The following is a 69091-nucleotide window of genomic DNA, read 5'->3' on the forward strand; positions in this document are numbered from 1 at the left end:
ACTTAGTTTTAGTGCCTGTCCTCATCCATCAGCAAAAGGCAAGGCATCCACAGCTCAAAACATACCTGAGCATACAGTGGCTCACTGAGTGGAAGCCCAGTGGCAGACAGGCTGTCCTCTCCTGGCCTCCAGCCATGCTTGCAGGTCATTGGGACAGCATGAAACAATCATTGGGACAGCATGAAATCACCATTGGGGCAGCATGAAACCACCTCCCCTCTGCTCCAGGGGAGCCCAGCTCCTGCTCAGCAGTGCAAGCTCACCCTTGGTCACCAGCTCACCAGGAAGGGCTGGAAGGATTTGAGTCCAGGACAGACATAAATACACCTGTGTGCTCTCTGCATGCTACAAAAGCCAGTGGAGAGCACCCAGCAGACCTGAAGATGGGGCCAGAAAAAGTCTTGCCAGCCTTAAATGTAAATGGCTCCAACTATAGCATGTTCCAGCCACCAGCTGTCCCCTTGTCAGCTCTGTAGGTGCAGCTGAGCCCCCCAAAAGTGGCTCAGGCCATAGCAGCACTCATCTCTGTGAGCAGCTCTGAGAGAAAGGCACAGTGCCCACTCCTCAGCCAGCAGAGCAGTGTGATAAAGAAGCACACACTGATATGTATTTCTGATATGTATTTGCACAGATACTTCCACCAAGCCATCAACAATGCCAGTCAATTGTCATGATAATGCTTCCACGTGTGATTTGCTACCTTTGGAGCAGCCTTGGATTGTGTGTGTAGCTCCCTGAAGCACTGCTGGGCAAGGGGCACAGCTGGGCTTGCCAATGGCCACATGATTCAAGTCAGCAACACCTTATAAAATTATTTTAGAAGCCAAGGAAAGCAAAGCCCACAGAAAAATCAGACCCAACTTATGTGTAAGAATGCAAAGAAAAATGAAACACCTAAAATTCATTTAAAAAGTTGTTTAAGGCAAATACAGATGGGTAGTGGCTGTGACTTCTAAACCCTCAGAGCATACAAGTCTAAACACAGGACTGCTAAGTATGGGCATGGGTGCAGCTCCAGAGCCCAATGGACTTTGATGCACTTTGGATTCTTTCTCCCTAACCACAAACAAAAGGAAGGAAACAAAAACAGATACTGAATCAAGCCCGTGCTGGTGTGCTGCAGCAATTTCAGATCCTTGACTGTTTGTATGAGAAGCAGATTAATATCTTGGTATGTGAGAGAACTCAGGAATGAGTAAGTGTTGCCTAAGATGAACAGGGTAAATGTTGAGTAAGAGCAGAGTATGGCATAATAATTGCCAGATGCAGGAAAATTTATCACTGGTTTTACAATGTGGATGAATATTCTCTAGGAAATCTCTGCAAACTTCTCCTCTTGGATTTATGCAGTTTTCATAACACATGCAGGTCATGTGTGCAATTTGTTCTATTAGTTTCCCTTGGCTGGGATAATTAGACTGTTTGGGTTTAGTTTTTTTGAGGTTTTTAGTAAATCAGAAAGATAAATGAGTTCTGCTGATTATTCCTAACTCACTACAGGTCAGCTCTAGGTGACACATGGAGGGTGTCATAACATATCATCTAAAAGCAAAGGCTGTAGCAGTATCACATGCATTTTTGGTAAGTGCAGGGAGAAAAAAGAGGGAAGAATATAACCATGAATTTTCTTGTTAGTTGCAAAGTCATGGAAAACAACACACAGGGCTTTCACCAGTGGGTCTGGTGAGTTATTTCTGTTTGAATACCAAGTTTGTGGAGAATGATGAGTCAGTTGGAAAGAAAGAATGAACTATCAGGTCGCTCCAAAGCAATAACTTTGTGTAAGTACTGTTATCCCAGGAGTTTGCAACATCATATCCAAGCAATGTATCAGAGGAGCCCAGGCGGCTGCTTCAGCAGCTGTGACCTGCCAGCAATACAAGCTGACAACCAGGCCATATTTCTGCCCTGTCCATGGAAAAATCCCAAGTGGAGCAGCAATCCACAGGAAAGCTTCAAGAATATTCCATCTTACCAGGATAAATCCTCTTGCTGGTCTTCAGCCTGAAACATCCAGTGAGTGCTGGAATTCGTGTCACATCTGCTGGAGAGGACCATCTGCTCCAGCCTGTGCTGAACTGGTGCTCTGTGCTGGGAGTCTCTGCATTTATGACAAATGATAAACAAACACAGCCAGCTCTAGAGGCTGTATATAAACACATGTATCTGTCATCTTCCTCTGCAAGGCTTGGCTCCCTGAGAAGGCAGAGCTGATGCTCATGCATTATCCCTCCAAGCATATGCCCCGTGTCTTACAAGATTCTCACATTTTGTGTAAACAATAGCACTTGTGTCACTTAAAATTGAGACATAATTATTTCTCATTAGCAAATACTGCTGAGATATTTGGGTGGGAGGAATTGAAAAGTGGATAGTTATTAATTTTTTAAAAAATCACATTTCAACCATGTCTAAAGTCTTCTTTCAACCACCTTCAAAGTATTCAAGTAAACAGCATTTTTCCTGCCAAAGTCAGAACAAAGAGAACTGACGAGATGAGATATGGAAGACAGCTCCTCATCTGTCACTAGCAGTTACCTTTCCAGGTCAGGGCTGGAATCAAGCCATTAAGCTTCACTTGCAGAATAATCTCACCAGTGATTTCAAATCCTGCTGCCGCTCTTTTGCTGGATAAAACCCAACTTAGAAGAAGCAAGGTCAGCACATCTTCACATACCAGGAATGCTGTAGGGTTAGGACAATAATACAGCCACAAGGGAGATTTAGCTCCTCTCAAACCGTATTTCCAGTGTATTTCTGCCACAAGCCTGGTAGGAGCAGGGCTGTGCCCCACAGGAGGGGGAAACAATTTATCATCAGCAAGATGAGACACAGCTCTAAATTAGACATAAGCAACTACTTAAAAAGGAAGCTCACTTTAATGCATAGATAGCAACAAAGATCAACAGGACTGAGTCATCTGCCTTGACACTGCACGTCTGTCTGCACCTATAAGCAAAGGCTTTTCACTCCACTAAACATTTTATCCATTTACATACAGTTAGCAGCCTCTGACTATACAGGTGCCCTCAAGCCACATGCTTGGGAAAGTTCTTGACAGCTTGCTAAAACACTGCTGGCAGAGCTTGTCTTCAAAATGAACTGCAAGAAAATTCAAATCCCCCTCACCCACTGCTGCCTCTGTTCTTACCTAGACAGCCCAGACTGGGCCAGTAGCCACAGAGAAAACTGAAAAGCACTTTTTGTGCCAGAAATTATCTTTTTATTACAGTCCAGAAAAGGTATTTTAAATATGAAAACCACCTACTGCATGTATGACTTAATACATTAATATCTTGGACTACACACGTCCACCTGTACCATAAAATCAATAAATCCATCTGTTACTTGTCCTAGGCACAAGGACAAGTGAAAAACAAAGCACTGACATTCAAACAGTTGGGGGGAAAATACCTTCAAGGAAAGAAGACATATGAAGCCTGAAGTCTTAAGCAGACAATGAGACTGTCAGGGTGGTCACCAGATCCATCTCTTCTTTTCCTCTGTGCCAGTTCAGGAGCCAGGCATTGAAAGGACAGCCAATCTGAATTATCTACTAATTGCCTAAAACTACCCAAAGCGTATTTATCAAGACAGTGGGAACAAACTCTTCTCCATGATGCTACATGACATAACAAGCAGCAGCAGTGACAGTCTTGGAAGATTCAGGAGAGATATCAGAAAAAAGAGTGCCACTGGTAGGGTAATACAGGACCAGACCAGGCTGCCCACAGAGGCTGTGAAATTTCTGTCCTTGGAGGTTTTCATCACCTGTCTGGAAAAAAATCACAGCTGACCTGCTTTAGTGCTGGCCACAGTCCTGGGTCCAGCAGGAGGCTGGACAAGATGACCTCCAGAGCTCCTTTCCAAGTATCACTCACTGCAGGACTCCTGGGCTTCCATCAGATCATTTATTTCCAGCTAAGAACAAGCACAAGTAAAGGTAGTGCCATGGCCACAGTTAGTGAGACAAAGACCTTCAGAACCAAAAAAATCCCCACTTTTAAAAGTATCAGCATAGGTGTAATAATCTGCATGCTAACACAAGGAAACACTGCTGCTGCCATTTCTGGACACAGAGGTACCAACCCCTGCTCTGCAAAACTGTAGCATAAGATGGAACTTCTCAAAAACACTTGAAGTGAGCAGGAGGCTGCATTTATTGAAAGCACCTATCAACAACAAAACTGGAATTTTCATTCTAACACAGTCAAGCTTTTAGAAATACATTACCCACAGAAACTGAACTGTTAATTGATTTACTCAACATTAGATCAGCCCAATAATTCTAAAAATGAAAATCAGCAAGAGTTCTCCAACACAAGCTAAGCTCTGCCACTCTGGAAGTAAAACTACAAAGCTGCTGTCATTCTCCTAAATCCATTCAGATATTTTATGTCAGACACAATGAAAACTGAAGTAACAAACAGAAAAATGGTAATGCCTTTAAACAATCTCCTCTCTTATAACACACATTCCTCCTTTAAATTGGCCAATATTTTTGCCTCAGCCCTTTAAGCCTCCCAAGCTAAAATATATGTGCAGAATTCAATGCAAGTGACATACCACAACTCAAAGCTAGTGACAAAAAATGACTGCCATTTGAAATTGTGTCTTCCCTAAAGTCAAGTTACAAGGCAGATGCATATAGATAGAATAACTCCTGTAACACTAAGAACAAATAGAGATGTACAAACCATGTCGCCCCCAGCAGAGGGACTGTGTGGCACATCCTCAGCTGATCACAAGCTCTGTTTGCTCAAGTAAGCCACACAGATTTACTCCAGACAGAAATGAAGCCCAACCCTGACAATGATTTAGCTGTCGGCCAAACAATCCTATCAGTCTCATTTTACATAATTGGCATCATAAATCACAGTCATAGAGTGGGTTGGGCTGGGACCTTAGCTCACCTCTGCCATGGGAAGGGACACCTTCCACTAGCCCCATCCAACCTGGCCTTGGACACACCCAGGGATGGGGCAGCCACAGCTTCTCTGGAAACCTGTGCCAGGCCCTTACCACCCTTACAGAGAATAATTTCTTACTCTATCTAATCTAAACCTGCCCTCTATCACCATAAAGCCATAAACCCTTGTCCTATCACTACATGCCCTTGACAAAAGTCTGCTCTGCTTGTGTCAGCAGCACCTCGTTAATCCCAGCCACGGGGATTTGGGTTCTGCCTGGCTGCTGCTGGAACGTGTCCTGGCACAGCCAGAGCTGCGTGGTGAGGTCTCACATGTGCCTTCTGCAGTGCCCACAGCCAGGGCAGAGATCCTGCTCCAGGAACAGCCCAGAGCTCAGCACAGGCACTGCACTATCTGTCACTGCCCTCCCAACATCAGAGGTTGCTTTGATCTCTGACTCAGGGCAGCTTTGGAGAACAGGGGCAGCTCGTCCCCAGCACTGCCTGCAGCAGGAAGCAGCAGGAGGTGAGCTGCTGTTCACAGGGCAGGGAACAGCCCTGGAGCCTGCACACACGGATGGCTACCTGTGCTCCTCCTCGCTGAGAGACACAGCTGCTCTGCAGGAGAAAATTGGGATCGAGCCCTGGCTCATCACAACACCTCACTACTATGAGGGGAAGGATTTCATCCCACTGTATATTACAAAACCCAAATTATGGGTGTATTTTATCATTTTCAAGGAAGCCACAGAGCTCAAAGGCACAGTGAAGATCCAGTCATCTTCTCTACTCCCTGCTCTGAAAATGCAGCATTTCAGAGCCTTTCTCTGATCCAAGCTCCCCTTCCTCTGTCAACATGACCAGAGTTCATGGAGGATTGCTATGATAACACTTGTACAAGCTATATACTTTGGCCTCTGCCTGCCATTAACCCCTGCTGGGATGGCTGGTATTACTCAGTTCTGCCTCAACATAAAAAAGTAACTACAGCCTTGCAGCAGCTGTACAATAGAATTGTACAGCACTAAGCACCTCTTGTTCTTTTGTAACCTTTTACCACTTTTTTTAGTCTTTCAGAATCTGAAACTGGTTTTTTTAACAAAAGAAAAAGCCCCTTTTCCATGAGAAAAATGAAAAGCAACTCCATTTTCTATGTAAAAGAACAACAAAAAAAGAGTAAACTGCCAGTGAGCAGGAAAATGCACAATCTTTGGAAGTGCCAGAACAGCCCACCCACACTTTAATGGATGGGTAGAAATCTGCTGCTCCATTAAAGAACAAACCCTGCTCAGGAGCATAAAGCAGATTTGATCTCTCAGTTCACATTTCATGCTTGCAGCTGGAGACAGCGTTACTGTCTGACACCCTTCTCAAATGTGCAGGATGTGTTCAGCTGCTGAGGACAAAGAACTCTCTGTGAGCACTTTCAATTACAGCAGATATGACCAAACACAGACCTCACATGGCAATTTCGCGGTATTTGATGTTCCCAGCCCTCAGCCAAATGAAATACATTTAACATGAGATTTGTCTCTTAAAATCTGTTGCCCCAAGTATGCAGTGTGTCATGGTCTTGGGGGCCACCCAAATCTTGGACAATCACATGAGCATGTCTCTGTCACTGTCAAAAGCCAATCCCACCACTGCTGAACACCACAGATCTCCTCAGAGAGTCTCTGCAACCACAGCCATGGAGAACACAAGGCTTCAGCTGAGTACCAGCTTTCTTGGAAACCCCCACAGATGCCTTGTTCAGCTTTCAACCCTGATGTAATGGCTAGGAAACCAGGAACTGTCTGGCTCAGTTTCCAGTTTATGTCACAAGACCTCTGTATGGATGGGTGTGCAGTTTTGAGTGAAAATACACCATGCCCTGCCCTCCCTTCCCTGCAAAAATGGACTCACAAAAGATGCCATCCCATGCTGCCCCTGGTATGAAAGACTTTTCAATGGACTATTCATCAAGCAATCATTTTCTTCTTCTACTCGATTATTAAAGCCTGTGACTTACACAACTGCACAAGCTCCCAGCACCACTTGTTACCCCTTTAACCACTTCAGCTAATCATTCTTTTATGCTGATTCCTTTCTCCTACAAATTGCCTGGGAGTTGTTCACAGGCATATTGAATACTTTAGAGAAATTAAGGCAAGAAATCTGCTGGATGTAAGTTTTGTTTATAGAAATGGTCAAATTAGAGAAGATATTGCATTAGTGTAATAGGATGGACCTTTAGTAAACCTGAGTTTTCACACACACTGCTCACAACTGTCTGGGGCTGAGGCAGTAAAATGAGACTCCTTTAGAGTTATCTTCTGATTCTGCAGTCCCTGAGAATCTGGGATGTAGCTTTGAGTTCCTCAAGTCACATTACTCCAAACCAGTCACAGACAGAGAACCAAATGCTACTTTGATTGAGCAAAGTAAATAGCATCAGTAGCATCAGTTTAATAGCATCAGTGAGTCTAACAAGGTGACACTTGCAACAGTTTGAGAGATTTAAATTTTAAAGAACATGCAAATTGACAATCATAACAAAATCAAACAGAATAGGAGTTTCTCTATATTAAGATTTAACCTTCTGCCTAAGCTCCTTCACCAAAAAAAGGGTAAATAATCCTCTTTAAAAAGCCTTTAATGTCAAATTACTCATCAATCAGTACCTACAAACACTAACAGAGCTACTAAAAAAGGCAAGCCCAGATGTACCTGGATTAAATGTTGTCTGAACAAAGTAAGATAAGATTGAAAGCTCTAATAGAATATTGAATGCAATTTCACAGTGCTCCAAGTTGCCTTCTCCACCTGCTTTATGACAGGGATCAATTCCTTACATGCTCAGGTAAGAAAAACCTGCAAACCAAACAAACCCAAGAAAATACCAAAAAAAACCCAACAAAAAATCCTCACAACAAAAAAATATAATAAGTAAAATTCTACTTAATAATTTGGAAGTGTGTCTGAAAAAAGGCCCACTCCAAAACACACAGAAGTCTTTAAGTAAAACTGGTCTTATAATACCAATTTTTATTCAAGATGGACTGAAAATAAATACTTACTATTACTGCACTCACCCTGGAAACAGGAAAAATATTCTTCTTGGTCTGTATTAAATATTTTAAAATGAGCTGCTCCAGCTTATTTCAAGTACACATAAATTTGAAGGCAACAGAGAATGTATTTGTCATTTTTATGTCTGTGCATCCATACACAAATATTGTATCCATAAACCATGTATAAACATATTGTGCTGCCACCTTGTGAACAGTCTCTGAATAGGGAGGTTTACTTCACACAGACTCAACTCTACCACCTTTATTCACATTTAGCTCAACTGACTTTAATATAGATACTTTTTAAATGGGGATTCAATGTGACAAAGGAAGGCTGAATCAAGTGCTCAGTGCAGAAAAATTTAAAAGGCTGAACAAAATAGCTGAGTCTTCCACAATTTCCATATTCTTTTGTGTCACAGTTTATTGCCACAGCTATTATGAAAAATATAACTAAATTCTTTCTGATAAAAATATTGCAGCTTTGCATCCAAGTTGTATGGCTGTCTTCAAAACAGAATAAGCCGGTGTCTGTAAAAAGAATAAAGGATTAAATACATATACTGAAAGGGCTTTGCTTGAACCAGATTGTGATAATGAACAGTAAGCAATATTAAAAAAAATCAAAGTAAAAACATATGCATGCCAAGAAAACCCCACCTGTATTTGCAGTCTAATCAATCCTAAAGAAAACGAAATTAAAATTTATCAACTTTTCAGAATATTCCCTCAACTATTTATATTTATAACTATCTTTATCAAGTATTCAGAACATTCCACAAATGTAAGTCAAGAGAAAAAATAGGAGGGAAGTTACATATTCCCTATACAGTATTTAAAGGAGCACAGAATTCAGTTCAGTATTCCACACTTTCTAATAAGATGATGCCTCCAGTTCCCAGCACTGTATGGATAGCACTTATTAGCCTTATATCCAAAAATATTTAATTTAAACTGAAATTAAAAGAAAATCTAAAAATTTGCAGAGGACACCTCTTAGGAAAAAAACCAAAACACTTAAACACTCAACATTTATTCCAACAGATTTAGTTCTGTTCTAGAAAAATTAAAGTTATACCAAGCAGGACATTCTTATATGGATTTTTGGGAAAGAGTATCAAGAGCCTTACTTTCTGCTTCTCAAAGAGCCACATCCCTGTCTCTAAGTAAGGAAGGAAAGAGCAGCACATGCACATCCTCACAGACAATTAGTCACCATTCTACTCACAGCTTCTGCATCATGCTCCAGCCCGATGTCGTGGTGCTCCTGTTCCTCATCCCTGAACTGCTTTATGACCTGCAACAGCAGCACCTCCTGAGCCTGCTTTGCACAGAAACCAAGGCAGCAGCACACAAAACTACATCCTGCTGTGCACCATGGCAAGCCAGGGGCTCTCAAACACTTCTCAAAGAGCTGAACCTCCAATTCAGCAAGAAAGGAATTATTTACGGCATTCCCCTAACCTGAAGCTCTTCTGGTAGTCTCCAAAGAAGTCTTTAAGTTCAAGCTGTTATTTAATTAATATATTGTGGTATTTGCTGGGTCTCCAGGACAAAGGAAGAATTGATGAAATCTGACTATGTTTTTAGAAGGCTATTATATTGTACTATATTATACTGTATTATAGTATATATTGTATTATAGTATATAGGGTATCATAATATAGTATATATTATATTATGATACCATATATATTATAATACAATATATACTATAATATATTGTATATTATATCTATTATATATATATATATATTATATATACTAAAATTATATTGTACTAATGCTATACTAAACTATACTAAAGAATAGAGAAAGGATACATCAGAAGGTTTAATGAGACACTAATGAAAACCTCGGGACTGACTCCTCAGAGTCCAGCACAGCTGATGGTGATTGGTCATGAAGTAAAAACAATTCACATGAAACCAATCAAACATGCACCTGTTGGTAAACAATCTCCAGACCACATTCTAAAGCCGCAAAACACAGGACAAGCAATAATAAGATAATTAGATAATCAGATAATTATTGTTTTCATTCTTCTCTGAGACTTCTTAACTTCCCAAGAGAAGAAATCCTGGCGAAAGGATGTTTCAGAAAATATGACAGTGACAACATATCACTATTTTTTCACTGTTTAAAAAAAAAACTAAAGCCATAGTAACTTTTGGACTGACTAGTTTTACATTCCCACATTATTCTGACAATTTGAATAAAGGAATTAAGGTCCCTGCTTGCCAATCAGTATGGGTGCTCCTCTGTAAGCTGACTTACAGACACCTGGGCACTGTCCCTGCCCAAGAGATTTGCATTGCTTTTGGTGTCCCCCCTACTTCTCCTCATACTGGCACTGTGAGTAAACTCACTGCCTGGATTTTTCCCTTTATTTTGTGCCATCTCTATATCTATTTCATTATATCATTATCTTCAGGGGTGGTATTTCCCTGGTGCACCTCAGCACAACCCTGATTACTTCAGAGACAGTTTCTGCAACAATGGGATACATTGGAATAATCAGATTTTGCTACATGTTACACTATGCACACTGAACACACTGGTAGCCAGCAAGGCTGGAAATGAACCAGTTCCACCTGCTGCCTGTGGGAACAGCTCAACCTGCCACAACCACTCACAGAAATGTGTCCAGTTTGATACCTAAAATGCTTGTAAAGTTATTTTCTCACAGAGCTGACAAACATCAGCTCCTTACACACACTGAGAGCATCCAGGACTAGAACATGAACAGGGGGCTGGCTGACAGCAGTGCCAGGAGGGCAAACCCCACCCTGGGTGTATCAAACATGGGCAGAGGGGCTGGAGGGGTCACCCTGAGCTCCCCCTGAGCACTGTGTGTGGCTCTGGGCCCTACAGGTTAAGGAGCACGTGACGGTAATTGAAATGCCTCCAGAGGAGGGCAACACAGCTACTGTACAATCAGTATTTCCTCCTTTTGTTTCCCCTCTAGACACTTCCTTTCAATTAAAATTAATCAAACTTAAAGCATAATTCTCCCACTTGAAAAGGAATGAGCATGCTGAAGATAATCCAACATATGTTTTAATTTTGGTGCTTGATCAATTTAGTGCTGCTGAAAGAAAAAGCATCCTTTTATTTTAACAGTTTCTGTTGACTTCAGCATTCTAAGTGACAGAATAAAAAGATCCACTGCAAATTCTAAAAGCATATTTTTAAAAGTCTAAATCACATCAGATAATTCAATTTGTTAAACAACTTGTAAGTCATGGTTAAATACCTGCAATAGTTCTTTGTACTTTTCTGGATCCTCCTCTATCAGAGTTCTGATCTGGTTGTTGTAGTGCTCTGATATACTCTCTTCCACAGCCACTGTGCAAGCCATTGCACCCTTCTTCCCAAGCAAAGCACTTCCAGCCCCTGGGATTGGGGTACCAGACACATGAATACAATGAAATCTGAAGCAAAACAAATAATATAACACAATTGAAGACTTCACAAAACAACAATAACAGTAATTATCCACACTCACCTAAAACAAAACCTGCTACATTCCAGAAAGGCAATAGAACAGTAGGTCGAACTCTGTATGCAACCATGAGCTCATTGAACTTTTTCAGGTGGTTTTTTTCTTGATTCCACATTTGCTGCAAAAGAGCCAGATCACAGAGAAGCATAAAACCACAAGAGGTAAATATTTTCAATAAAACTAATAAAAACCAAAACAGCTCAGGCACATATGCTGTGATAGCTGAGGCAACACTGCAATGATGTTATATCAGAGAGGAGAAATGGAGGAGAAGGGCAGGTACAGATCGTATAAAAAGGACAGAGAGGAGAGTTATAAGAATGTAACATAAAAACATTTGCAAAATAGGACAACACTACAGCAACTCCGGCATCAGTAACTCCCTTACCAAGTACTCCCACCGCTCTTTATAAACCCGCACGTTTGGAAGCGTTCAGAAAAAACCGGACAATAATCCTGCCATGAAGGCTGCGATGTTTCAGCATCCCCGGGCGCTGTTACCCACACGCAAAGGGAGCAGAGCCGCGGCCATGGCTGACCTGGATGACGGGCCCCACGCTGGACCTGCCCAGCACGGCCATCTGCCCCGCATAGATGCGGTTCGCCCCGTACTCCCCGGCGTGGTCCACGCGGATGATGCGGTCTATGACGGGCTGGTTGATGCCGTCCTGCGCCACCCGCGAGCTGCACGGCCTGAGGGCGGCCCCGGCGCCGGGCACAGCCCGCACACCTGCCGGAGAGACAAAGGTGACGCCGGCCGGTCCCGGTCCCCGTCCGGGACGGGCGGGTAGACGCTCCCGCCCGCGGAGCCGAACGCCCTAAGGCAGCCCCGGGCGGCGGCGCGGAGACCGGAGGGGCGGGCGGGGAGCGGAGCCGAGCCCGTACCCGGCCCGCAGCGGAGGGGCCGGCGCTGCAGCAGCGAGTACCGCAGAGCCGGGGCCACGGCCGCCGCCATCGCGGTGAGCGTCCCGTCATCACCGCGCGCCGCCCTGGCACGGTTCCGATTGGCACCGCATTGGACAGCGCAGCTGTCAATCAAAGCCGGCGGCGTTGTTGCCATAGGAACGAGGGGCGCCCCTAGCGGGCGAGGCGGGAACTGCGGCGGGAGCGGCGCTGAGGGCGCTGAGGGAGCGGCGCTGAGGGAGCGGCGCTGAGGGCGGCCCCCACAGGCACAGCAAGGGAACGGCGCCAGGCGCTATGATAAAATAAATAGCGTTTATTGAACAGTCATTCCTTTAAAATGAGAACAGAAAACATTCCAAAATATTATATTAAAAAGATAGTGTTTCACATTAACTAAGAGCGGACTAACGCAGATTTCAAACAATAAAAGTTTTGTACAAGAAATCCTTAATCACAGTCTTTAAATAAAGGACTGGGTTAGTGGCCTACAGGGACACATGGCTGTCTCATACACACGGTCCCAGCAGTTCAGGTAAGACAGAGAAAATGAGAAATTAAGGGGTACTGGCACACTATTGCCAAGCAATAATTTAACTCTGAAATATTCACATTTTAAAACACATAGACCAGTAGTCAAGATGTTCATACAAGAACAAAAAACAAATAATAATGACTTAAAACGTTAAAAAAAAAAGAGAGGCCCCTCCACAGCAGCAAGGCTGGTGACCCAGTAGTGCTGTGCCTGCTGACTTTTTCCTACCCCAAGTGTTTATTCAGAGCTCTTTTATCAGTTTGTTATCTCTGAACCATTTTATGATCAGTTATCCAGTGTTCAACTGCTCTTTTTACTTCAGACCAGCATAAATGGCAAACCCTCACCTCTAAAAATATCGATTTCAAACCCATGCCATACTTTCTTTTCCTATGCACTATTTCAACATACTTCCATACGTACTTGTTTTTAAAACCAAAGCAAATGAAAGGCATTGAAAACATATAAAACCATACCTTTTCCCTCTCTTGTGATTCTTATAGCATAATGTTTAAAAACAGTACAAAAGGGTTTCAGTTCTGATCACATTTTATGCAAACTCCCTGAAAAATAGGGATCAAATCCCAACAACCCTGAAGCTGTATGAGTGTTAAAGTATCCTTTTTTGAACAGCTCTAACACAGTATAAATCAGCTGAATTTCCAAGTTTTGGAAACGTTAAGCCTCAGACCATAAAGCACAAGCACCCATTACACAGACCACAGTCCCAGGGTGCCAGTCAGCTGCTCAGGTTTTAGAAGCTGCAAATACTTCTGCTGTTATCTTCTTGTTCTGGGAGTTTCAGGAAGTCAAGTTCTTCGGGCTTGCGTGGTTTTCAAGGTTACTTCTGAGCTTCTGTTATTTTTCTGATTAGGAACATCTTGTCACGACTCTCCTGGAAAGACAGAAGAACAAGAATGCTCCACATGAACAGTGTTAATACAAGTCATCTACAACAGCTCATTTCTTCATTAGAAACAGATGCACTCACCAATTGTACTCCCCCAGCACACTCTCAACTGCCTGAACAATTTCAAGCTCACAACAGCCTTGACTTCCTTTATCTCACCTCAGGTTACACACTAACAGTTCTGCATTGAGCCTAGTAAAAACATCTCACACACCTCACAATTTAAAACCATGCTTCCAGGAAGCTGAACAAGAGCAAGAAAACGAAAATAAAAATCACAGAATTTTTAGAATTCCCATCTGATTTGTGAGCACTTCAAAAAGCAGGAAGGCTTTTGTTCCTAAATTCCTCACTCCTGAAAAAGCTCCCCCCAGTAAGTGTTTTTCTGCACACAGGTTGTTAAATGCCATATCTGAAAGAAGCACATATCCAGAAATGGGCTATTTAATAAGTAAGTGAGAAGTCTCACTGCTGAGTTCTAACTCCAGCAGTTTGTCAGATCACAGCACACGAATGCTGCCAAACCTGGCAGTGGCTTGGGATGGCCACAAAGCAGCATTTCTGCACTGGTACCTTCTCCAAAGGGCTCTCAGTGCTGACTTGTTCCACTTTCAGTACCTGCTCAAGCTCTTCTGGGCCTACACTCAAGAGCAAGACCAAAAAGATGCAGCAGAAATACAGACCTGGAGGGCAGGGTAAGGAGTTGGGTGCCTGTTTGTGAGGGCACAGAAGGAAACAGAATTGGAGGTTGTGCAAGATGGTGGAGAGGACAGGAAACACAGGATTCAGGTTCTTTGGCAGAAAAAAAATCATGCAGATAATTGGATTTAAATAAGGCAACAGATGACAAACAGGGACACAGCTTCTCAGGGGCACATCTCTTGCATGTGTGTTGCCTGATATAACCAGATCTTGTTGCAGTTGCAGCTGGTACCCAAGAAAATCAACTCCACTGAGAAATACCACAATGCTTTGGTTATTTTTTCTGGGTAATTTGTAAAACATTCTTTACTGCCTGTTGCAAACACCAAATATCCAGGAGACTATGAAAACCAATATTGTCATTTCTGTACCCCTGAAGTTCTCTTTGTTGTGTGAGTAAAGTGTTGGGTCAGATCTTACCAAAACCAGTTGTTCTCTCAGCTGTTCAACCACTCGTTTGTGCGCTCGAGCCAAGGCAATAACATAGAACATAATAATGCTGTAAACAACAAACAAAAACTGAGAACATAATGATGCTGTAAACAACAAACAAAAACAGAGAACATAATGATGCTGTAAACAACAAACAAAAACAGAGAACATAATGATGCTGTAAACAACAAACAAAAAGGGAGGACTTGAAATTTCCTATGTATGTAATAAGAAGCTCAGTTCAGGAGAACACAGAAATGTGTGCTACAAAAAGGAAGGGCTGGGTGGAGTCCTAAATAAGCCACGTGGTTTTTCAAGCATAGAAGTTTGAGAAAGCATCAGGTAATAAGGCTCCAAAATTTGCAAACAGTTTAACTAAACTGAAATGCAAAAAACTCCATTTAAACTTAAGAAAAACACCTCTTTTTATTGGAACACTGACCAGACCCTGGAACAGTGTTGTGGAGTCTCTTTCAGTTTGGAGATACTGAAAGTCTAACTGGGTACAGTCCCTGCTCTACTTGAGCCTGTTTTGAACAGGAGAATTGGGTTAGACTCTCTCTACAGGTGACATCCAACCTTAAAAACTCCATGATTCTACACTGAGTTTTATCTTACAGAATGACTGCTTTGGGAGTTTTGTTTTTTCAGACTGGGGTTTGTGGATAGGAGTAGTGATCACAGGGCTTACAGTACTAATTTGCAGAGGATTCACAGTTAACATTTTTGAGAAGGACATGGTTGAATATGGGATGTGCAAGAGGAAATGGAACAAAGCTGATGAGTGTGAACACATGGGCAAAGACAAAAGGGCTGAGGATTCCTATGGGTTTTGATGCTTTTGACTGCAAATGGAAAATCTGGCCTAACAGATGCTTGATATAAGTTCAGTAAGGAAGGAAATGAAGTTGAATAAGGGAATCAAATCTCCACAGTACTCACCAAAGGATCACAAAAAAAGGCACTACAAAGGCTTCTGATGAAATGCCAAAAAGGAACTGCTGCAGGCCTGTTGGAAACTGAAGTATTGTATCTGGAATAACTTCCCATGAAGTGTTGAAATTCCTGAATGGCCCACAAGCCTTGGAAGAGGGGATACTGTCAAAGAAGCAGAACAAAAAGATGTTACACCAAAATGTAAAGATAAAATAATCCAGTACAAACCCAGCACCAGTTTGGTGATGCAGTAGAAGTGTCCTATGTCTATAAAACTGTAATTTTTGTTTTCCTGAACTAAGCTATAAGTTTATGTGTTACACCCTATACATTAATCATTCTAAAGTTGTGTGTCTGCTTTTACAGAACTGACAAGCTTGGAACAAGTTTCAACTTCACAGAACTTAAAATTGTCACTTACCGTGCTATGCTGAATCCCACAGGGACAAAAGCCAAGAGGAGCCCAATCAGCAGCACCACCAGGAAGAAAAAGTTGGAACTTGATGCCCTTACAGGCCTTGCTGCAGGTTTACGTGTGTGTATCAAAACAATCTGAAGAGGGAAAGTGAGTGAAACTGTTACCAGTACATCTATCCAGAGATACACCCAAATATACTTCCCCCCGCAGCTGAATTTTCCATTCTCTAACATGCCACCACCTCCTTTGATATGTATGGGCTGGGAAGGGCTAAGACAAGATTGCCTCACATTTTGGTGTAAGTCAGTGTCTCCTAATTTGTGTAAGAATTTGATCGAGAGGACCTCACACACGTGCACAGAGTCAACAGCACCAACCTTTTGGTGTATGACCCATGGCACTGCTGTTGGCTTTGTTCAGCCACAGCTTCTCTGGATACATCCCCTCTTGCAAGACTTGAAGTATCAGCAAGAATTGGAGGCACAGAAGGAGCTGTGTGGTCACTGAGAAAAACTTCTGATAGTCAGAAATCACATAAACATCCAACCCAGCTTGGATTTTCCATTTTGCTCCCAAATTTTTAGCAGTTTTGCAAAATTTTGTCCAAGTTTTAAGCTGTGTTGCTAGTAAATAGATTACTGCACAAAAGTCTTATAAACTAGCTTTGTTACATAAAAAGCTGTGCTTTTAAATAAAGGCAAATAATTTGAGAAGTAGTGATTGAAATGTGGCTTTGCTTGATTTCAAAGCAAAATTCTACTGTCTGTTAAAAGCACAAAACCTTACTGAAAATGGAATATCATTGGCTCAATCCATCCACTACAAACCATCTACAAGTGGTTTTAGGGTTTTTTGTTGGTTTTAAATCCCTGCATATCTATATGCCTGCATTACAAAAACCACAGAGATGTACTCAATTCTTTATCAGGCACATGCCCTCATTACCTTTTTAACATAAAAGATGATGAAGTATTTTATAGTTGCTATTGCAGGGAGAAGTGGTGAAAAGAAGGTTCCAATGAAGCAAATAGTCTGCCCATAAATGATTTCCAGGACACTGTCAGAAATTGCAAATTCCTTATCTCCAAACCACTGAACAAGCTTCCAAGAGCAATGAGTAACTAACAACCTGAAACCAACGAATATTTTTAGTCCTAAACTGAAGTTGTAGAATTGAGATGCATTCTAACACATTTGAAACACGCACAACTTAGCATTGAAGCATTAGACAACATAACAGAAAAGGTCTGAAGCAAAAAGCTCTCAAATATCAAAACCTATACAGCCACGTGAATAGCAAACAGGTGCTCAAATCACCAGAAATATGTTTATGCTTTATTTTTAAATTAGTAATTTGGTTAGCAGTATGGGGAATTTAAAGCAGAAAAAAGAAAATGTGTTTCATATATCTTTTGTAAAAAAAAGCTCAAAAAGCAGAGATACATACTTTCTGGGGAAGTCTACAAACAGGGCCACAGCAAGAATTACAATGAAATCAAATATCATCAGTTTGTACATTTCTTGCCCAACATCAGATTCCCAGCACTGTAAAAACAAGTTAGGAAAAACAAGATTAGAAGTCTAAATAAACAAGTGAACAATCTGTCTACTACTAAAGCAATAATCATCTCAGTTAACACCATGAAGGTTCAAATGCTATTAACTCCAATTTCTAAAATACCCAAGTGTTTCAAAGTTCCCATGCTAAGCTTTTCACTTTTTTTTTTTTGGTTTGGTTTTGGGGTTTTTCTGTGAGGTGGGGCAGGGGGGTGTGGCTGGGCTTGGTTTGGTTTTGGTGGCTGGAGAGTTTTTTTGGGGTGTTTTTTTTTTCTTTTGAGGAAAACCCATTTGCCTTAATGCCACAAAAGGCAGTAGCACAAAACACAGCTACCTCAGACAATCCTCATGGTGGACAGAAAGTCTGTGCTAAGGAATCATCTGCCACTGGACCAACTCTAATCAGAGTTTTAGACAAGCAAAGGACAGATGTGTAACCACTGCACTGGTTTGCACTGAGCAGTGGGAATCAACACCAGGTGTAGCATGAATAGCAACTCCAGGGCTCCTACTGAACACCTCTAGACAAGCAACTCTCATGGAAAACAAATCTCCCTTCACAAGCTCAGATGATTAAACACCAAGATAAATCTGCTTACAGGATAGAGTTTGTAATTGTATCCACAGGGCTTACACTTGTCACTGCCACAGTCGGAGATCTGACTCCACAGTGAGAACAAGAGAACGCCAATATTGGCCAACCGCACGAAGACACACCTGCAAGAGAGGCAAAACCTAACTCCAAATGTGCCAAAAACCAGCCATTTAACACTTGGCTCACCTTGTACAGGAGTCCAAGGGAGCCTTAAAACACAGAAGGGTCATGCAGACCTTTAACAGGGCAGCCAGCCAGATAACAAACACATTTCTTTCCTTAGCAGTAAGTTAAAATTGCTTTTGACCTTCCCAGCTTTAGGCTACAGTCCCTTGTTTCTTTTCTCAAGTGTTCCTAGATCAGTCATTTCAGCTGCAGATCTTGATGCTGCAATGGGTTGCAATTCCCTCAGGTACTGTTCTGTGTGCAGCATTTCCATTTCATGTAGCTTCAGGCCTTCTGAAGCACTTGGCCAAATCACAAATACAAAGCATGGACTTGCAGAGTTCAGGTGCTTCAACCCAGATCTTACTGCCTTAAGCTGCAAAATACCCGCTCTTACACTGACACATCTTTTACCCCAAAACTTTTAACATCTGCCTTGAGCAAAGCTGTGCTTCAGTCACTGCTGTACACTCACTTTTGCTCATTCAGGGAACTGCTGCACACAAAGCAGTGAATCCACAGCTCTGCAGCCACAAGTTCTCTACTGACTATTTATTCAGGTTGAAGATGTCCAGACCACACAGCTAAATGGGACCAAGAAAAAAACTTGGACACTGAGATGACTGCAGTGTACTGTCATCAAAACACATTGTTCCCAGATTTAAAGTTTCCATCTAAACATTGGCCAAACAATGCCTCCTTGGTTTCCAGTGCCAGCTTCTCTGCTTCTTGACATTTCAATGTTACAATATATATAGCCTACCAAGAAGAAGTGGTTGAAACATCCAAAGCCACAATAAAAAGATCTTTACCTCAAGAGTGTCAGCTTGATTTCAAAGGCTGGTGTATACTCTTCAAATTTGATCAGAAATGCAAAGATCAGAGGAGCGATGAAGTTGGCCAGTGTGATCACCATGGAAGGCAAATACTGCACTAAGAGATTAACCTGGGAGTTTGCATTGCCAATGTCCTGCAGGAGAAGAGATGAGACAAACACAATGCTTAGGGAAACACACCTTCCTGAGCGTGCTGTCCCCAGCTACACACCAGCCTGCCTTGCCCAGGATCCAGGCAGCATCTTTTACTCTCTTCATCCTCCACTGACATTTGCATTGGCAACAAGAATCAACACCAGGTGTAACATGAATGGCAAACCCAGGGCTGATTCTGAACACCTCCAGACAAGCAAATTTCATGGAGAACAAATCTCTATCCTTTACAGGAGCTTGATCCCTGCTATCTGTGCAGTTTGCTGCTACACACCCTTGCTTTCTCCTGCTCCTTTCATCAGGAACTCCCTCCCCCTCCAGGTAAGAGTGTTTCTGTACTTCCTTAAAGCTTCTGTTTAAAGAGGTTCAACTCACCAAGTTCTGTGTCTGACTGTTGCTAACCAGCACCAAGGCTACCAGGTTTTACAGCTATTCCAAGTGCAGACACTTTTTAGTTTGTTCTTACAGGTGCCAAGCAGCTCCCCTAACTTTCCTACCATCCTGACAAGCTCCTCTAACTGCTCATTAAGACAAGGTCAAGATATCAGCCCTACTTAAAGCCCACAGTAAGTGAAGTTGTTCTTGAAGTTGTTCAGTGTTGTGCAGTTCTCTTCTCTGCCCTCAAACAGTATCTGTGACACATAAACTCATTTAGCCCCCATTTCCTCCTTCTGTCCCTGCAATCCTGGCAGTTTACAAAAGTTCAGAGTTAGGTCCACAAGCATGACTTTCCTTGTGAACAGCTAAATCCATGACACCAGGAACTTACACAGAGGGGAAAAAAAATTGTGGTCTCCATTTCTACCAGACTAATCAAACCCTGGGGTCCTAGAGAGAAGTCAATTACTTTTGTGAAGCTGTCACAACCAGAAGTTTGTCTGCTTTGTTCTGCTTCTGAACCACTCTTTCCATCTGCTTGTCCTGCCAGAGGTGAAACCAACTCAACCTGATTCTTTCTGCTAGTGATGCAAGAACATTTGCTTCTAAAAACTGCTGTGTGATCAAAGCCTTCCTGTTTCCCCACACAGGGTAATCAAGCCACAGGACAGATCACAATCTTCACTGTGCCTTCCCCTGAAGTGCATTTTTGCAGCTGACAGTGAACCAGATGACGTGAAACTGATCATGATGAAGTTTGATTTAACCAGGTCAGTTCTCCCAGCCAGTTCACTGTCCAGATCCAGCAGGTCAGTGAGGTGAGCACAGTTACAAGGGAAAGGCAGTGAGGGCTGCTCTTCTTGTCAGCTCCAAGGCACTCAACACTGAAGCTTCTGCAGCAATGGGAGACATCACTGGGGAGGCTTTTTTGGCACATGGTTCTTGATCTTTCCTGCTCTCATCTACTAAAAAAAAATCTTTGTCTGTAGAAAGCATTTTCAGATCCCTGCATGAAAGGTGCTATATTAAGATACTCGACTCTTTCACAATAGTTCCTCTTGCTGTAATCACCAGCCTTCACCAAATCTGTCCTAGTCTCATTTCTTATACTCACATTGGAGTTTTCTTGAGAGAAGACAGTTACTCTATAAATTGAGTAAAAACATCCTGATAAAATGGCAATGACAATTATATTTATAAATATTCTCAGAGAGTAGATGCGAAGCTTTTCTCCCGTTCTCCTCTCAGCTATTTTTTGCTTCAGTTTTTCTTCCTGCAAGTCCATCTACAAAATAAAAAGAGATGCAGTTTTTTGATGCAGCATACAACACTTAAGACCATATCTTCTACCCCTAAGAAGTGCAAATCTGTAGCCTGTTCTAGGAGAGTCAGTCCAGTGCCTGCCCAAGCACACAGAACAGAATGTCTTTTCTTTGACAAAACAGGTCCATGTAGGAATGTAAGCACCTGTGTGCTCAGCCTCCTCGAGCTGAGGGCTCTGTAGCCAAAGACAAGAGTCCTGCAATCCTCTTCTCTCTACTGTATCAGTAACACATTTCCTTAAGGACAGACAGTTTGCCTGTTTGTTGAGAGAGACTGATCTCAGCTTGAAACTAAACTCTGAAATGGGTAAACCAGTCACTAATCTCGTTACTTCTGCAGGTAAGTAACTATGGCTCAAAATCCCTTCTATTCTTTATGAAGGAAAACTGGGGGATGGCACTGAAAGAAGGAAGTACAGTCTTGAGCAGCTTGTCATGTAAACTTGGAGTATTTCACCTTAAATGCTATGAAAATACAGTATCTCCTGTGAGGGCAATTTAACCTGGGCAAACCTACATAACACCTATACGAGAGTATTTTCTGAGGATTTATGTCCATCAAACAGTAATATTAAGAGGCTAGTTCTTCTAAGATGTGTGTTCTGGAGGCAAAAGTGTAGCAAGTGAAGGAAGTTCTGATTCTATGATGAAAATAGATGACTGTGAACTTCATTAGAGCAGAAAGCAACTCACTGTAATTTATGAAGTCTGTAATTACTGCTTTGTGGTTTGGAGTGGAAGCATCTTCTCAAAGGTAATTTTTTCACTACACAAATCTCTGCTTCCAGTGTACAGAGAGCAAAAAGAAGGTCCTTATTTTACCAAAAGAACCTTTCAGACTTTTTTCAGAGCTTTATGATTTGAGAAATCTATAGCTCCATCAGCATTTTGTATGTGCATATGTGCCAAAGGCACCTAGAGAATTTTTCAGTATCTTCTTACTGCAACAATACTCCCAAGCAGTACAAAGAGCACCATCTGAATTTTATTTCTCCCCAAACTACTCCTGACTGCACTGCATGCTTAAACCCCAGAACACTCCAACTCATCCCTGCAGGGTATTGCCTGCAGCTGGGACAGCTTTTCCTGTTGGACTATGCAGAAAATAACACAGGAAGCAGGACTGGAGCGTGAGGAAGAGGCAGATAAGAAAAGCAGCTACAGGCTGGCGTGGGTCCCCAGTGCAAGGGGAAGGGCCACCAACATCCGTGCCAATCCTTCTCACGCTGCACCAGCTACCTAGAAAGCATGCAAGAGGATGTGGGCTGCACCCCCAAAACAAGCAACTTCAATCCTTCTCAACTTTATTCCCTCACCTGCAAAACTGCACACATCTCTGTTTTAGCCATCAAAGCTGTATGAAACCAGAATCACAAAAAGCAGAAGTTACTCACCTGGAGCTCATATTGCAAGCTGCGATGTTTCAGCCGGGCTGCATTGGGGTCTGTAATGCAGAAGTCCCAGCCTGCAAAGACTTTGTTACAGTAACTCTGAAATGGATCTGCATCGTGCACTAAGTTGTGCTTAAAGCCTTCCACAGACCTAGAGAAAAATTTGTGAGATGATGTATTTTATGCACAGGAAAAACACACACAAGGAACCTGGCTGATCAAAGACCCTCACAGTGAGCAAAGTGTCACCTTTGCTTAGTACCAGCCAGTGTCTGGGACTCTTTCAGTGTGAGATTCTGCAGCAGCTGACCCTGACTGATACAGGTTATTCCCACCTGCACTTCAGCACAGTCACACCTTCTCACCTCATCCAGACCCAGCAAAGGAAACTGAGATGGCACAAATAAAACTCAATCAAAAACCCCTAAAAAAGTCCTCCAACAAATTCAGTATAGTTGAGGGGCTTTTACTTATAGGTATGCATACATATGAAAAACTGATACTTCAAATTGTTTTCTTGTTCCCAAGCATTCCAAAGGCTACTGAGGCACTGCACCCTCAGGCAAAAGACTCCCCATTCCACACAAACAGCTCAAGAAAACAGTATGTTCCCTTCAAGAAGGAACTAAACTGTACAACAAGTAACAGTAAATAACACCAACATCTTTACCTCTTTATTATCCAGAGGAAACTTAAGGCAAGGTAGGCAAATGTAGCCAGCAGGTATGCGAGTGGCAAATTGTACCTCATGATACTGATCCATACAGCATCTATTGAGTAGTAGCCATAAAACAAACTTGTCACTTCAAGGAATCCCTGTGAAAATGAAGTTGGAATAGAATTTGTAACAGCAGCAACTGCCCCAAAAAATGCAACATGGCACTAAGTAAATTTTGTAAATTTAAAATTAGGGCCCCAGCAAGCTACAAGTCTGTAGCTTCCAAATACTGCCATTGCCTTAGCAAACGGTAGTGCAGGCACTGTGTGCTTAAAAACCCTCCCCTCTCCAATCAAAGAGCTGCAGCACACAGACACTGGGACCCTACACAGAGAGCACAATAGGCAGTGTGCTCCAGCATAATGAGGGGCAGCAGCTGGGGAGGAGAGGCACAGGCTGCAGCACGTGGCCAGCCAGGCCTTGTGCTCACTCAGTAAAAGTCAGTTTGAAAACTGCCCTTCTCAGAAATAACATACCCCAGTGATGCATATCCCTTACAATTTTTCAAAATTATCAAAGCTTCATTCCACAAGTCATTTTTTTAAATTTTAAATGCAACACGAGACACAATTTAAAAAACCCAACTAATTACTTACAGTGCCACTGAGCAAATCTTTGAGGTAAGTATAGAAGTACACAAGTCCTTTATTACCACTAGGTTTATAAATTGTGCAGATAACATCTGTCAAAAGAAAGGTATGAAAAGTCACTCAAATGGTAATGCCCACTGAACTGCAAGATCACGTTAATTCAAACATGCCACACTCTTATAAAAAGGCTTTCCTTTTTTACGGGGAGGTAGAGAAGAAGCTGATGGAAAGGGGGAATCTTACAACAGATGTACATAGAGAAGATGTTTACCTATGTTCTTTGGAGAAATGTAAGCAATGGTACTGTTGAATAATCCAAATGTAGAAATTATGGTGGGAAGAACAACAAAACTGAACATCAGGATAAAAATTATGAAGTTCAGCAGGACCAGAAAGCGCAGGAAGGAGAAGTAGGACTGGATACCAGTACCAAATTTCCCTGGGAATAAAAGAAACATGTGCCAATAATTAAAGTGATAAAACCATTGAAAATACAGAGAGAGCAGATTATAAAATCAGTTTCACTGAACCAAAGAAACATTGTTAAAGCTAGTTTTAAGTACTACAGACTTTTAGCAATATAACTGAAATGCAGGTTGGACATATTAATAATTTTTTCCAATATATTTCCTTCTATCATATAATGGATTTTACATTCAGCAATAATAAGGAAAGAAAGTAACTTCTTAAGCACATGTAGTTATATCTGAAACTATGCTCACACAGGTAAAACTGCCAATAACAGAAGCAACTTTCCAGAGGAGAAATGGACATCAGACAAGAAATACCTTCTATGCTGCGAATGTCACGTCGCCAAAGCACCAGGTAAGATGACAAGCCCTTGACTTCACTGAGTGCTTTTTTCAATGATTTGCTGCTAGTTCTTTTCCACTTCTCCCATCTGGATAAACGTTCTGTTTCAGCCTGCTGAGAGTCCCTAGGAATCCAGGAATACAGTTACTGAGCACAAGAAATAATTTTTCACTCCATGTAACAGGGCTTAGCAGGATGGAGCCTGCCCACAGCCTTCAGGGAAATAGCTACAGACACAAAAGCTCTCCCCATCTGATCTTGCTGGTAATGGCAACATCAACTTAATTCAAATAGGGCAAGCTGTCTCATGAAAAACACTCACCTCTCTTGGAGAAAAAACAAATAAACAAAGAAAAAAACCCCAACAAAACAAAACAAAATTGACAATGATAGCTTTTTGAAATATTTGCTGGAAAGAGCCAATTCAATGAATTTGAGAAAATATTTTTTGCCACCACCTCTGGGGATGCACTGTTTGAATAACAAGCTGCAAATAAACACTGAGAATGTGCCACTGTTGGTAATTTTTAACCACTCACTTATGGATTTTCATACTATATGAGTACATTTGCATTTAAAAAAATGCTGCCTGGTCAGCAACAGCATCAAAGAGAATTCTGAGTGGCTCAGAGTTTTTATTTTGTGGTTTCTTTTAAGAAAACTTAAAACCAGACAAAACTTCACAGAAACATAGCTTGAAAATGGACTTGTATGCAGCAAATTCTTCTCCAGCCTCTGATGCCACTGAAGAAGGGCAGCAGTTAAGTAAGTACCCATGAGGACATGATGCTGTGGTAACAAGGTTTCAGTTTTAACACTTGTAGTCAACCCTACTCATGTGCCCAAGAGATGCACTGCCATGTGTGCTGTGTTGCCTGTTTCCTCGTGGCTCGAGCATTTTGGCAGGAAGTCAAATTAAACCTATACAAACAATCAAGCAGGCAGCAGATGACCTCAGCTTTAAGAGCAAATACAGCTCCTCTCAAGAGATTTCATTCTGTGCAAACTACAGGCTGCAGTTTGCAGTGTTGTAACTCTGCAGAACTGTCTGGCCCCTGCTCGGTTTGCATTGTAAATAGAAGCGTGGGCTGCACATTCATCTGAGTTACAGAAGTTGAGTGTTCAGCTCTCAGGACGTTTGTGCCAAGCACTTGGTGTTGGCAGCTGCTGCACAAATGCAGATCACCGATCTGTAGAAGCGCCAGGAAGCCCCACCAGAATCTCTCAGTGCTAACATGTGTAAACAAGCCTGGGACATTGCAACTCCTCCCTCCAGTTCCTTTTTCTTGAAGAGCTGAACTTTAGATACCCAACTTCAAGTAAAAATTCAAGGTCTCGAGCACTTTACCATGACCTAGATCTTCTACTCTTTCTTGTGTACAGCCTATAGAATTGAACGCCAGGGTCAGGCTGTTTGCCACTGCTCTTGCAATAGAGTAACTCTTGTTCTCCCTGGAGTACCAGACATTAATTGTACTTCCATCTCTCTTCTGGTTCATAACTAGAACCTGTACTGAACCAATGTACCTGATTTAAAGGTGGAGCTGTATTCTGACAGTGCAAAACCACATCCTGTATCACTGTCCTCAAAGCAGCTTTCAGCCCAGCAGTGAGACATGAGACAACAAGCACTGAAATTCAGGCGGGGCAAAGCAAGGTCTTTGCAATCCGTCCCTCCGGGGGTTTACCACCCAGGGGGCAGGAACAGCCCACAGGAAAGAGTCATTTAAAAAGGAATGGGGCGGGGGGAGAAGATAAAAAGAAGCAAAGGTCCTGGGAAGCTTCCTATCAACTGTACGGAGCCACAGCAGAGAGAGAGCACTGCATTGTGTAAGAGCAGCTAAGCAGACTCAAGAGCAGCAGCACTCGCATAGCAGCGGGGGGAGGTGTGTGTGTTCAAGCCGATAACTCACAGTGACCCTTGAAAGCACAAAACTCTGAGAAAAAAAAAAAAAGTACCAAAAACCTCAAACGAAAAACGGTGAGAATGCGTTTGTTTGCTACAGTTAATTCTCAGTTCTGCCTAATTTCTTCCAATTCAACCTACTTCTGTCCCCAGTCAGCCACACCCTCGTGTCAGCCAAGAGCACTCGGGCACCTTCTTGTCAGAATCACATGCCACAGGGTGAAACAGACACAGCCAAGTTCTCCTTCACCCTTCCAGCGCACCTGGCTTGTGTTTAGGAAAAAGTCATTTTAAAAACCAAATCAAGGAAGAAACGCGTAAAATTCACCTTGCTCTCCTCTTGTCTGCCATGCACACCGGGCGCTCTCGGGCAGGGCGCTCAGCCGGCTCTCCGTTCTCCTGCAGCAGCGCCCGGGCCGCGTCCCCGCGGCTGCCGTTGGTGCCCAACGGGGCCGCCCGGCGCTCCTGGGTGCCCCCGCGGCGCCTCCGCGCTGACTGGCAGCTGGGCAGCTCCTGCAGGAAATCCACAGGTGCGGCGCCGTGCGGCTCCTCGGCGAGCAGAGAGAGCCCTGCGAGGGAGAGACGGGCGCTGCGGGTCGGGGGTCGCGGCACCGGGGCACCGGGACCCCGCAGCGCCCGAGGGGCGAGGGACGGCAGCGCCGCTGCTCCGCTCCGCTCCCGCCCCGTGCCTGCATCCCCCCGCCACCTGCGGCCGTGCTGCCGCCCCGCCTGCCCCGCGCCCTCACCGCCGCTGTCCCGCTGCCATCCCGGCCCCGCGGCGGCCCCCAGCCCGCTCATGGCTGCGGGGGAAGCCGGAGCCCCGCGCCGGTGCTGCCGTTTCCGGGCGGCGGCTGCCGGGAGTGGGGCGAGGCTGCCCCGGGGCCGCCTTCCCCCGGCCCACGCCCGCCGGGGGCGCCCGCAGCCAACAGGATCGCGCTTTGGGGCAGCCGAGTCTTTCTGTTCCTCTTAGCCCCGGCTTGTTCTAAACTCTCCCTGAAGATCCACGGCAGGGTGCAAAGGCTCCTGCCATCAGCCCGCTCTCTCTACTAGAATGGGTTCACGCACCCCAGGTGCGGGCTGGGGGTGTTCTGGCTGCTGGGCATCTCTCACCGACGTTTGGCTTGGAAATAAGTTTAGTTTCAATGTCTTCCGTCAGTATTAACCGCCCGTGCTGGTGGTGGGTGCTGTAAAAACTTACAAATTCCCATGCTTTGTCAACTCTCATCAGGTCACAAGCCCCAACTCACAGCTTGTTCTGGGGCTGGACGCAGTGGTGCAGGCTGCAGTGGAAACAACACAGCTTTACTCTTGAATGTGAAAACTTGGTGTGAACTGGAGCAAGTAAGTCAGTAGATGCTGAACCTTTTTTCCATCTGAGAGCAAGGCGTGGGTTTTGTGTGAACTTGTAGAAAACGTCTCAGAGAAACTTATTTCTTGGAACAATTCTTGCCTTTTGTGTGAAAATAACAGCGTCTGTGATAAATAAAGAAATGAAGCCTCCAGAAGTCTCAAAAGCCTTACATGGAGGGGACAAAATTTATTTCTAGCCTTTCTTACTCTTTCTACTGATAGTTAAAAGATAGCCAGATTTTTCTGAGGATTCTTCATGCACTTTTTGCAGTAGTTTTAAAAATAGGTCATTATTAGGCTTCAGAATGCTGAATCAGACACAAATGAGCGTGTTTTTTCTTTCAGCTGTGTGTCGTCAGCTCAGATACTTTTTTCAAATCGCTTTGCTAGCAACAATCTATGTAGGTAATCTGTTTTCATAATAAAACCATAAAATGTTGCTGATAAAAATAAAAGTTCTCAAAGTAATTTAGATGTTGATGTTTGTAATCTGTGTTACCAGCAGAGGTGAAAGGTATATCTTAAGGGGAATTGTTGTGAAATACGCACATGGAATTAAAGCACAGCAACTTCCTTATTGCACTGAATGGCTTAAAAAACCAACAAAGAAACACACCATGGAGGTGCTCTTGCCTTTGTGCTAGCAGGTTTATCTTTGGCAGTTGGACTTGATTATCTGAAAGGTATCTTCCAGCCTTGATGGTTCTACAATTCTATAACTAATTTTTAGCTGTTTCTGATGAGAACAACATATAACTTGCCCTCATCCTTCTATAAGTCACTCTGGAGGCCTATTACTTTTTTCCCTTCTCCTTTTCAGAGATCTCAGAGATTTCAGAGATCAGGATGGTTTTTGCCAGGTGGGATTTTTTGTATAGCAAAGGCTGATGCTGTGAGTGTCAGCAGGATCAGGGTGTTGGTGACAGAGCTGGACACATCAGTGATACACATTTGCACAGGTGATTGTGGTTCCTTGGTTGAGTGCCACATTTCATGGGATTCATTTGAACAACTCCCAGTTGATCATTCTGAAAAACTCAGGGGATGGAAAATAAAACCCCTCAGCAGCATTCCTGAAAAATCATTTCATGCTGTTGAGCATTGGTGCTGAGCGTGTGATTCATGTGCTGGATGAGAATGTGCGTTTGTACCCACTGTTACTGGTGCCTTGAAGCCACCCAAGCATGAGCTGGCTTTGTGTGGCCCTAAATACAAATATTTATAGGGTACAGCTGCCCTGGGGTGTCATCTGGGGTGGCAGTTTCACTTTTTATTTATGTTTCTTTTTTTACCATGAAGAATACAAAGAGAAAAGGTGAACAATACACTTGAGGTTAATGAGACTTTCTGAAACTCTGTGTTCTAGAGAAGTATTGTGTTAATGATCCCATGAGAACAAATTTAAATAAAGTTCGGAGGAATTGAAACAAGATTGACTTCCCCAGGAATTTTGTGAGAACATTCTTTAATGTTATTTTTTTGCAGTTGAGAAAGCTTTTATGACACTTGGAAATGTTTCAATGAATTTTATGGATCACAGCAATCCCAGGTGGAAAAACAGGAAGACAGACAAGCTTAGGAAGAGAGAATGGATGTTTCTACCAGAGCACAACAGTCACATGCAGGGAATGCAGTAAGTTCCACTTGTATATCATTTGTCCAGTGTTCCTTATCCTTAAAGCAGCAACTCTGTCTGTGCTGAGCATGGAAGGCAGTGCCATGTTCTGTTTCCCAGGATGCTGGAGACAGGTCTGTCACATTTAGTAACACCATCCATTTCCAGGACAATTGTTCTTTTGTGTGGTTCCTCTTCCTAATGCCACAGCTCAAAATTGCTTCTAAGCATTCAGGGAAGTTCTGAGTGATTGCTTTAATTTTGGGGATCTCATGTTTCACTACCTTGGTAGTTTTTGCTGTGGCCTGTGCATTGTGCAGGGAGCTCTGGGGCAGTACAGGAGATCTGCAGCCAGGTCCTCTGCAGCCATGCCAGGAATGTTGCTTAGGGCAAAACCGAATCTTAAAGCAGCATTAGAAAACTTCACTTAAGTCTATGTAGAATGTGTCTGGTACAGGATAAACATGTTTTACTGAGTTCAGGAGCTGGAAAAGCACTAGTCATTTGGTAAAAGTCAGCAGTTACACCAGCACAGCCTCTGAACACAGAGCAGATTGATTGATTTATCACCAGTTCCCTGCTGGCATTAATCCGAAGGCTGACAAGGGTATTTTTCATCTGCTTGCATTTTTAGTCTTGCTGAGCAGAGAAGTTCCTTAGGAATGGCTGGTAGAAGTTTGAAGATGTGTGGTTTTCTGGGGAGATAAAATATGCCAAAATGGCATAAGAAGCTACATCAACACAGAAGCAGCTGGGGGTCTGTAATCTATACAGTATTAGCAAAAAGGAAAAAGGCAGGCCACAGGTGTGGGACAGCAGAGCCAGCCTTCTCCTCACCCTGCTTTCTGCTTTGTCTGTGCCCACCCAGTGGTGGCTGTTTGGCCCCTTGTTCAGTTTGAGGATGCTCCTGCTCCACAGCATTGGCCTTTGTGAGGGGCCCAGGTAGTGCCTGCAGTGTGCTGGGGAATCCCCAAGTCCAGCTGCAGTGGAGTGAGGGAAGGTGAGGCAGGCATCCCTGCTGTGGGATAGAAATTCACATCAGAAGCACCACCCCAACACTTTGTTGGCTACTCTGTGTTGCACCTTGCCTGATGCTCAGCTGGAGCCTTGTCCAGTCTGTAGTTTTTCATACGTCTGCATGAAATGGGTAGAAGAAGGGAAAAGAGAAAGGCAAGAAAAATCAGTGTCTCTGGTGTCAGATTAAAGGAGAAGCTCCTTCTGGCGCATACAGAGTACAGGAAGGGCTGGTATTAAACGCCCTGTCCAGGAATTGTGGATTATGCTAGAGAGCGTATGCTGGAGTTCACTACAGTGAACTAATTTTTCACCCTTAGAAGAGCCTTCCTTTAATTCAAGTAAAAATATGTAAGGAAAGATTGTTCCTTTTCTTTACAAATGATTAATCCAGCGATAAAGGAAATGCATCCTGTGTCTGAAAACTGTTTATCTCTGTCCTTTTATTGTGGTGGTGTTGCTATCCCAGACCAAAAGAAAGCATGTTTAAATTCGTGGGAGAAGGAGAGTGAACGTCTTGGAGCTCAAATAGAAACATAGCAACGTGTTGCACGGTAGGTATCAGCAAAGAACTTCGGGGGTTGTTTTTGTTGTTTTTCTGTCTATTGAGCTGTACGAGCAGGACCTCAGCTCCCCTTTCCGGGGGAGCGTTTCGGCGCACAGCCCGCTCGGGGAGAAGGGAAGGGAGGGGAAGCGAAGCCGGCGGCCACAGCGGGTCCCCCACACGGGGATGGAGGCGGCCCCGGGCGGCGGGAGGGACGGGGCGGGGCGGGGCGGCGGCACCTGGAGCGGGAGAGCGGGGCCGGGCAGCCTGTCCCGGCGGGCAGCCCGGGAGCGAGGTAAGAGCAGCGATGGGCAGCCCGGGGCTCTGCGTGCCGGAGAGGCTGGGCAGGGCCGGGGCAGGGTCCGAGCGGGGGCCGCGGCACGGGGGAGGGAGGAGCCACCGCAGCCCCGACAGGTGCTGCCGCTTCCAAAGGGCTGCTGCTCATTCAGAGTGATGGAACCGTAAGGGTCGGACTGCGGCCTGTCGGGGGTGTACGCGGCTTCTGCTCGCTGCAACGTGAATGTCCGCCCAGGGCCTGGTGTCAGCCCCGCTGCTCGAACGGCGCCTCGCAGCTTTATCGGCCCGTTGGTCACATCCGAGCTTCCTCTGCCTTCAGCTGGAAGCGCTGGTCCCACGGGAGAACCGGCCACGCTTCCCTGAGGTATTTAGCCAGTGTGTCACCCTTCTCTCTGAGGTGTGGCACCAGCCTGGCTGCGGTCACAGCCTCGAGGGTGGCATTTCAGTTTGGTGTAAGTTGCGGGTTGGGTGTTCTGCTAGCTAGTGAATGGATGTAGCACTGTGCTTTCCAGGTTGTGAGATTTTCGTGTTCCAGGTTATAAGTTTTTTGTGTTACAATAGGTAACGGGAATTTGTGTTAAATAAGTGGGGAAAATCTCGGGCTTCAGTTTTTGTGTTCTTTGTGGTGCTTCACTCTGTTACTCCCTCAAAGCACACAGACTTACTATTTAAGCTACAGAGGCTGAAACGTTTCTATGGGGAATACTTAATGTACACCTAAAAGCCAAGTCTTCGTGTTCTGGATTTTATTGCTGAGCTGCTGTCATTAGTAATGCTCTGTTAGTAAAGCGAACCTGCAAAAGCAGTGGGACTGCGCGGGAGCTGCGCTGACTTCTGCTTCCCCCCTCTGCCTGAGTGTCAGCACTGTCCCCCCGCCAGCCCTGCCACCCGCGGCAGCCTGGCCCTGCTCCTGTGGCAGAAGCAGCCGGTCAGTGGCTCCGGAGCCGCGTTCAAGGTGCGACAGTGCAGGCGAGGCCGCGTGTCCGTCCCTGCCCGCGCGGCACAGCCAGCGCAGGGCGAGGGAGCAGCAGCTGCAGGTGATAAGGAATGCACTTGAAACGGCACTTCTGCTGGGCTGATATGTCAATACTCCACCCAAAGCAATTCATCTCTAACTATTTTGAGGTAGTTTTTTTTCCTGCTTTTGGGTTTAGTCTTTTAGTGCTTTTTTGATTGTTGGTTGGCTTTTCCCCCAAAGTAAGTTTGTCAGAATGACTGTGGTGGTGTTTGAGGGTCTCCAGGACGAGGGAAGAGAGGAGAATCTTGACTCCATGTTTCAGAAGGTTGATTTATTATTTTATGATATATATTATATTAAAAGAAAATTATATACTAGAGAAAGAGAAAGGAGACATCAGAGAGCTAGAAAGGAATGATAATAAAATCTCGTGAGACTCAGAGAGTGTGACACAGCTGGCTGTCGTTGGCCGTTAATTAAAAACAATTCACATGCAACCAATCAAAGATGCACCTGTTGGTAAACCCATCTCCAGAGCACATTCCACAGCCATCAGATGGTTATTGTTTACGTTTCGTTTCTGAGGCTTCTCAGCTTCTCGCTAGGAGAAAAATCCTAGCGAAAGGATTTTCTAAAATATGTCAGTGAAAAAGGACTTTTACCCTGGAGAGTGATAAAGTGCTGAGGTGGTGTGGAATGGCTGCACGGGCAGGTATAAGAGGAACTGGAACTTTACAGTGGTGTCCTCTTCAGGTATTGGTGACAAAGTCTCTAATTGCCACTTGTATAGTCCACAGGTTGTGTGTGTTCATTGCAGAATATGCCCTTAATATGCTACAGTGGATTTTAATGGAGCTGCATTTTGTTTGGAAAATTAAAAAGTATTCAGTTCATGTGAAATTATTTGTTAAAAATTTTGAAAACTGCATATAAGGATTTTGACAAAACCAGTTCTCTTCCTTTGACTGGTTCCCCCTAGCAATGTTCTAGTTTCCTGGTATTCCCAATATTCTGACAGATATACTTTTTGTTTTCCCTCAGGGTCCTGTTAAATGCTGCTTGTGCAAATAGTAACAGGACAACAATATTCATAACAGGAAGTTAAGCCACAAATTACAAACAGAACAATGTCCTTTTTCAGTCCAAGATCCTTGAGTGTATGCAAACCCCTGTTTATTATCCGAAATGATCATATATGTAGTCTTCATAAGCTTTTCCACTTGAACTGGTGAATGATACTCCTGTAACTGATACTGCTCATTAAAGTACAATTTGCAGGTTGCAAGTGGAGAGGTATCCATTGCAAGTGCAGAATAAACAGAGCTTTCTTTTATGGCTTTCCTTCAGTCAGAACTGTTCTAGTAAGCAGTGTCTTCTAAGAGACCTGCTGTTGTTGGCTGCCTTTCCACTTAAAGCTGAAAATTGATTTTAACCAGGTACTCATTTCTTTCTTTCTTTTATTTTTTTTTTTTTTTGTAAGCAGTTATTTCCTTCAAATACAAGTAGCTGTTAATGTTGGTTAATTGACTTAAAAAACTTGTTTTGCAAAGATTTAGTCCTGCTAAATGCAGAGAATGTGACAGACTGCAATTTGGAAATTTAGTCACAAGACTGACTTGAACTGATATGAAATTATTCTTGCTTCAGCCTTTTTTTCCACATAATGGTCACATTATGAGCTAGGTAATGTTTTTCAAGGGTTAAAGAAATAATGGAGAGTTCTGTTTCTTATTCTTGCTAACCCTGCCTCTCTCTGCCAGGTATATTGTTCCTGCTCTTCAGCTCTTTCTAGTTTTAGTAGTTATATATCTCAGTGCTTATGATTTCCCCAATGAATTAAATTTGCCCTTGTGGTCAGATTTAGGAGAATAAAAGCAACAAAGCAGCAAACACAGAGAGTTGCTTTCAAAGGAGCTTTCAGGTAAAGGATTAGATCGTTCAAAGTCATTGTCATATATACTTCAGTCCACAGGATCTGGGTCTGGGGAGCCTTTTGGGTGAAGAAGCAGGGATGTGTGTGGTAGACAAGGGAGAGGACTACGAATCTCACAGAATTAATGAAATATCTGAATTTTCACCCACTCCCTTTATGCAAAAACTGTATGTGCCTTCACTTAATAACACTTCACTGAACACTTAAATTTAACTACATATTGTAACGATTTTCTAGGTGTTTCTGGGGCATGCTTGTAATGCAGGTTTCTAAACTCAGGTGAAGAAGTAGAAACCCGTCTGGGACACTGCATACACAAAGTAGCTGGCAGTCCTTCCCCAAAAACCTTGTCTAAGCAACCACAGGTGATACAAAGGATTTAACTTGCAAAGAAAGTGAACACCATGAAAGTACTGTAGTCTTACTATATTGTAAGGGAATTACAAGAAGAATGTTAAATGGAAGGGATAAGGCGAAAAAGTGAGTAGGTGCAGAAAATGGATAAAGAGTAAATAAGGAGCAGAGCTCATGATGCTGAAGAGCAGCGGGAGACAAACAGACACTTTTCTGCTTCCTTCTGGCTGGCTGCTCTCTGGACCCCACTCGTACAGGAACAGCTGAGGGATAGCAGAGTGGGATCTGCATTCTGGTAGGTGCCCTTGCACTACAGGAGTAGCAAGGAAATCCATTTGGGCTCCAGACCCAGCAAGCTGTTGGGAGATACAGCAGCATGGTGGTTGTGAGGGAATGCTGTCACTCTCTCTTCCCAATTTGCTCATCTCTACCTATGCAAGACTAAGCAGAAGTGTTTTTAATGCTGCTGCACGTCATCTGTCACTGGGAAGATCTCTTGTAGCAGAGGCACAATTTAGATTGCCTAAGTTGAATTCTAGGTCTAAAATAGCAGAGGTGCTGTTGGTTCCTATAATGGACCCTGCTGACCTCAATAAAACCACAAAGGGAGGCCTGGAAGAAGTGGTGTTTGTTGGTGCTGGCTGGGTACTTTGGCAAGATACAGTAAAGATAAGTGGCTTTGCTTCCGTGTATGATTCACTTGGTTCCATTGCTAATACATCATTTAGAGATGAGGTTTTCCCCAGTGCAGTGTTTGGTTAGTGTCAGTACACAAGCCCTTTAGATTTTCTGAGAGGCTTTCCTGGTCTCTTGCAAAAGTGTTGAAACTGTTGGAACTGAGACAGTGGAAGAGTAGTGATCAGTGCTGGAGTCCAGCTGCTGATGCAGAATGTAAAACTCCAGCTTGTCTCTCAAACTCACTTTTGGCTTCCAGAAATCAGTCTGGTTCTTTATCATCATGATGTGTGGAACATGCTGAACAGGACAGGCATTCATGAATAAAACTTGGGTAACAGTGAAGTCCTGTGTAGTCATACCCTACAAGACTAAACAATCTTTATGGATGTAGAGCACATTCAGCCCTCTGAATCACTTCTTCCATGAGTTCTATTCCTGTCATTCAACATTATTAAGTTATCTCTGATGCAGTTCTGGAATTCCCTGTGTTTATTCCATTTTAAGATGTGTGCCAATAGGATTTACTTAATGAAATCTTTTGTTTACTGAGACATTACAGGTAAGGAGCTTGAAGGTCTAAATGGCTTTCCTTAAACTTGATGCCAGGACAAAGTGCTGTTTTGGCAGGACACTCATGTTTGTTTTATTATATTCTACATGAGGATTAGTGTCTATAGCAGAACATTACCTGTACAGGAAGGGATGAAAGTAACCTGGAATATTTTGTCAAGGCTGTAAATCTTGAAGGCAATTTTTTTTCTGGGAGATGATTCAGAAGTATGCATCTGCACTGCTTGGAGTTTCCTGGTCTGTATCATTACGGGGTTGAACGATTTAAGCGGGAAGCACCCGCCCTCCACAGATCTTCTAACTTATTTACATATCAATGGTCATTAAACCCACTGATCTTAAACGCTGCTGTACTCATAAGAAGGTGCACAGGATTGGTTTGTTTCAGCAAGATAAGTTGTTTGCTGAAATCCCAAAATGTAACCCACAGGTGGATGCCACTCTGCAGAGGGAAGATTTGTCAAGATCCCACTTTCTGCCTTTCACAAATAACCTCTGTCTTCCAGCTATGTTTTTCCCTTCTTAATATTTTTTTAAAGGAAAAACTAAGTCTAAATGTCCTATCTTTTCCTGGAACTATGGTTTGCTGCATTCCATCATAGGGTGAAAAGAGGAAAGAGATGGTTTAGTCTGAGCATTACCTGCTTTGGGTTCTTTCCAGCGAGCCGTGACTGGTCAGAAATGTATCAACTGTAATTTTCAGATGCTGGGTTCAGCGTTAGACTGTAAATATCCCTGTGGATTTTCATAGTGATCCTGGCATAGTGATCCTTTCATAGTGATCTTGAGGCATCACAAGACTCAAAGAAAACAAAGTGCATAATGACAGAGCCAACAGAGAATCTGTCTTGGGCTTTTTTGAGTTTATGAAGAAGCCTTTATGGATAAGCCTTGAGGTCTCTCAAGTGAGTAAGAGAAAGAAATGCTGGATAGATTTTTCCAGCCAGGCTGATCTGTTTCTTCTGGTTGGGTAATGTCAGCAAGTTGGTTGATATGGATAGGCTGATGCTTTCTGCCAGTTTGCTTCTGGGTAATGCTGAGTCTGCACAACCCATACACTTCCATCAAAGTGTCTGTGCTCTCTACAGCTCCAATGAGGACCAGGCAAGTTGGCAAACTCTTTAGATCAGTGCTCAGCTTTCCAGCTGCCCTGCTGGCAAACTTCCCAGCTTTTTGGATAGCTGAGTCCAAGAGAGTTGGGTTCCTGGGAAACCAGTTGAAAAAAAATAGAAAAATGTAACTTTGCGCACTCTTCAAAGGGAATTGTCTCAGAATTTTCTTCCCCTGAGAAAGTAATGTTTCCCTCTTGAGCTTTTCATTGCAGTTTGAAATATAAACTATAACTATAGAAGGTGTTTAGTTTTCCAAGCAAGTCTTTGCAGAAGACCACGATACTATTTTTCAGGAATCATTTCCATGCTTTTAAATAGAATATAGGGACAGAATGTACTAATTCCTGAAGGGTTTGTACAGAAGTTCAGATATATTCTGAGCTAGTTCTCAAGAGATCACCAAGAGCTAAGTGCTTCCTGTCAAAGGAAATCTACCTCTTCAGGAGATTTAAGCTTCTCATGACTTTTAAGTAAGAGCCTTGGATTTCTTTCATGTAAGAGCCTTGGATTCATGGGGCACTTATTAAGTTTTTTTGGAGATGAGGAAAGAAGGCTTTGCTAACTACTCTTGTGCTTTCATGAGAGCCTCACTCTGTAGGTGTGAAATTGTTGCCTGAAGAAACACAATTGTCGCTTAGGAGAGATTGTTTCTGGTTTCTTTTTGGCACTTAGGAGGGATTGTTTCTGGTTTCTTTTTGGCAGCAGTCACACCCTGTTTGCATCAGCAGGGTGATGCACTCTGTGTTCCCATTGCCTGGTGTGCTTTTACTGGATGTGCTGAGTACCTGGGCCTCAGAGCACCCTTACTCATGCTGTAATCAAAGTGTAGTCAGTGTTCTGATTCAAATGTTGGACTTTGAATTCAATCAGTCCCTCGTGTTTATAAGCCTAATTCTGCAAGTCAGGGTGCAAAACCTGGGCAGTGTTTTACAACTACATCACACTGCAGGATTTTAGGCTGTGTTCTGAGCTCTTAAGGCATGTAAATGACACAACAGTCATTTAAGAGCTTCTTTTGGCAGAATAAGATTTTGAAAAGCCCTCAGAAACTAGACACCTTATAATTATCCATTTTGAAGCTACTTTTCATATAATACTTCCTTTGCTACATCACAAATAAAATCCACTGCAAATGAAAAAGTTTGTTGAGACTCTACTGTTAAATGAGATTCAGCTCTGCTTTTCTAGGAATGGAGCTGAAATAAAAATAGGTTCTGATGGGTTTTGCCAGCTTTGCCCTTTATTGTTTATTTTTCCTTTCCCTGCTGTGGAATAGCTTACCAGCTTAGGAAACTTACATGGTGCCTTTAAGAAGAAATGCTAAATATAGTTTCCTTTTTTATTTTGAGTATGATTTTTGATTAATTGCAAGAACTGCCTGCTTAATTTGGATTCTCTTCTTCTAATGTAACATTCCCTTTTTACTGGCTCATGAGGACTCCCATTCAACAAATTCTAAGTCTGGCTTGTTTAAGATTAAAATTGAGCACTCTGTGAGAAATCTAAAACCAGGCCTTTTTAAAGGATTGAGGCATAAAACCATTAGAAGAGCCCTCATTAGGAATGAGTCTCCAGATGTTGTCAGCTCTGTACAAAACCACAGTCCCGCAGGTCCCTTATTCACAACTAAAACTTAGAAATGCACTGCTAGCAAGGAACAGGGCAGGTTTCACTTCCTCTTTCATTTTGGAAATGGAGTTAAATTTTTGGAGAAAATTTGTGTATTTGGCTTTTGCTGTTTAAGGAGGAGAGAGAGAACTTTATTTTTTTCTCAATATTTTGACATGCTTCTAAAGCCTGGCCTCATTAGTGTTGGGAAAAGTTCTGTGGCACTGCAGTTCTGTAGGTTTGGAGAGACCTAACTATAGAGAAATATGAGTTCCTATTTGACCTGCAATTTCTGGTGAACCCCAGTTTCCCAATGGTGAGGTGATGAAGTCACAACCACTGCTGATTTATACTGGTTCATGTTATTTTTTAGTAGAGTCTTCTAAATTGCTAAAATGGAGTTCCTTCCTTTTAATTTTTATGCACCTGCATCTGTTTTGTAATCAGGTCTGTAATCAGTCATCCTTTTAACATATTAATGAAGCAGTAGGGACAAATATAAAGAACATTTCATCCTTCAAACCAAGGACTTGCCATGTCTTATCATTACAATGAAGCCTTTGAAAATCCAGACTACCACTTCTCAGAGACATTGGAAATGGATAGAAGGTGAGTTTATTTAATTTTGCTCTGTGACTGTGCCATAAGAAATATTCATTTATATGCAGATCTTCTCTGGAGTTTTAATTTGTGGATTTATTTGAATCCCTCCTTTATGCTTTCATTCTCAGACAAGTTTTTAAAACTGTTACCAGGAAGGCAGCATTCAAAGGAAATTATGTGTTTACTTTTTACATGTTGGATGAATTTTAGTTAAATTTATTTATGGCATAATGTTGTACATATTTTTTAGCTCCAGTAATTTTCACAATGGGATATAACCTTGGATATCTTTGTTTTCCAAGCCAGTATTCCTGCTTAGTTAGACCTTCAGGTGGAGAAAATTTTAGCTTCTTAATTCATTTGATGACCAAATCAGAATTATATTCTTGAAGTTCTAAATACAAAATATCTCTCAGTATCATAGCTTGTTTTATAACATACTCAAATTCAGGATACCTATTGAGGGTTTTGATGACAGTCAGGATTTTCTTTTTCATTGCTTACCCAGGGGGAGCTCTCAAAGGAACCCATTCTCTCACCGAACTCCTCATGATTCATCTCAGTCTGATTACTATGGAGAGCACAGAGGGAGGGAGCAGAACTACCCTGTGGCCATCCCAATGGTTTCCCTGGGCCCTGGCTCTGACTACAGCCAGGATTTACCCAGAACAAGTCCATATGGAAATTTCACAGGTATGTAATTTCCCATGTGACCAGCTTAGAGAATGCCTGGAACAAATAGCACTTGGCTCTGTCCTGAGGGAGTCCTGCTGCTCTGCAAAGCTCTACTCTCTAAATATTTTTAGCTTCTTGGTTTTTTTAAACAGTGCATGTGTTTTATTAACAATTCCAGGGATTGTTGTACTAACAGATGGATAAATATTGTTTTGTATGGACTGAGTAAGGTGTTGAGTACTAGGATGTACATTGGGGTGGAATATGGGAGTTTTGTTGAGGGACTAGGTTGCTGTGTTGGCACTAGATCTGTATTTTGTCATAGGCTTGGCATTCTGTGTCTGTAAATAACCCAGAGCAGTTTGCAGCTTTGTGTAACTCTGATTTCCTTTAAAGAAAATCTTTCCTTTGAGCCTGAGCCAGAACTGACTTACACCCCACATTCTACCTCCCATATTCTGGATTATCCCTACACTCATGGAATTTCCAGTGGATCAGAGGGTAAGGATTGTGGTGCATCACAATATTGCATGTCAGTCTTGCCCTCCATAAAATAATACTAATAAATATTTTAAAGCCTTCTTGTTCAGGTACGAATGCCTTCACATAATAAAAGGGGTCAAAAGTGGGGTCCTTCCACATCAGAGAGCTGAGCTCCACACTGGGATGTGACACTGGGGCTGGCCATTATCTCACTGGGAAGGCCAGGCGAGGAAAGCTGTGGCTAACTCATCTGTGTCATGGGTGGGAGGCAGATGCTTTTCAGGAGTGTAGTCACCTGTTTGAATAAGTGGATGAGAAGGTGCAGAGAGCAGCTGCATTTTGGCCCCAGGGAAATGGGAGTTTGGCACATAGAACTTACTCAGCATGAAGGAGTGTGATTCCAAAATGATCCCCCTGAAGGCTGGGGAAGGATTTTTAAAGAAAGGCCTTGTCTTCTAAGAAGAAAGTCTTGAATAGTGAAGGTGTGCATTTGTGAATGGGTTAGATGGAGTTCTCCATGACAGCTGAAGACTGGGTTCAGCCCCTCTTCTCCAGCATTTATCTGAAAAATTGCTTGTGCTTGTCAAAGACAACCAGGAAAGAAGTAAGTGGGGGAGTATGTTTGTATGAAGTTAGTGAGATTAATGGATACACTTTTACCTTGTTCTTGTCAAAGTGAAATTTGAATTTCTTAAGTAAATTGTCAGGAGTCTCTGGGCTTCCTGAGGAACCTGTGTTATTCAATTCAGACAGCTTCATTCGGAGACGCAACCGAAGGCCCCCCGATGAGATCTTCGTGACTTCTTCCAGCATGCCTGAGGCAGATCCAGTGTGCAGGGAAGGTAGGGGTCTAGATAAGGGGATCTGATTTGACAGTGTCTTGTACAAGGATGGTGTGGTTGATGCTGCTCTGTTTCTCACCAGAACTGTGTGTTCAGTCCTTCTGTGGTCATGGGGACAGTTTAGGTTTGTGTTATGGTAGTGATTAATCTTTTATGCTCTCCTAACACACTCAAATCCCATGATAAATGAAATTAAGTGCAGTATGAAGGTGTTAAATTGTAGAAAGAAATGCTAAGCTCTTTATCAGAATTTGTTTGACCAGCTAATAGATTGTTTTCAGCCACTGTGCCTAGAATTAGCGTCAAATTCCAACTATGCAGAAGCAGCCTGATTGCTAGGTCAGAGAGGTGTGTCTGTGGAGTAGGTAGTGATAAGTAGGAGCACTGACATAAACTAAAATTACAGAATAAATAAAGCAAAAGTTTAATTTTCAAGTCAATATGCAGCATGATAGAAGTGTAACTATCAAATGTGATCAAGTGGACCAGAATCTTGGAGTTTTGTCAGTATTTAATTTTCCTTTATATGGCAGCTCTTTCTATGAACATTATTGGACTACTTGCATCTGATTTAGAGTTCTGAGGGAGCTGAAGATATTCTGGGCAAAATAATTAAGTCTCAGCTTACACACCTTGGTAGCAGTGTAAATGAGGGATGTTGTTATATCAATTTCAGGTTGTGTATAAAAATTGCTGTATTCTCATCCCCAAATTTTGTTTTTTGCGTGGGTTTGATGCAGAGGAAGATTTAGTTGGAAGTCTTGCAAGTATGTCTAGCAATGAAAGGATTAAAGCAATCCAGAAGATGCCAAAGACCATGAGAAAAAAGAGAGAGATCAGGTAAAAATAAAAGTTTGTGTTTAGTTTTAAAAACATTTACTTCTAGCAAATGTTTGTAAATGTTTGCAAATGTTTAAAAACATTTATATCTAGCTATCAACTATGGGAGTTCGCCATGTGCTGAGTTTTGGTTTGCCACTTTATGTCAAAGTTCTTTTTAATGCATTCTTAAAGAGTTAATGTCTTGCAAGGGAAAATAATTTAATGATGGAGATAAGAAGAATCTCCCACTGTAATATAAAACAGAATATCATGGTCCTGAGATTTGGTTATAAATGATGACCTGAGATTTATTTTCAAAGCAAACTTGGATATTGGTCATTGAAAATGGAGAAGAGACCATGTGATCTCAACCATCCTTTTGTCTCCTTACAAAATATATGTAAATTCTGCTGCCAGTGTGAGTTAGTGGAGAGGATAGAACATGCTGTCATAGCAGGGACAGGAGCCAAGGTATCAGCTGATATGAAATGAACCAGTAAGAACATCTCCATGTTGTACTAATTCTGTTCATGTGCACAGTGGTGAAACTGTATTTGCAGCATCTTCTTTGGCTTCTTGATTCAATTACAACTCATACTATACTGCTTGTCACCCCTGCCCTGCTCTTCCACAGAAACAAAGTTCTGAAAGAAAGAACCAAAAAATCACGGCATCGTGGTGCTCAGTGGACACAGGGAGCACCGGGAGTGGTAAGTGCCAGAAACTTCTGTCAGTCACAGCAGAGCAAACCACTCTAGCTGCCATGTTAGCACTGCCTCCAGAGGAATCTGGTGTCTGGCTTCATGTTACCTACCAAGGATCCAGTTAATTGCTGCAGTGTTCATTAACAATGCCTTGCACTGCAGGAGCACTTCGGAGCACCTGTTCACCATCTTATGGTGCATGGAGGGGGCAAATCCATTCTGAACATCAAAATGAAACTGCAACATTAAAATGTGAAGTTTTATTCTATGAAGTTGAGTCCTGTTTGCTTGCTGAGATTGATGTCTCTCCTCTTTTTCCCTGCAGTCATTTCGGCGATTTGGAAATGCCCTTTCAGAATTTTTTCAACAACTGCGGCCATGGCACAAGAGTCTGAAGATCATTGGTGCTGAGTTTGGAACAAGTGTTCTTTCTTATTTTGTTTTCTTGAAGTGGCTGCTAAATTTTAACATCTTCTCATTTCTCATAAACTTTGGTTTCATCACAATTCCTCAGTTTCTGGCAGCAGAACCAAATAACCTTTCATTCACGGGCCTGGAGCTGCTCACTGGAGCTGTAAGTATTTAAATTTAATCATACCTCTGATTTCATGATAAGGAATAGGACAGCTCCCACCTCCAGTAATTTGTCTTCAGATGATGATGCTTCCTACCATGGAGGTGATAGCAAATATTCTGAATGATGTCTCTTGTCTTTTCAGGGTTATTTTCAACAAACAGTTCTCTACTATGGCTTTTACACCAATGCTACAATCAGTAAAGTGGAGAATGGTCCATCTTACAACATGCAGCTGGCCTATATTTTCACTGTTGGAATATATTTTGTCATCTGTTTTCTTATCTTGTTGTTCAGGTAAACTGACTGAATTCCTGTTTCTCTTATATTAAGGGGAAAATACCCACACAATAAAAAACCCCATCCTCCACCCAGTTAGAGGTAATAATTACTTGAGTATGTTTCTGTAAGTCTTTATTTACAGGTGTAGAGTTTAAGTATAAATTTCTGCTCAAAAGATAGTCTCCAGGAATCAAACCTTTATTACAGAAATTAAAAATAACTGCAAAATAGTGAAGGACACACAGAGAATCCCACTTCAAACTGGGAATATTGTGATGCCCTTTTGTAAGCTGTTGCTCCTAATATTGTTTCTAATTGATGTGGCCTTACAGAGATAAAGATTGTCAGCAACAATCTTGAGATGGAAATACTAGAGTTTCTTACATTAAAGTTTATTTTCCACATTGTTGTATGTGACATGGTCTGACATAGGTCCAATAAACTTGTGATGGGATGGAAAAACTGTCAAATCTCCCTTCTTGCCCTGTGTAAAGACTTGATGAATTTCCCTGTTACACATCTGACCAATTTAATTTTCATTGCAGCATGGCAAGATTCTTCTCCAGTAACTTTAGGTTAACAAAGGCATTCTCTGTGAATGCCAGCAAGCTGCTCTGTATTTGGGACTTCAATATAACTAATGAAGAAGCTGTAAAGCTGCAACAAAAGAATCTCCTCACACAAATAAAGGTACAAACCACAGGAGGTACAGAACTAATGTGTGTGAATCATTCTGTTGGAGATTTAGTTGTGCATACAAATTTGTGTGTGCACATACAAGTCTCTGGCAGAGTAACACAAGTATGCTAGTCCTGTGCCTAAGAGATTTAAATCTTCCTGACTTCCTGAGTTTCATTTGGTCTGAGCTCCTGGCATTGGCTTAGCTGCTTGTTTTCCTTTTCTCATTGAGCTACATATAAATATTTGTGTGCTTCTGTTCTATTGAACAAGTCTCTGTGACTATTAAATATTTGCCATACAGAGTATTTATTCAGGTTTTTCTCCTTCCTGCTATTTAACTATTTTATAAACAAAAGGCAGGCTGGAAATATTTTCTGTGAAACTTGACTTCTAGGATAGGAACACATAATTGCCCAGTAAATGTTCCTAGGATATTACTCTGCCCATCTTCTAGAGCAATAATCTTTCATTTAGTTTCTCTGGTAGTGCCCTGAAACAAGTTTTTCCTTATGGTGTTGACTAAGAACTTCTTTATTAGAAATTGTTTCTTTGCAGGAAGATCTCACTGAAGTAAACAAAGAAGTTGTAAATTTTTCTGTGATGGAGAGATTTGTTCATATTGCTACTCATCTCCTTGCTTGGGTTGTTTCCCTGGCAATAGCAGTAGCTGCTTGTGCTGGTGTTTACTTCCTCTCCATTAATAACCTCGAGGTAAGGCTAGAATTTGCATTTTTCCACACAGATATTTCACACTGAGTGTGAACTCTGTTCGCTATGAGGAGCACAGACAGAGTTGTTGTTGTTGCTGCCAGAGCACACACAATTTCTGCTGGCCCTAAAGAGCTGCTTGGCAAGGCCTGCCCCACTGGGGACTGTGGCAAGAGTGAGGGAGCTGAGGAGCAAATCTCCCTCCTCTCTCCAGCAGCTGCTTGCCTGGGCCCATGGTCAGCTTAGGGACAGTGCATCGGGTGAGAAACAGTAAGAAGCAGCCCCAGCAGGACCTGTCCCTTCTGCCCCAGGAGCTGCATTTGAGCTGGGGCTCCCACCCTTGGTCCCACATAATTTAGGGGAAGGGGAGAGGGTCGCTGTGCTGCAGCTCATGGGCCCCTAAAACATGAGAACATCCAGGGGGCTTCCCTGTGGACACACCTTGAGACAGCATTTTGGTTAAGGCTCTAAGTTTGGGTTGTTTCATTATGTTTTTTCCTCTCTTAGCTGTTTATGAAAGGGTATAGCAATGATCTACAGAGACAATCTGCCATGTTGGTGCTACCTGTGATTGTGTCTCTCCTCAACACATTGGTCCCATTCCTCTTCTCCTGGCTTGGGCACCTGGAGAAGTTCCAGACTCCTGGACAGCACATATATGTCACTATTGTCAGGTATTTCTTGCTGCCACCTCTTAGTGCTTTCAGCCTGAAGTTGTCTGAGTTCTTTTTGATACAAAGCTGTGTCTGGGTGGTGTGGGGGGAATAGGGAGCTATGGAGGAGAATTTATCTTCTCCAAAGGCTTACTCTTGTCATCATGACATTTTATCTTTCATGAGCTTCTGGGAAGTTATATCTGTGCATGAGGGTGAGGAATGGATTCCCTCCCAGCTGGGTGCACTGTGACCTGGGCCTGTAGCACTCCTTGATGGCCCCGTGGCTGTTGGCCCCTCTCCAGACAGGGAAGGGTAATGGAGAGAGGACTGAGGTAATATCACTTAAAAACAGATGCCTGGCATTTACCCTGCCCAACCCCTGGTGTCCCTCAGCCCTCCCTCCCCTGAGGAGCCCCCACAGCCAGCCAGCAGCCTGTTAAGCAGATGCTGTGCCAAGGTTGTCATGCCCAGCTCCCCTCCTGCCAGGACAATAGAACAATGCCACGCCTGAGCTCCCAGGAGAGCTCCTGCTAGTCCTGGCACTCTGCAGTGCCAAGAGGAGGTAAAAAGTGTGACCAGTGGTCATCCTGCCGTCACTCCATCCAGGTATGGACCAGCTGTTGGTGCAGTTACTCCTACTTCTTCTTTTTAGAAATATCATCCTGAAAATCTCAATTGTTGGAATATTGTGCTACTATTGGCTGAACATCGTGGCTACCTCAGAGTCACAGGTAAAGTTTCAAAACACAAATCTCTGACTTGCAGTGCCAGGTTAGGAACCACTTGGATAAGAGACTTGCTTCAGCAACGTGAAGCACATGTGGTGTCTTGGGAAGCTGAGTTTCCTACCCTAACAATTTTTATTAGCAACCTGAGAGAAATCAACTGTAGGAAAAAATGAATGGCCCAGCTCAGCTCTCAGCTGGATGGCAGCATTGTTCACTGGGAAGTCAACCATGATTTGCTAGGCTGCTAGAATATATTTGATCAAGATTTCAGATCTTTGATCAAGTTTCAGATGCCCAAGCATTTGGGAACAATAGCATAATTTTTAAATTCTAGTTTGATTTGGTTTTTTTTCTTCTGTTTCTTAAAGTGCTGGGAAACTTTGGTTGGCCAAGATATCTATCGTCTTGTTCTAGTTGACTTCATATTTTGTTTGCTTGGCTCTTTCTTTGGAGAGTTTTTAAGAAGGTGAGTTCTACTTTTCTAATCTCCTTTTCATTCATTACCCAAAGATATGATCTGGTTTCTCCATGTGATAAAAGTCCAGCAGAAGCATGGCTGTGGCCATGAAGTTTCCTTGATTTTCCCTACCAGGCAGAGTCTCTGTGTACATGCCTTGTGTCTATTGCTGTTCCTCCTTAGAAGGAGATCAGTGTGTCCTTTTCCCCTTTGGAGATGGAAACACATGCAGGGGGGAAGCCACATTCTACTCTCATGGATTTCCTGAGACTGAGGTGACAATCAGTTGTCTCAGGCACAAATCCATCTTCTCTGCACAAGCATGGGCACACTGCTGCCTTTCCTTGGTATACCCACTGTGATTTTTCCCTTCTCAGTATGTCACTACAGTGCCCACAAGTTTAAATCTGATTTTATCAGTCTTATTAAGCATATAATGAGTCTCTCAAAGATAGAAGTGTCCAGCATGATAAATGAGAAAGTACTGTGAAGTGGATGTAAGGAAAAAGTAATTTACTTCTGACATCTGTTGTTCTTAGTGCCAAACATGGCTTATGGCTTAGGCAGTATTGAAATGCTTGCCAGCTCTACAGAGCATTTAGATCCCTGGCCATGCTTTTGTGTAGGAGATCCATTGTTTGCTCTCTGCCCATGATTTGAACAAGACTGGTTTACAAGGTAGGGCTTTGTTAACTTCTTCTTTAATTTGCACAAGACAATGTTGAGAAGTTCTTGAGGACATTTCCTCCACAGCTCTTGCCAGTGTACTTCAATCCTCCTGTTCTTGTGGTGTTGAGTAGGAAACCACCTCCCAGCAGAAAGTCACAGAGCTAAAACTGCAATGTCAGCTGTGATGAATGGCCTCCCATAAACTGGGCAAAAGCGCCTGACGTAGACATGAAAGGTTCAAAGTACAATTGCTTGTATTTAACATTTTGTGCTGAGAGTAACCTCCTGAAAACCCAGCTCTGTTGGTGATGCAGTTGATAAGGTGGTATCAAGATGTGATAGTTACCAAAACCTTTGTTGCTCTCACTACAACAAGCATAAAACTGTCTCCCCAGCTCAGGAAAACTGAGGTGACTAAGAGGGATTGTTGGTCCTCAGTAGGAATCCTCTCAGTACTTGCTTACCTGTCTGTTTCAGCTCCTTGCAACCTCAGTTAGTTTGAACTAGGATGTGAGTATTTGAGGGTCCATTTAGAGTATCAGTGTACAAATTTCATTTTTTTTTATTAATGATTAAAATTCTCACGACCTGAAAAAGCTGTTACAGTTTTGTTCTGAGGTCCCTTGACACTTCAGCTGCTTTAGCAGAAGAATACTTGTGCTTGAAGCCACAAGTAGTTACTATAGTATAGATATGTACTGATACAGTAAGAAATCCTTGTTGGTTCTCTCTTTCAGTTGTGTGAAACACATACTAGGTCTTACTTCAACCCTGCTTTGCCTTACAGGATTTTTTTTTTGCCAAATTGATTCATTTTTGCTGCGCTGTCTAATGAACAAGTTGTGGCTTCTTTGCATGACACTAATGCAGCCTCTAAATAATTTGTCACAGATGCTTGTTTTTAGAAGGCCATTTACAGGGATTTCCATAGAGGACTTTATCATTTAGAAATTGCTGTTGTACTATAGTTTTTTTTCTCCCCAGAATTATTGGAACTACAGTCTGTGTGAGCCTGGGGCTGCCAGAATTTGATATTGGACGAAATGTTTTAGATTTGATCTATGCACAGACTTTGACCTGGTAAGTGTTCAATTTACAGCCAAAACTTCATTTGCATGTAGAACTATCATGAAAAAAAATCTTATTCTGTTTGTGGGTGTTTCCCAGAAAGAACAGGATAAATAACTGGGAAATGAGCTGTTCAGTGCCTTTGGTAGGGACTGTGACTTTGGCAAAGTAATTATGTGTAACAAAGTAACAATACCTTCAGTCAGTAATTTACCTGGTGGCCACCTGGTCTGGAGAAACCCGATAAGTTCCTGCAGGAATATCCTGGAGTTTTGTTTACTTCCTCACTGAGATGATGTTCTTGATGAAATAGTCTCAGTATTAAATGCTGGAAAAGATGCTTGATTTCCAAGAATGAGTATGTTAGTCCAGTTATAAAAAGGTTCTGCAGATCTGTACATAGATATGTGTGTTTGAAATTGCATATTTTCAAAGATGGACTTACTGTTAGAGGATCAAGGGTAACAAAATCACATTTCCAACTAATCCCACACTATCTGTATATGAAGTTATTGTGGTATTTTTCTGCTTTCAGTGCACTGAGAACTGAAAGGTGACTAGTGAAGATGTAACTTTTTTCTCCTATAAATCCTTCCTTGTAGGATTGGTATCCTGTTCTCACCGCTGTTGCCTGGTATCCAGATGATAGCATTTCTTATAGTATTTTTTGTGAAAAAGGTAACAAACTTTGTCTGTATTCATCATAAACAATAAAGCAGTAAAATTAAAGGCTGGAGAATTAACAGTGGGCAAGTGCATATGTCAATATAGACACTCAGCCTGTGGCTGTGACTTGGCCTCTCAGTCACTCCGCAGCAACTCCCCTCTGTGAAGTTATCTAGGTGTAAGCAGGGTGATTCAACTGAAGATCATGGTGGAAATGTCTTCTTTTCAGAATTGTTTGTCTTGGTAGTATCACTAGATGAGAAGTTGTTTGTTAGGTCATGAAGCAGTTTGTAGTGTTGAATGTAGAAGAACAAAGCTGTAGGTAGAAAGATGGATTAAAATTTCCCTGAACCATGAGTTTGCATATGCTACAAAAGCAAACTCTACCCAGCAGACTTCTGAAGAACCCATCAGAACCTCATTTTGCTTCTTACTATTTTAAGACTATGTTATTGAAGTTTTGTAAAACTACACTCTATCTATCAAATCCACGTAAAAGTTGGTGTTGGAAATTTCTGACAGATGCTATTTCAGCAATTTCAGATTGACTTAAACCAAGTTGAAGTGGCAGGTAAGAGCATTCCAAAGTGCCTTCCTCTCTTTAAAGGTCAGTCTGATGAGGAATTGCCAGCCCCCTCGTGAAGTCTGGAGAACTGCTCAAATGACCACATCCTTCATTTTCCTGCTGTTTTGTCCTTCCTTCCTTGGAGTCCTGTCTGTCACTGGGGTCACTGTCTGGAGGTATGGAAGATCACTGTGCTGTGTGACCTGATACCAGGCAGAGGATCTGCATTTCTCTATAAAAGAAGTTATATTAACTGCTGGTGGAAGGTTTCAGGTGTTCATGAGTTGTTCTGTGCTCTGAAAACAAGATCTGCTCTGTGAGCTTGTGAGAATGTGACTCACTGAGTAACTTGTCCCATGAGGAAGCAGGAGGAGAAGCAAAGTTGCATTTTGGATTCCTGTTTAAAGGCATAAAATTTTACTTTTCCTCTTCTTAAAAAAGTATCCGTGACCAAGTCCTAGTTCCCGGCTTACTTACAGTACTGGTGATTCTGGGTCTGCAGCAGAGAAACACCTGGGAAAACTCAGTTGAGAGCAGCTCCTGGATTAATTCTGAACTTCAGAGGCTCTTTCTGCAGGCAGGCTGACCCTGTGGTAATGGATCTGGGTTGTTACCAGTATCTCAAAGCTGCTTTGGTTCTGCGTGTGTCACTCTGGCCACAGGAAGGAGGGCAGCATGGATGCACTTTTCTCTTGACAATAGTCAGCAATGTGATTTCAGTATTTAGTGAGACACATGAAATCAGTTGGGATGAAAGCTGTCAGAGCTATCATTTCCTAAGGGCAAGTGGGAATTTCAGACTGCCTGGAGTGGTTCAGTTTCAAAGCAAACACTTTCCTATTTCAGTCTACCTGACAATGTTAATTCTTACAATGAGCTGTCTTACTTTACCACCTTCTGTTGTTACTGAAGATCTGCAGTGACTCATGTCCCTGAAGGCAAGGTGAAATGATTTCCCCTTGTGGTGAAATGTTAAAAAAATCCAGTTTTTCAATTTCCTGTAGTGTGTGCTACAGTGATTGACAGGTTATGTTTATGTCAAGGTTGTGCTTCCAGGGCTTGGTGCTGATCCATTGCAGGGCTCATGTCTCACTGCATGGTCTGGGGTGGGCATTTAATGGCTGGAGAGGAACACAAGTTAAAAATGAAATACAGATCATGGAAGTACCCTGGGAGCCCAAAGACATTAGAGGGCTATAGAAAACTGAGGAGCATCTTGATGTACAAAATCACAGTATTAACTAATTCACTGGTTAACGTACAAAGCTTTAAGTAGCTGTTTTTCCACACTCTCAGGTTAAAGCCTTCAGAAGAATGTGGCCCTTTCAGAGGTTTGCCTTCCATGTATGCTGCAGTTGGTGAGTGGATACAGACACTGGAAAGATACACTGCCTCAAAATGGGTAGTGTGGATCTACCACAATTTAATTGCAAGTGAACTTTTCTTCTTCATCATCTCTACTGTTGTACTGTAAGTATCTGCTAATGAAAAGAACTAGAAAAAGGCCTTAAGTGGATAAAACTGGCAATGACAGAGTCATTCTATGTTATTTTGTTATCTGAAATGCATCTTGTATTGTTCACTCACTTAAATGACCTCTCATCTTGAATACAAGTCCACAAATTTTTGGGTCTTTTATAAAATAATGTTTTAAGCAATTTCATGCATTTGCCTTGTTTTAGGCAAATCCATGTGTTTGCCATTCCTTGTGTAATCGTGTACATCTATTTTCTGTGTGTGTGTACAGAGATGTGTATATATAAGTCTTTTAATGGGTTAAAATGAACAAGATACATTTCTATCTAGACACTGACTAGAATAAAGTGCTCATATAATGGACCTTTTGTTTTGTTTAGAATTGTTACTTATCTCTACTGGCAAATAATACAAGCAAGGAAGACCATGATCAAACTCTTACATAACCAAATTATTAATGTAAGTTTGGCTTTCATTTGTATCTTTTGTATAATTTGGCTTCTATGTTGATTATCTCGTCCAGCTTTGTGGGGCTGTAACCTGTTTTTCCTATAACTGTGCAAAGGAGGGTGGGAGTCCTTCCTCATGGGAGTTACAGGGAAATTTAACTCACAAAGAGCTGTAGCAAAAGAATTTTATCTTCAAGATGTGTTGCTGCAGCTCCCTCTGTAGACAGATTATTTTAGAAGAGAAGGAATTATTTTGGTCACTGGTTACTTACAGGCCTTGATCCTTTCAAGGATAATTAGTGCATTCCAGCTAATGATCAAATATATCTTGACTACAGGCAGGACAAGATAAGAAGTTTCTGCTCCAAAAGCTACAAAGAGAGCAAAGGGCAAAGAGAAGAAGCTCGTCTGGCCTGGGAGGAAGAGGCCAGCAGGTCAGTCTGACTGCTCAGCTGCTGCTGTTTAATTGCTTGGGGCAGGTCCATGGGGCTCCTCCAGCTGTGCAAACAGCCTGCTGCTTTGGGAGAAGGCTATACTTAAAATTCAATCTAAATTCTTGCTGCTTAACTCCAGACAGCAAAAGGATGCTGTGTGAAAGTTCCCTAATTATTTGTTCCAGGCTGGAATTCAATCTGGATATAGAAAAGTCCTTACCCTCACCAGATATAATTTATGGTTATGAAACTTCAAGAAAACATTCCTAATGTTCATGTGCAGTGATGGTCACCAAAGGGTTTGGTCACACCTGAACCTTGCCTAGGCTAAGGAGGAGGCTGCCTTCCTCCCCAGCAATGCATTTCCTTAGGGGGCTGTGATGTGTGGGTATTTTCAGCTGAGGTAAAACTGAGTGCTTTGACCTAACCCCCTTTTAAATCCCATACAACACTGATAACTAAACTTGAATTTATTTTTCAAGGCAGTCCTGCCTGCTGAGCCATCAAACTAATGCTAAAATGTGGACATATAGGTGCTGTCTGGTGTTTTTATTTGGGTTGAGTAAATACTCCTTGACCTAAATACTGATAGAGCAAAAGTATTTGGTAGGTTCCTCTCCTTCCTCCCAAAAAACCAAATCCCCCTGTATGACTGTCTATCATTAAAATGATGACATAAATAAAAACAAAGTATGGATAATAATTGATATTGTTAACTATAAATATGTGTGTGATAATACAAATAAATGTTGACTGTAAAGAGGTGAGCTGAATATGAGGGACATTTTCTATGTGCTGGGGATTTTCAGACAACATCTGCCCATGTTGAGTGTCACAAGTGGGACTCCTGAGAGGGAGATTTGTCACCTCCCAAGTGTGGATGTTCTTGTAGTTAAGATCAGATTTCAGAAGGAGATGCCAGAATGATCTCATTGTGGATTTAGCAGAAAGGCCATCTCCCTGAGAGCAGGGAGATGAGCAGTGCTGACCACACAGTGACAGCTGGAAGCCAGATCACAGACTGCTGATGCCAAACACTGTTTTTCAGAGGAGCTCCTCTTCATACCACCCATCCATGCAACCTGCCCAGGAGGTGCCAGGCTACCCAGAAAGGGCATTTGACAGACACCAAAACACATCCCACAATGAGGTGAGATGGTCAAAAGAGGGAAATGTAGATTCCCCTATATAGAATCTGGGGTGTGACATAGGTGATGGGTGTATGTGTGGCAAAGTCCTGTATGCATGGAAATAACTTTAAAGATTAACTTAGATATAAAAATGTGATCAGAACAGCCATTGAACACTCATAATCGCAAACCTGCTCAAGACTTGCAGAGTATGATTTTGTTACAGATAACTGGTATCTTTTCAAATACAAGATAACACACACAGGAGGGAAACCATGACCTAAATCTGCTTGTGAATTTTGTTTTCAGCATCCCTTTTCTGTTGAGATCTCAAGCAGCAGCGACTTTTCACCAGGTAAGCAACCAAGATGAAACACAGGAAACTCTTAAAAATTCAGCTCAGTAAAAATGTTTGATGTACAGACACAGTGTGTGACAACTGCAAGTCAGGGACACAGCATTTTAGCATCTTGTGTAGAGAGAAAACAAAATGACTGGGTTTTGCCATACTGCTGTCTCCTTATCACAAAAGTTCCACACGTTCTGGTGTTTCTTGTGGGGAGCTCCTCACAGCACTGACTCTTTCTTCTTCTCAAAGCAGCCACTGACTCCAGTTCCCTTCTTAACCTCCCACCCCACTCTTTTATAGCATCTTCTTCTCATTGCTTACAGCTGTGTCCTGTTAAAGTCAGGTCTGATCCTGATCTTTGATAATTGGCCCAGCTGCAACTCCTTAGGGTAAGATTACTTTCTACACTATCTTTAGTTTCTTATATTCTATCCCCCTACAACTGGGCTTGTGGGGTGAATTTTTTCTACAGACTGTGCTTTTTGGTAGCTTGTTCTGTGTTGGAGGCGACTTCTAAAGCCTGACCACCAGCCTTTGTGTACTAGAGAGTATAGGAGCACCCAACAGACAGACAAGAACTTTAAATCAGTTTAGAAACAGACTTCACGTGTTGGTGTGAAAGGGGGTAGAGTCCCAAGAACATCATCCTGCTCAGAGTAAAATAAGGCTATGGGACCTTGCATGGCAGTCTCAACTCCATGTAACTTCATTTCAAAAACTTGACAGAAGAGATCCCTGCAGAGCAGGGACTGTTCTGGCGTTGGGGCTGCCCTCTCTAACGCTGTTTGCCTTGTGCCGAGCAGGCGCTGAGCCCAGCCCGCCCGGCCGGAGCCCCGGCACGTCCCGGGCCGTGGTGCTCGCCCTGCGCGCCCGGGCAGTGGCGCTGGAGGAGGACAGCGATGGCACCGGGGGGTTCCAGCCCTGGGCAGGCACGGACAGCGATGGCACCGGGCGGTTCCAGCCCTGGGCAGGCACGGACAGCGATGGCACCGGGGGGTTCCAGTCCCAAAGCGGCACGGGCAGTGATGGCAGCGAGAGATTCCAGCGCTGAGCAGCACCGAGTGAAGGCACTGCTGCAGGAAGCCATCCTCTCTTGCACTAATGATAAAAGAATCTCTCAAATATCTTTTTTGACATCCAAATGCAAGGAAAAAAATATAAGAACAGGTTGTAAAATGTGTTGGGACTTCGGTTTTTTACTGTGATAGGGACTATCCCCCTTCTGGGGTTGTTTCGCAGCAGTGGTGTTTGGTGACAGCCTTCCCCCAGGACTGGCTGGCATCACCTCGATGCAGTCAGGCTCCCTCCATGAGTTGTTGACTAAATATAAGGTAATTTGTGCCAAACTGTAAATAAAAGTTGTATGTTTAAAAATATTTTTCTAACAGTTATATTGTTTTACCTGTTTTATCAGCTTTTATCTGCAGTATTGGTTTAATAAACAGAAGTATATTAATGTGCAGTTGTTTTTAAAGACTGAGACATTATAATGGCTGTGAAGTAACTTGTGTGAACTGAGTTCATTTTTCTGAGCCATTTTCACAATTTACTACAGTCACTTAAAAGTAGCTTTGATGAAGCCATCAGAACTAAGAGTGTCTACTTATCAAATTCTCATCTGTGTAAAACTATTGCTTGTAAACTGGAACTTTACATGTCTTTTTCTATAAAGGATTGACTGGAAGTAACAAAACTAAGACTTATTGTTTAAATTATTTTTTTATCATACATGACTTTGAGATTTCATGCACCTTCTGGTTATTCAAGACCTCAACTTTGCCACCACCATGATAATTTGTTTTGTTTTGTTTAGCTCATTTTCTACTACTGCCTGGTTTTTTTCCTCCCTTGTTGCTCTGGGAAGAGGCACATCTTTTCATCTTGCTCATAATTTAGGCTGGAGACAACCCAAAGCCAGCCACCACAGGCACAGAGAAAAGGACAAACTTTACACACAATGCAAGAGCAGAGATTCAATGTTGTTTCCCTGCACATACAGCTGTGGAGCCTGGCTGTGGGCATGGACATGGACCTGGTGTTTGCACTGAGGATGGTGACTCAGCAGTGCCAGAAGCTCCAGCAGCAACCAGAGCTGGACCTTTGGAGCAAGGCCTTAGCCATGAAGAGTCATTGCCCTTCAGTGGGCTCAGCAGTAACAGCACAGCACCCAGGACGGGGCAGGACAGGATCTGGACATAAACCTACACATTCTATAGGATGTGCACCAGGAGGCTGAGATTGCTGCTTCTGCAGAGCAGGGGGTGAGTGACAGGGAAAGGCACCTCCTTTGTGCTTCTTTGTGCCTGGATGGAGCTCAGGAAACAAACAAAAAATCCATCCCTCCCAGCAGGTCACAGCATGAATCTGTGGTATTCCAGAAGTTTGGATTTACCCTAACTGGGACAATCTGCACTCATTTTGACATTTTGTATAAATACCCTCCTGCACAGCTGACAAAGAACACTTCCCCATGAATTCTCAAAGACTTTTTATTGTTACTGCAGACTCTTTGGAGTTCAAGTTAAATCTGGATTACAGTTTCCATATCCCTCTGAGTGCCCTTCAATCATGCAACCAAAAGCAAACTAAAAAGACATTTCAGCACCATTTGTTCTACTGCAGCACTCTATATATAGCTTTATCTTTAAAATAAATACATTCATGTGCTGTGTTTTTTCTTCATTAGAAGAAACAATTTCCTATCCTCCACTGGTTCTCTTAAAAGGTCTGGAAGATAAGAAGCTAATCAAGTTTTTTTGTTAATTCTCATAACCTTCACATCACATCACACATGGAAAGTTGGCTTTTTCTTCCTCATCAGTATTCAGCACAGCCATCTTTCCACACAGGGCAGGGAAATATACTCATCTTCTATTTTGGCACCATTGTACCATTATTTCCAGTTTTTGTTTTAAGAAAAATAATGTCAATAATTTTAAGGTGCTCTAAATCAACCTCAAATTAGTATACACTTGTAGGACGTGCTAGTTAAAATTACTAACATCTAGTTATGATTTGAAATTTTGACACCAAAATTGCTGACACCAATTTAGAACCAAAATTATCTGATTCTTTCACATGACAGTGATTTCCTCAGACTCTGTGGCTGCACCAGAAGGTTCCTGCATTTGAGATGTGACCAGAGGCAGAAGCCAGGTGCTGCTCTGCCTTTCCCAGGCTCTCCTCAGCAGCCCACCAGCCCTGCCAGGAGGGCAGCGTGGGGCTGGCTCAGTAGTGGGGGTCACAGTCCTCCACCAAGCTGTCGGTTATGTAGCTGCAGTCAAGGACGCTCTCGTAGTAGCTTTTCTCTGCAAACGTGTTCACTGTCCAGGCCACCACTCGGATTCCTCTGGCAGACCAGTGCCTCACATAGTCCCTGCAAGGAACAGACACCTGAGAGCAGCTGACACTACACAGAGCTAAGGCAGACAGTGCTGAGGCTACAGCTGAGTTTTGGTCTTGCAGCAGCAGCACATCAAGGAACAGCAGTGTGTCACATTCTGCCACATCATCTTTTTGTGTTTTCTTATTGCAAACAGGCAAAAGCAACAAATACTTTTTCTCTCTGAGATTAACAGAAAGTAAAAATTCAGATAAAAAAGAGGCTTAAAATCATAAAACAGCACAGAGTAAAGAAATTATCAAGACGCCTCATGCAACACTAAATGGAACATTTTGATAAGCACGTACTGTGTTAACTCCACCCTATATACTAAGAGAAGAGAATGTCTCCTGATAAATGAGCAAACTTCAACACTTACTGAGAAACAAAATTCTTCTGTATGAGGAAAGCTGAAACCCCACACAGTCTCCACAAGAAACTGTGCAGGCTCCAGTCCAGAATGACATCCATCACCATGTACAAGAAATGCTTCCAGGAGGAACTGAAGCGGGGTGTCCCATTGCCCAGGTGACTCAGCTGCCAGGGCCTGTGGGTCAGTGCTGTCACAACATTTCTGTCAGCTTGTCTCATCTGGAGGACCAAGGAAGAAAGACTGTAAGTCATGCAAAATCCCAACTGCATCAAATACAATTTTTGAGAGATTAGATACAAAGTCCTAGCTTGCATTTACAACTCTACCAGAATCTGCCCTTCCCCTCCAGATCCTTTTGTAACTGTTTTAAAAAGATGTTTATATTTTATAGGGTTTTTTCCTTCAAATCATACTGAATAAGCCCCAGCTCTTACATTAAAGAAATTACACAGCAGTCATGCAATGTATATAAGGGAAAAAAAGGTAAGTAGACTTGGCAATAAGAATGAGGATAGAGTTTTAAAAAGGGTTTATTCAGCAGGTACCTTGCACACAGATACCTGGCCAGACACCAACTAGAAGAGCAATGCACATTTGTCTGCACTGCTTTCACAAGCGAGGGAATTGCTGTAGATTCCTTTTGCATCTAATGAGTAGAGTGATCTAATAAGATTATGCATTATGCTCCATTTGTTTTTAAAAGCTTTAGGAATTTGAAAAGTCCAAAAATAACCTGGAACTGGGAGTTTAATACCATACTGAAATTCCCAGACAGGACTGAAAAAATAAAAAATAAACTTTTAGGAAACATCACCTTATAAACAACTTCTGGCATGAAAGAACAGACAATGCTGCTGTTATACAACTGTGGAAATTCCTGGTAGAGTTGTTTCAGGGCTTCAACTGCCTGCAATTAGAGACACACAGAGATGTTATGCATACACTCATATTTAATTTACACTGCAAAGCCATTTTAGAACAATCTTAAAAACACTTCCCTGCTGTGTTACAAGACTGAAATAGAAAGGGAGAAGAAGAAAAACAGCATGATGTTTATAGCATTAACACAGAAATGATATTTTGGTTTTTAGCAAAAGAATTTCTGTTCATTACTCTATTTACAATAATGAGTAGGATTCTCAGTGTTTGAAATGCCCTTAAATATGTTGTGGATATAATTTTTAGTACTACCCAGGCTTTAGTTGAAGAGTTAAAATTATTTATTCCTATATTTCGCTAGGCTAAAGAAAAAAAATTAATTTATGTAAAATGTTAGTGATGGATCATTTTCATCTGCCTTCAGTAATGCAAATTACAGATCCCTTGTTAGAGGCTGAAGATGAGGTTGTGACTCCCCCAGCACAGCAGGGAATTCCCTTTGCTCTGTTTCCCTGGGAGCTGAGTGCAGCACTTGCACCAGCCTTGGGCCAATCCTAAGCTGCAGCTTCCCAGGACAGCTCTGGGTGCCACAAGCAGCAGGCCTGGGCTCACCCCTGTTAGAGAAGGGACTGTGCCCAGGGAGCAGTCTGATAGCAGCACAAGAGCAGGTCAGAGCCCAAAGCAGGGGTGAGGGAGGGGTCAGTGAGCAGTGTCACTGTCACTGCAGTGAGCAGTACCTGGTTTGCATGGCCTTTGACATCGAAGTAGATTGTGAGATTGTGATGCATGGACTCCACAACAGCTTCTCTAAGAGTTGGCACCTTTTCATCCTGGAATTGGCTCCTGTACAAACAGAGAACTCCTTGGAATGCAGTCAACACACACGTGCACACACATGGGCCTGCATGGCACCTCCAACAGGGTTGATTCCAGCACAGTTTGCTGCTGCACTGGAACTGGAGGTGGGATCCAGTGCTCCCTGGCCCCGTGTCCCACCCCAAAACACCAGCCCCAGTTCTTCACCTCCTTCCCACAAATGAGCTTTCAGTCCCAACTGCTGCCTTCCTCCTGCTCCTACTGCACTCCCCAGCCCTGAGCCAGAAATGCCAATCCTGGCAGAACAGGCAGGACGAGCTGAGGATCAGCAGAAGCAGCTTCTCCCGTCAATAAATCATTCCTGACGGGATGGCAGTTCATTCACTCCTGACAGTGAACAGCAGCTGCTCAGAGTCACTGCCTGTGGAAATTCCCCCTGCCTGGCCCAGGTGATGCCCCTTCCAGTGAGACAGGGAGATACTCCTTGTGCCACACACCCACAGGAGGCACATCTGCAGCTCTGGAATTCCCTAATGCAGTGTCTCAGGAGCACACACAGAGTCCTTCCTCTGAAATGGACTCACTCATGATACTTCACAAGTTGCATTGTTATCAAATTCTTAGTAATGTACAGAGATATTTCCCCTTGCATACCCCTAGGAAGGACCTAATCAGCCACGAGGGTCATAGTGAGGTCGCCCAAAATCTGTCCAGCTCCTCTTCAACAGCATAAACCTGATGTGTAGAATCCCCAAAACACCATCAGTCAAGAAATACACGTGAATAAAACTAATCTTAGAAGTGATTCCTGTAGCCAATTCTGACATATCATGAAGATCCCAGCACCTTCAGTGTCCTGCAGTCAATTTAGGATAAGCTTATGTAAACATTGACCTGTTTCACATTAGAGGCCTGTGGATTTTGTCCTTGAAAGCCAGTTTATCTTGACCGTGTTTCACTGTTCGTAATCTACTGATTGGTAAGGAGATATAGTCTCATGTACCTCTAAAATCAAATCAGAATTAAAATATAGGACTAAGTTTTAGATTTTCAAAAAATTTTATCAGTGATAGATCAAATCACTAATTTTGTTCATCAAGAATTACATTTCCACTGTTGAAAGTGTAATTTCAGAGCAGTTCATTTACCGTAGCCTGTGTTTTGCAGCTGGATTCAGCTTCCTGATTTCCTCAAAAGTCAGGTCCTGCAGTCTCCCAGCCCCATCAGTTGTCCTTTCAACTGTGTCATCGTGCATGAGAATGGGGACACCATCTGCACTGAATTCAAGGTCCAGCTCCACACCCGTTGCTCCATTCTCAGCTGCCTTAAAAAAAATTTTAAAAATCACATACACAACAGAAAAACCAGCTTTATAGATTTGACACAGGTGCAGCCATAATCAGCTTGTATTTTGGTAAAAAATAATAAAATATTAATGTACTTTTCAGTAGTCTTCATCTGCAGAAAAAAGCAGGTTTTATCCAAGTCATTGCTGAGTGTTTAAAAATCAACTGAACCATCTAATCTATTTTACAGCTAAAACCATAATGATTCTGCCACAGTATTGGGATGGAAACTGTTTCATGATAAAAATGCAGAAAAGAATCCTGCTCTCTCCTTCTGAGGTAATAACCCTGAAGTCCCTATGTTCTTTTCTGAAAGGCAAGAGAAGCAAATATCTGCACTTTAACACTTAGTGCACACTGCTTACCACGTGTATGGCAAGCAGTAGATGGATGGCAAATCCCTGCTCCTCTCTGAGGACTGGCCTTATCAGAGAGCAAGAAGCAGCCAGGCTGCCTTAGAACATTTCATACACCCTTTTCCTGCCCTGGATCTTTCCCAAGAACTCTTCAGAAAAACACTTGAGTGAAGTGCTAACAACACCAATTGCTCTGAAGGACAAATGCCCTCCTGAGAAAAGGGACAATGCACCAGAAAGACCAAAACTGAGTACAGAGGTTACCTCCAGGTGTCTGCTACGTAAGGATTGTGCAGCTTCAGAATTTACCAGGACTAAGAATCCTGTCTCACACAAAGGTAAGAGATCCTCAGAGCAGCAACGTCTCAACCCCACAGAAACACTACATTCCAGAGATTGATAAACTGGAACTGGGACACAGGGTAGGATGAAGAAACCATAAACCAAACATAAAGTAAACAGACTCCAGTATCTTTGTAAACGCCCTATAAATCATTATCACCAAGCCCAGCACAATAGCTCTTCTAATCTGTGCCCCTCTACTGTAAAAACTACATGTTAGGGACAATAACCCTAGTGACCAGAAAGGTATTGAAACCTCAGAAAAGTCTAGAGACCAGAACCACATGGAGGCCTCCACCCCAAGAGCCATTACGAATTCAAGCAACATGGCTACTGACTGCTTTAACCCACTTCAGAGCGAGCACAACACACGTGTAATCAATAAAGGTTTTGTCTGTTTCGAATGATTCTCAGAAAGAGACTGTGAACCCTGGCTGTGCCTTGATGCCTTGCACATGAGGCGGCAGTGAGCCATGGCAGGGCTGCCCACAGAAGTTCTGGTACCAGATTTCCCCCTAAATGTGGATTTTCATCACAGATCTTCAAGGTTGAAAAAAACAAACAACCTCTTACAGACTTGCTGTCCACTCTCTGTGTGCTGTTGCTACATCAAGGAAACACAGTATTTCATTATCGCTGAAATATCCATCAGCACCAAGGCTATAACAGCTCCCACAAGATTCGGAGCTGAAATTCCCTTTGGGACGAAGGATCAACACCCACACAACTTCCAGCAGCTATGGGAAGAGCGGCCCGAGTTACTGACGCTGAGGACGCCTTGCCGCTGTGAGGGCGGATTATCGGACACAGCCCCAGCCCCGGGGCCCGTGCTGACCTGTCGGATGGCCCCCAGCGTGTTCTCGGGCGCGTCGTGCGCTCCGCCGCGGTGCGCGATGCGGGCGGCGGCGCCGCGGGGCCGCAGAACGCGCTGCGCGCTCTGGGGCGCCGCGGGCTCCAGGGCCAGGAGGTGCAGCGCCAGGTAGAGCCCGGCCGGCAGCAGGCAGGCCAGCGCCGGGCTGCGGCTCAGCGCCAGCGCCAGCGCCATCAGAGCCGTCAGGGAGCTCAGCAGGCCCTCGCCGTGGCACAGCATGGCCGCGCCGGGCCGGGCCGCGCCTAGCCGCGCCGGGTCACCGTCCGTGCCGGGCCGGGCCGGGCCGGGTCACCGTCCGTGCCGGGCCGGAACAACGGCCGCGCCTCTCACAACGCCAACGGCGACGGCAGCGCCATCCGCCAGCCAATCAGCACTCGGCTGTCAGCCGCTGCAGCCAATCAGCGCCCGCAGTACCCGCCCGGCCCCGCCGGCCGCCTTGAGGGCGGGCCCGGGCCCCAAGCACCGCCTCAGGTAACGCCGGGAGGGGCATGAGGGGAGCTGGGTGATCCTGCTGGAACATGGGGCACCGAGGCAAACGGGGGCTGTTCTTTATGGAGCACGGGGCACTGAGGGCAGCGGGGGCTATTCCTGATGGAACACGGGGCACTGAGGCAAACAGGGGCTGTTTCTGATGGAACACGGGGCACTGAGGGCAGTTCTTGATGGAACACGGGGCGCTGATGGCAGTTCCTGATGGAACACGGGGCACTGAGGCAAACGGGGGCTGTTCCTGATGGAACACGGGGCACTGAGGCAAACAGGGGCTGTTCCTGATAAAACATGGTACGGATAAAAGTAAAGGGAGCTAATGGAAGGAAAGGTATCACTGTCCAGGGAGTCGCAGAACACCCGTGTGAAGGGAGAGTGTTGAGGGCTTTCCGCAGCTATGACAGCTAGCTAATTAGAAGCATAACATCCACAGAGATTATTTTCCAGTGTTTGTTATATACAACATTATATATTGTATGTTTTATGTAGCTGACTGTGCAGTCGTGCCTGCCCACGGGCCAGGCCCGGGAGGAGCAGGCGGTGCCTCCTGCCCGGACAGCGGCGGCTGCTGCTGGACAGGGACCGCGGCTCTGGCCCCTGACACCTGTGTGAGCACCCGCCAGGAACCCAGAGAGATGAGCAACACGGCATGAAAGCAGCTGGTTAAGTGAAGGTTGGGGAAATTGGGCATGTTTAGAAGTTGAGTAGCAAAGCCGAGGAGCCAGCAGTTTGTGTTAACGTAAGTGGGGGTTATGGCATGTTTTTGTGTCTGTATCTGTGGGAAGGATAGGAAGCCACTGACTTTCCAAAGAGGAGCTCTGACCAACTAGAGGTAGAACAGGCATGAGGCCATCTTCTGAACTGTTGTTTTTGTTTCCTTTTTTTTTTCAAATTTTTTTTTAATTGCTGAGATGAATATTTGTCACATAGTGTGGTAGCTGGTTCTGAGCATCTCAGATACTGTCAGTGGTTTTATGTTTCTGCCAGGTGTAGCTGAAGAAAAAACAGAGATATGTATATGCAATGCACAACAAATAATGGACTGTCTAATTAGATGTCTAACATATTTAAAAAACCTTTTGATAAACAACAGCATTTGTTAAGATTAAAGATGAAATTTAAAAAAATAAAGCCCCTCAATGATCATTAAAGAGGTAACAGATGACAAACTTGTTTTTTGAAACGAGAACGACAGCTTTAACAGCTCTAAATGCTGGGAATTAGATGCTTCCATATATTTAAATTAATTATGCCTGGGCCAAGTGCTGGCTAACAAGTGTGGATTTTCCTTCCACCTGACCTGCCTGACAGGTGAGTGTTACCTGCTGCTGAACTGGCTGGACCGGCAGCTGGCTGCCGCCCGGGCGGGAGGGATAGGATGTCAGTGATGGTGCCCTCCTGGATGCCGTGCTGGTGGGTGCTGTAACAGAGATGGGAACAGGTGCGCACGTTTATCTCTCTTATCACAGCGTGCTCGCTGAATCTGATCCCTGCGGCGGCACATTTGCGCTCCTGACTGCACGAGGACTGCACAGCCGTGTGATATGTAATGGGATGAAGTAGGACAGACTTCATCCGTGCTAACAGGGCAACGTGTCTGGGAGAGCTGTGGGTGGAAATGGCTGGAAATCGGAGCTCCATGGCGGGATGGCGCTCCATCCGCTCTCATCTCGCTGCCTGGGCACGGCAGAACTGTCCCGGGCTGTGTCCCGGGGCTCTGTCCGTCGGCGCGGGCAGCGGGGGCGGAGCGGGCGGAGCGGCGCGGGGCGGAGCGCGGCGCGGGGCGCGCTGGGGCCCGTAGTGCGGCGGCCCGGCCGTTCGGCGGCGGTTACTGGGGAGCTGCACCAGCCCCGGCCCCGCGCAGGTACCGAGCCGTTGGACGGGTCCGGGTCCGGGCCCGGGCCCGGGCCCGGGGGGGAGCGCCGGGGCCCCGGGGAGGCGATGCAGCGGCCCCGGCCCGGGGCGGGCTCGGAGCCCCGCAGGGATCGGGCAGGGATCGGCCGGAGCGCCGTGCCGGGGAACAAAGCGTTGTCAGGCCTTGCCCGGCGCTGCAGGGCTCGCTCCGGTGGGGACGGGCAGTGACAGATATTTCACATATTTGCCCGCTTTTAAGGAGACATGGCTGCAATTGATTTATTTCTTTCTTTTTTGCGGTGTAAGTATTGGCGTCTGTTCATACAGGGATGTAGCGAGACGAAGGCTCACGGGAGTGAAACACGAATTCCTCTCAGCCCCCTAAACATGTAAAGGCTTTTTTTTAAAAAACAAAATTAAAAATTTTTTATTTATTTTTTAAAAATCCAATTGGGCTACAGTTTTGTTTGGTCTAGGTTTAGGGGTTTTTTTTGACAGTTAATAGGAACTATCTCGTGGAAGACCTCAAAGGTTTAGTCTTTGATGGAAATTATCCATAGCAGGTACAGTTTTGTAAACCCTGGTTATCTCAATGCTTGCTTTCTTCTCTGTGTGCTAGTGATCATCCTTTTTGCTCACGTATGCAGGTTCTCCTTTCACAGGGGAAAATAACGAAGAGTTTTGTAGGCTTTGGTAATGATAAGAGGAAGAGAAACTTAATTCAGTTTTTCTGTGTAAAATTTGCTTCCCAAAACATAGTGACACATAATTAGTGGTGATGTTGTTTTTCCTTCAATGTCTTGGAAGTACATGGAAGAGTAATGTTATTATTCTTTGTAGTTTAGATAACATGAAGATGGAGGACTATGAAATATTCTGTAGGAAGCATCTTTCCAGAATCCAAGAAGAGGCAATAAAAGGAAAACCTTCTTTGACTGTTCAGAACAAAAAAGTCTCCCTCATTCAGTTCTATGGAGTTCCTGTGCTTTCCCCTCTGGTAAGGTCCTTTTTTAAATTCCTTTTCCTCCCTGGTGTGCTAACTGAGCTGTTGGCACTGACTTTGATGTGCACATGGAATGATTCTACTGAAGATGTCTGTGTGAGCTGTCATCTGACCTGCTGCTTAGTGTATTCTAAGCATTCCTAGCCTTAATCTTACAAAATAAGGGGTTAAATATACTTTTTTCCCCCTCACACTGACTACATTTCCTTTAAGTTTTTTAGAAGTTCCCTTCCTAAAGGGATCACAAATGCTGATTGTTTTCAATAATGTTACTGCTGGGCTTCATGTAAAATCATATTGACATTTCAAATATTGAACATGTGAGTTATTTTAATGGTGTAAAAATGTAAATAAGAAATGCCAAGATAGTTAAAAAGCTTTTAATGAAATTTTTTTTGCATATGTTTGCATCTTCCTGTAATGTATTCCACAGGCTCATCAATTATGTTAAGTCATTCTGTGCTAATGCAAACAGAGCTAAGCTGAAGATTGTTGGTAGTTCCTGCAATACTGCAGCTGACTTCCTTGTTTCAGTATGGGAAGAAAGGGGAGAGAGTCTCTTACAACATCCAAAAATCATGATACAGATATAAATTGCAGATATATTATCACATTTTTCATTTACAAATGCATGGATGTTGTAACGGTTTGAGAAAAAAATCTCTGAATCCTGTGTCAGATTGATACTGTAGCATGTAATGGTCATGGAAAATTTTATAAATGTGTTTTAAATTCATGTTCATTTGCATGTGTGCCAAGAAGGCATTTTGTACACCTTCCCTTAAAAAATTGATTGAGAAGAACCTGGCATTTAACGTGTGCACAAAATTTCAGTGTTTTCTGTTCTTCTAATGGTTTTGTTCTGTTGTTTTTCTTTTGAATTTATTTCTGTAATTCTGTATTGAAATTTGCATTTAGTGATATAAACTATGTTTCTTACGCTTTGTTTTGCAGCTCAGCCTTGAAGAGAAAAAGAAAATACAGCAGTATAAGGAGAAAGCACTGGAGCTAGAGAGCAGGAAACGGGAGTCCCGGAAAAAAGCTTTACTGAGTCGTGTTCAGGAGATTGTAGAAAATGTCCAGGTACTGTTAGTCCTAAGCTTCTCATAGATTTACAGCAAATCACTGCTTAGAGACATTTTGAGAAAGTATTGGGGTTTAAGTATTCCCCAGTATAAATATGAAATGAATAGCAGCTAACTCTCCAGAACTAGCATTTGCTAATATTTCATGCTGATATTGATCATTTACTGAGACTCATTGTAGTGCATGGCCTTGCTTTTCACTGCTTCTTTTGCTGTATGGAGGAGAGCTCACTGCTTCTTTTGTGAGAGTGTTGGAAACAACTGGAATGTTAAAACAAGTGAACAACTCCTGTGTGTTAGAGCTGCTTTATTTGCAAGCTTATAGCTTAATCATAAAATAATCTATATTCAACTTCATGATTACAGAATTAAAATTACTTTCACAACAACTTGAAATTCTGTTGTGTGTTTTAAAATTTTACTGCAACTTTTTTCTTTGCTTCAATGATGAATTTAGTAGTGGTTTTAATTTAAAAGACTACTATATACATCTAATCAAGGAGTATGGAGTATGTCTTTGGAACAGCTGTAATACAGCCTTTAGACTAAACTGTTGCTTAAACAGTTAATACTGAGTTTGTTGAGTTACCAAGGTGGCAAGCAACACTTTATAGTTTGCATTGTTTACTGAGTGTGTGTGGCAACAGTGAGCTGGCTTGGGGTTTGACCAGCAGACCAGGAAAGTATGTTCAATACAAAAATAATGTAAATTTGTTTGTTTTTTTTTCCAATATGTCCTTTTGATAACTGAGACGCAGCTCATAGGATAATCGTAGTGTGAAAATCCTTTTAAACAAATGCTGGCTGGAAGTAACATGTAATTCCCACTTAAAAAAGGTTATTTTAAAAATATTTTTAAGTTCAAGTGAAGTTTGCAGGAATCTGAGATCCTGAGATTTCATTGAAAATCTGTCATTTTTTAAAATTTTAATTTGCAGATAAAGAAAGGATATAGCATGAGTGGTGTGAACACATCAAAGGCTGAGAGTTCTTGCCCTGGTTTGGATTCAAAGGCTTTGACTGACTTCACAGCTCTATCAGATATCAGTTCAGCATGTACTCCTGAAAGGCAGTGTCCCATGAACCTGGAAAAGACACCAGGACTTAGACCATCAGGTACTGCAGGGCAAATGACATCAATTGGGACAGAAGTAGTTAAAGCAGCAGAAGAAAAAGTTTCTTCAAAGCCAGGTGAGAGTCGCTTCTTGGAAGATGCGCCGTGTCCGAGGGCTGCATCTCCTGACACGGTGTGTAACAAGGTCCCATCTCATGCTCTGCAGAAGCAGGAGGGACGAGTGGGGTCGCCATCAGATGAGGATGTCCAAGATCCATGTGTAATGAGTCTTCAGAACCTGATAAAGAAGTCTAGGGAGTACATAGAGAAAGAGCAGAGCAAGCGTACCTCCAAAGGCAGTTCAAAGAGGAGTACGAGTGAAAGTCATTCAGATAAAGAAAATGATGGTGTTAAAACAACTGACTCTGTCAAAGAGAGGGCAAAGCTTACAGGCAGAAGTTGCACTGCCCAGACACTCGATAAACCCAGTCTTAATAAATCAAATACCCTTCTCCACTGTGCCTCTACTCATACAAATAACACAAGTATGTCCACTTTATCCAGTTTTTCCAAAGTAGACATACCTATGAGAGTTGGAACGCCCCCTTTGGTGGATTCAGATTCAGATGAGGAATTGAAAAAGAATTCCATGTTTGAGCGTGACAGTAGCATTGTCAGGAGCCTCACAGGCTCTTATGCCAAATTGCCAAGCCCAGAGCCAAGCATGAGCCCTAAGATGCACCGACGGCGCCCCAGACCTTTATCCATGGGACACATCATTATAAACAACCCTGTGAATGCTTATGAGCTAAGTCCTAAAGGTAAGGGTAGAACAATGGATTTAATCATGCAAGATATTGCAGATAAAAACAATGTGTCTGAATCGGTGCCAAAGTTCATGGTGGACTTCACTGCAGTCTGCCCTGGCAGGGTTCCAGGTGTCAGCAGGAATGCTTTAGGCCCCTGTGATGGGCTGGGGGCTGGCAAAGCAAAGCGCCATTCCTTCGGGCTCTTTGAGAGCAGAGGAGCAGTGTCGGCTATGCTGGAAGGACAGGTGGTGATGGACACCAGAGGGCCATATAAAGTAGAGAGCAGTCCTAGCTTGGCACCTCCAAAAGTGAAGGAGCCCTTTGCCATCAGTCAGTCTGCAGTGACACAGAAGATCCTGGCTGTGAGTGAAATGAAAGCAGCTACTTTGGCAGAGAACACGAAATGTAATTCTCCAGTGGAACTCAATAAATCTTACGACGTGGAAAATCCATCTCCACTACTACTGCAGAGCAAGAATGTGCGACAGCAGCTGGATAATACTCCAAATGTTTCCTCAGCAAATGAGCAGTTCCCAGAAAATTATGAAAAGGTAAAACGTAGACTTGATTTGGACGCTGACAACTGCCAAAAAGAAAACAGTTCCTGTGTTCTCAGAGTTGGAATGGAAGAACAAGAGAAGCAGTGGTTGCAAG

At 43.1% G+C, this 69091-nt stretch overlaps 6 protein-coding genes across 10 annotated transcripts in view; 2 read left to right on the top strand and 4 right to left on the bottom strand.

Moving 5' to 3' along the window:
• The window catches only part of ITPRIPL2 (ITPRIP like 2), a 9257-nt gene extending 9121 nt beyond the window's left edge, over positions 1-136 (bottom strand). The window contains exon 1 of the mRNA XM_054271172.1: positions 66-136. Coding sequence (XP_054127147.1) covers positions 66-136 — 71 coding nt within the window. The remainder of the gene's footprint in view (positions 1-65) is intronic.
• A 7804-nt stretch (positions 137-7940) lies between these two features.
• COQ7 (coenzyme Q7, hydroxylase) lies at positions 7941-12422 on the bottom strand. The gene is made up of 6 exons (XM_054270858.1): positions 12353-12422; positions 12007-12197; positions 11471-11585; positions 11219-11358; positions 9191-9259; positions 7941-8493 (listed from the first exon to the last, which is right to left on the bottom strand). The coding sequence occupies exons 1-6, from the start codon at positions 12420-12422 to the stop codon at positions 8416-8418; spliced, it is 663 nt and encodes a 220-aa protein (XP_054126833.1). The 3' UTR covers positions 7941-8415.
• A 299-nt stretch (positions 12423-12721) lies between these two features.
• TMC7 (transmembrane channel like 7) lies at positions 12722-27522 on the bottom strand. Its single transcript, XM_054270990.1, has 16 exons — positions 27471-27522; positions 27053-27293; positions 24794-24942; positions 24277-24444; positions 24012-24097; positions 23368-23513; positions 22701-22848; positions 21099-21269; positions 19430-19587; positions 18457-18574; positions 17748-17845; positions 17246-17429; positions 16304-16434; positions 15889-16044; positions 14935-15013; positions 12722-13797 (listed from the first exon to the last, which is right to left on the bottom strand). Exons 1-16 carry the CDS (start codon positions 27520-27522, stop codon positions 13744-13746), a joined length of 2139 nt encoding a protein of 712 aa, XP_054126965.1. The 3' UTR covers positions 12722-13743.
• An 11770-nt stretch (positions 27523-39292) lies between these two features.
• TMC5 (transmembrane channel like 5) lies at positions 39293-54829 on the top strand. The gene is made up of 22 exons (XM_054271173.1): positions 39293-39366; positions 39869-40053; positions 40432-40536; positions 41268-41360; positions 42101-42200; positions 42817-42892; positions 43212-43460; positions 43606-43757; positions 44288-44432; positions 44979-45134; positions 45639-45805; positions 46440-46518; positions 46884-46981; positions 48626-48721; positions 49312-49387; positions 49983-50116; positions 51237-51410; positions 51797-51875; positions 52204-52299; positions 53348-53449; positions 53739-53784; positions 54582-54829. The coding sequence occupies exons 1-22, from the start codon at positions 39293-39295 to the stop codon at positions 54827-54829; spliced, it is 2730 nt and encodes a 909-aa protein (XP_054127148.1).
• A 1212-nt stretch (positions 54830-56041) lies between these two features.
• GDE1 (glycerophosphodiester phosphodiesterase 1) lies at positions 56042-62362 on the bottom strand. Of its 2 annotated transcripts, none has more exons than XM_054270737.1 (6): positions 62108-62362; positions 60377-60552; positions 59150-59255; positions 58348-58440; positions 57540-57751; positions 56042-57154 (listed from the first exon to the last, which is right to left on the bottom strand). In XM_054270737.1, the coding sequence occupies exons 1-6, from the start codon at positions 62360-62362 to the stop codon at positions 57007-57009; spliced, it is 990 nt and encodes a 329-aa protein (XP_054126712.1). In that variant the 3' UTR covers positions 56042-57006. The 2 variants fall into 2 exon arrangements, with proteins under 2 accessions (XP_054126712.1, XP_054126713.1); XM_054270738.1 differs by having other exon boundaries at positions 60377-60548; positions 62108-62119.
• An 816-nt stretch (positions 62363-63178) lies between these two features.
• The window catches only part of CCP110 (centriolar coiled-coil protein 110), a 16667-nt gene continuing 10754 nt past the window's right edge, over positions 63179-69091 (top strand). For 2 of the 4 annotated variants that reach the window (XM_054270932.1, XM_054270935.1), the window contains exons 1-4: positions 64420-64496; positions 65327-65483; positions 66444-66572; positions 67513-69091. The exon at positions 67513-69091 is cut by the window's right edge and continues 66 nt beyond it. In XM_054270932.1, the coding sequence (XP_054126907.1) occupies positions 65337-65483; positions 66444-66572; positions 67513-69091 (1855 nt within the window). In that variant the 5' untranslated portion in view covers positions 64420-64496; positions 65327-65336. Of the gene's footprint in view, positions 63372-64419; positions 64497-64702; positions 64788-65326; positions 65484-66443; positions 66573-67512 lie in introns of those variants that run through there. The other 2 variants (XM_054270934.1, XM_054270933.1) reach the window with 2 other exon arrangements.

This window comes from Melozone crissalis, unplaced genomic scaffold (assembly GCF_028551555.1).
Source record: "Melozone crissalis strain CALT ecotype California unplaced genomic scaffold, PUWL_Pcris_2 ptg000012l_1, whole genome shotgun sequence".
Taxonomy (NCBI): Eukaryota; Metazoa; Chordata; class Aves; order Passeriformes; family Passerellidae; genus Melozone; species Melozone crissalis.

What these genes read in the sequence shown, in the direction of transcription:
- COQ7 (XM_054270858.1), bottom strand. Translation starts at nt 12,422, where the DNA reads ATGGCGGCGGCCGTGGCCCCGGCTCTGCGGTACTCGCTGCTGCAGCGC. An exon ending in TGTAGCAGGTTTTGTTTTAG is followed by an intron (nt 11,359 to 11,470) that starts GTGAGTGTGGAT and finishes CCCCAATCCCAG; the next exon opens with GGGCTGGAAGTGCTTTGCTT. An exon ending in TGGAGCATGATGCAGAAGCT is followed by an intron (nt 8,494 to 9,190) that starts GTGAGTAGAATG and finishes TTCTTTTTACAG; the next exon opens with ACACCGGCTTATTCTGTTTT.
- TMC7 (XM_054270990.1), bottom strand. Translation starts at nt 27,522, where the DNA reads ATGAGCGGGCTGGGGGCCGCCGCGGGGCCGGGATGGCAGCGGGACAGC. An exon ending in TTCCTCTGGATAATAAAGAG is followed by an intron (nt 22,849 to 23,367) that starts GTAAAGATGTTG and finishes ATTTTTCTCTAG; the next exon opens with GTCTGTGGAAGGCTTTAAGC. An exon ending in GCTTGCAATATGAGCTCCAG is followed by an intron (nt 21,270 to 22,700) that starts GTGAGTAACTTC and finishes TTTATTTTGTAG; the next exon opens with ATGGACTTGCAGGAAGAAAA.
- TMC5 (XM_054271173.1), top strand. Translation starts at nt 39,293, where the DNA reads ATGTCTTATCATTACAATGAAGCCTTTGAAAATCCAGACTACCACTTC. An exon ending in ATCTCCTCACACAAATAAAG is followed by an intron (nt 44,433 to 44,978) that starts GTACAAACCACA and finishes GTTTCTTTGCAG; the next exon opens with GAAGATCTCACTGAAGTAAA. An exon ending in ATCATCTCTACTGTTGTACT is followed by an intron (nt 51,411 to 51,796) that starts GTAAGTATCTGC and finishes TGTTTTGTTTAG; the next exon opens with AATTGTTACTTATCTCTACT.
- GDE1 (XM_054270737.1), bottom strand. Translation starts at nt 62,362, where the DNA reads ATGCTGTGCCACGGCGAGGGCCTGCTGAGCTCCCTGACGGCTCTGATG. An exon ending in TCAAAGGCCATGCAAACCAG is followed by an intron (nt 58,441 to 59,149) that starts GTACTGCTCACT and finishes CTCTAATTGCAG; the next exon opens with GCAGTTGAAGCCCTGAAACA. An exon ending in TGCCAGAAGTTGTTTATAAG is followed by an intron (nt 57,752 to 58,347) that starts GTGATGTTTCCT and finishes TTGGTCCTCCAG; the next exon opens with ATGAGACAAGCTGACAGAAA.